The 72089-nt window shown below is 41.0% G+C and overlaps 1 protein-coding gene across 1 annotated transcript; it reads right to left on the bottom strand.

Moving 5' to 3' along the window:
• Positions 1-28728: 28728 nt before the first annotated feature.
• On the bottom strand, positions 28729-66919 carry BCAT1 (branched chain amino acid transaminase 1; the record flags this gene model as incomplete). The annotated part of the gene is made up of 10 exons (XM_082279736.1): positions 66858-66919; positions 50834-51034; positions 47420-47530; positions 46413-46532; positions 44433-44596; positions 42969-43111; positions 37045-37130; positions 33901-34041; positions 32670-32744; positions 28729-28770 (listed from the first exon to the last, which is right to left on the bottom strand). Exons 1-10 carry the CDS (start codon positions 66873-66875, stop codon positions 28729-28731), a joined length of 1101 nt encoding a protein of 366 aa, XP_082135862.1. The 5' UTR covers positions 66876-66919.
• Positions 66920-72089: the final 5170 nt, after the last annotated feature.

Raw genomic sequence — 72089 nt, 5'->3', positions numbered from 1 at the left:
AGGGAGCAGCCAGATTTGGCTGAGCTTGAAGCAGTACTTTTTGATTTACAGACAGGGAGTGTATTTTGACTTGTCCTCAGATTGTTAATTTTTAACTCTTGCCGTTTGCAAGATTGCCAGCACACAGACGGGAAGCATCCTTTCAAATCCTGCCCACAACACCAGACAGCATCCATCCAGGGATAATTTTAAAATGACTCTTTTAGTCATTGGCAGGCTGTAGCCATTTTGCCTTGGTATGTCTAACCCAGCTCACCACTGCTCTTTTTCTGCAGTCTGCCACAAGCCTCTGGTATGCTGGGGCTGGAAGAAGCTCCATGGAATCTCGCCTTTTTATTGCCATGCTGTGTGCTCCTTGGTCCCTGTGTTCTGACATCCCAGAGGCACAAAGGGCATCAACACATATCCCACCAGCAAAAATCTTCTATGGGAGATTTCTACTGACATACCCACACATCTTTTTTGACAAAGTTGTATGCTTGGTCTTAAGAATCCCTCATGGTGCTGAACTTGGCTCATGTAGTCTGGGATGCTTCAGGAGTCTTTGGATGAAAGAAACTATGTAATGAAAGCCTTTTTCAGCAGGAGCAGTATTAGTTATTTGGGTCTTGAGACCACGCTGTTGAAATCTATGGGAGTTTTGTCATTGATTTAATCAAGAGGAAGCCCAGAGTAGAAAAGCTACATCCAAAATATAAATATCTTTCATTTTTAAAATAGAACATGTAGGATAATGCACACTTGCAGTAATTTCTGTGGATAAGAATTCACAAGATAAATGGAGGTCCAAAGCTACTATTCTAAACTTTCCCTATACTTCAGATTAAGCTCCTCTACTATCTCTGCAGCAACTGTATACAATTATCTTCTCTCTAACAGCATCCCCAAAGCAGATGTAATTAGGGATCTTTGGAGCCAACATATGCGTATTTTAATTACAGAACCAATATGGGATAGTATTTGTTCCAACATTTACCATTAAAAAAAAAAATCATGAACATCTAACTTAATGGATAGTTATTTTCATGCTAACTTTGAGTAGAATGTACTCAGCTAAACCGGCCACTCTAAATATGACACTGAATTATTACCAGAGCAGGGGAGGACCATCCAGCACCCACCCTAGCTCAGAGAAGACAATAAATAATACTTTTCATCACATGGCACACTGAACAATCCCTTAGAATAAATTAATCATCTAAATATTACAGGATTGAAGCTGTTTGCATACTCACAGCAGTTGTAAGTTGCCAACTAGGATGCAAGGGAAGGAAGAAGCAGACCCTTGACTGCATAATTCAATTAACTGTTTGACTCCTTGAGTTGCAAAAAAGTTTTCAACAATTTAGTTAGCTTTAATATGCTATAACCTGAGAGGAAAAAAAAAAAAACCAAACAAACAAAGGAGAGAGTTCCTGGGTTGTCAAGATCCCGAACTTTCTTGTGAATCAAGAAACTAAAAATAGTCAACATGGGGTATTGAAAAATTACATGAATTTATGAGATTGGATCAGTATATATGAGCAAAGCAAAACATGGAAAATACTGTAAGTACTTACTGGTTACAGCATCTGTATATCTTTTATTTGAGCTGTCATCAATGACTTCTCTGGAAGTCTTTTTGCATCCTGTATTTTCTGTAGTGGAAAGGACATCTCCATTCCATGGACTAATGCCTGCAGACAACGGCACAGGAAGGAGAAATGCAGTTTTCAGACTGTAGCCTGAAACTAATCTCTTCATTCTCCATTTCTCCCTGTGAAATTAGGAAATATTAACACTTAGTTTCCTCAACAGGTGGTGTTTGTAAGCATTATAATTCCACAGTGATCATGTGCTTCACAAATGCCTTGTAAATTAAACAAACCAATTTTACAAATCCAGCAGGCTTCTGCACAATAGTTATTTTTGTTAGGAGTGAGTGAACAATAATAAAAACCCCAGTTATTTATCTCTTTGAATAAATTAAGACTTTACAATTGATACTCCCAATCTCATTATTTGTTGTATCATTCAAACTTTATCCTATACATCCAAATTTCCCACTTTCCTTAATCTAGATATTTTATAACTTTTTTTTTTTCCCAGATTTTTTAATGCTATTTGTTACAGAGAACCCATGTCTTCCTAGGGACACTGAATAACCTATGTTTATCTTTAGTGGTAGAAAGATCAATCCTATTGAATATTTAATTGTGAAGACTAGGGAGTTGCACTAGAATAAAGTTCACTAGTTTATATGACACAGGTATTGGTGTATTTTTCTTCTTTTAAAATAATTTCTGATTATTTCTATGGGATTTATTAGGGTTTAGGGTTTTTTCCTGACTGGATTAAGGAAAGTTTTGTCTTATGGAAATTGCATGAGGTCACTTGGATTGTTGCTATTCACATTCTGCCGGGGCACTGACTGGGTAAAGGACATCAAGGTTTGGGACATATCACATCAAGATCAGTGGCTGGGCAAAATAAATGGATGTGACAACTATAAAACATAATAAACATAGTGGAAGTGACAAGGAGAGTAAACTAAAGTGATGCAGTAAGTTCCAAGATACATATCTGTCCCTAATGGCATTACAGAACAAGACTAAAATGTAAAGAACGTGTAGCAGATTTTAAAATTTGTGAAGTTCTCGATAAAGAACAATATTATTTTCCCCATCTACTTTCTGCCACCCATACCAGTCAGCATATGCTCAGCATTTTGCATCTCCAAAAGCACATACAAATCAAAAATAAATGCTGTGACTGATATCTAAGAGGCAATGCATAAATATCTCATCAGCAGAGCTCACTCCTCGGAGAGCAAGCTGACAACATGCCTACATGCCGACTAGGGAGAGCAGAGGAGACCTGGAGGACAGTATTTGAAGGGAAGGAGGTTTCTCCAGTAACAGGGTACAACTGCAGTAAGAGCAAGAGCAGGCTGACTGCACTCCAGTTCACTGCCAGTTCTTAATCAAAGCCTCAGGGCACTGCTGAAATGGGAGCATTAAATAATATTAAGGAATAGTGAAGGACAACTACAAACTCAGATAATTTCCTTCCAACTGTGAGGGTAATGCATGTCCTTCAAATGTCCAGCATCTCACTCTTGGCTGACATGGTGGGCTGATCTATGAAAAATACAGATCATATCCAGCATAAGATTTCATCTGAGTGCTGCCTGGGCACTTTTAATTGGATGACAACAGCAAGCCTCTTGTCTTTTTACCACTTTGGATCACATAAGGGTAGACAATATTCAGGTACTTCACCAGTCCTTTACTTGTCATGACTGAGCAGGAAAGTGCAGGAATACCAGGTGTCCTTCTTGTGCCTTTTTCCTAGGCAGATACCTTGAGATATTCTTTGTTTACCCACCAAATAAGTTTTTCAAGGTCAAAGAGAAGTCTGGATCCCTGGTGCACTGAGATCCTGCAAACCAGTGAAGGAACCGTGCATTCCCATATTTTCCAGCTTCCCACTAACACTGTTTTGGCCTTGAGCAGACTTCAGCCATTGCTTATGAAGGGGAAAGGGCTGGGACAGTAAAGGGAAGGAGCCACTTCCCTCAGGGCTCTACCCCAAACTCAGGAAGGCTTTCTCCCCGTTAGGATGAAGTGATACTGTGGCACACCTGACCATCCTGAGCTGCCCCCGTTCCCCCATCTCTTCTCTTCTGCCCTCAGAGCAGACAAGGAGCAGAGGTACACTCCTGCTTGGGCTGCCATCAGCCTGCCCTCAAAAACACTGCCATGGCTACACACAGTGAGCTCTCTCCAGCATGGCATGCCAAAAAGCTGGAGGTGGGAAGCACTTGTGGCCATGCATGAGCACCCAGCAGAGCAGAGCAGACTCTGCTGCCTCCTTCCCAGCTGTGCCCTGGCCAAAGGAAGCCCTGACACTACTCCCAATTATCCAGCTCTCCATGTCAAATGTGCCTCTCTAAACCACCAGCCAAGGTCTGTTTTTAGTACAGCCCTAAGTAAGGGGGAGGAAGGGAAGAGGGCAAAGAAGTAGAAGCTCATGGTGATATTTCTTGCTTAATATTATTGTGTTAATTCCTTGTTTTTCCAGCAGCTGAATCATCTGTGCCTCCTCTGGGATGTGGCTCCAGCTGCTGTGAGACCTAGTGGCAAAGGCAGAGCTGATTAACTACAGGCTCTCCTGCTGCTGAATCCAGCCAGCAAACCATGTATGGGCCATTTCCCCAGCAAAATTAGTCTGTTTATTGAAAATCATAGCTGAATTTCCTCCTGGTTTCCCTTCCTCCCTCCCTGCCACAAAAGAAGCTCCCATAGTCAGGATGGCATGGGGAGGGTAGCAGCAGGAGCTGACCTCTGCCTGTGCCCTGCTACAGGTGCCACAAGGGCATAGGCTGAGGGAGGGAGAGCGATATGGGTCTCACCTACTGTCTGTGAGGGTTATGTTTGAAGCTATCAGGGGAGAGCCCCAGAGGAGCCCTGTTAAAATCTGGATTGCCTGAAAACCGCACAGTCTTAGTGACTGACCAGCAGACTGAGGCCACAAGCAGCTGGCACTAGGACACACCAGGTTCAGTGGCTGAGTGCGGGCATCTGACCAAATTGCTCTGCACTGAACAACAAAACAAAACCTTACAGATTGCAGCTGGTTGACTACTGCATGGCCTGCCCTTCCTTGCACGGGAGACAAAAAATATCCCTGTGTGATGCTACTGTTTTCCTTTGGCTTCTGCAGCTGGTGGCACAACAAGCTTCCTCAGCAGACACAGGCTGCAAACAGACAACAGTGACCTGTGCTGGTCAAACTGGACATCAGGGATTGCTCTGTTCCTGGGCTATTCAGGAGGGCCCATTTTTATTGCTCCAGGTAGATCAGGAGCTGTTTTGAAATCTGACTGATACAGTGACAGTTGCCCAGAAGAGGACTTTGAAATACCCAGCCTGTCTGTTTTTGAAAATGAGTGTCACTAAGTGCCAGCAACCCCTATTTGATCTGAGGCTGCCCCTTGCATCCCCAGGCAGGCAAATAATGTAGAGCCAGGTCAGGGAAAATGTAGGTAGCAGTGGAGAAAAGCAGTTGCAATGTTTCATCCTGAAGGCTGTTTAGTTATGAAAAAAACCAACTTTTTTTTCTTTAAAAATCAGAGCATTTTGCAAATAACTGTTCTGCTCTTAAAGAGTCTTCAGTTTAAAGCAATTTTGTTAACTGTTGGACTTCCTCCTTTTCCTTGTTTTTTTTTTAATTTCTTTTTTTTTTCCTTGTTGAGGAATGTGGTGAGAGGCTGGGGAACACTTACTTCTCAGTTAAAACTAAAATTTGTTTGTTTGTTTAAAAAGTGATTAAAAATAAAAAGAAGCCCATGTGGAAAAAACAACCAAATTTCAACCAGCTTCAGAGCCACCAGCTTAGTTACACTGGCTGATGTGCAAACACACATGGTAGACTAAATTATTTAGATTAACAGATATATGTCAGATATATTATGATGCAATTTATACATCAAAAATACTTATTAAAAAGAAGTCTCTTTTTAGTACCATAGCAGAGAGCAGCCATAACAGCTGCACTTCAGGTAATCTGGAAAGGCCACAGTAGCCTGTACACAGAGACACATCTTTCCAAAATGACCAGCAAAACTGAGGAATTGCAACAGCATTAGGCCTCAGCATCCAAGTTGCATCACTCAGCTGATCCACAGCTGCTGGTGGGTCCAGGGTAACCTGGTTGTGCATCTGAACTGTTGCATTCAAAGCTGAATTGAGGTTCAGGCTCTAATTCAAGTGCACTGAAATCACACAGACAAACAGCTAAAAGTCCAAGCCAACAGTAATGTTCATGACACTCATTATGTCCCTACAGGGAGCAATTACTGAGGACTGTAACAGGCCAAAAGAAAGGTGATGTCCTCTGTCTCAAAAAGCTCTAATTTCATGGCAAGACAATAGAAGATCACTAAGAATAAATCAGAACAAAACCCCATGGCTGGAAAAAGAGGAACTGGGAACTAATTTCTATTCACATCCTTGATGTGACTTTGTGATTCTTGTCATCTCAGTTTCCCTGACATATATCTGTGTCTTCCAAAGGGAAACAAAAATCTTGAATCTTGCAGTTATTTGTTAATGATTGCAAAGCACTTTTAACCAGAGGGAAAATCTTGGCTGACACTATGGAAGCACAAAGGGACCATAATAAAGCCTAGATGTTTGCTGAAGGTTACCCTACTGTGACAGTCTCTGGTGGGTGCAGGTGGCTCTTGTTCACACCTTTGGCCCCTGGCTTTGGCAAAATGTCACCTGGAGAGTTTCTGGAGCATTTCTGGAATGTCTTGAATGCCAATTGCATTTGAGCAGTTGGTGCAGAAGCCTCAGTAACACCTGAGACACGGAGCAAGCCACCAACAGCTCCAAGATACCTGGCAAGCATAGCATTGGCACAGCGGTATCTCAGTGTTTAATCTCTGGCTGAACACAATCAGACAGGGCTGGAGTCAAAAGGATTTTTAAATGTTGTATTCAGAGAGAGCTCTGTATCATGGGGACAGAAGATCATCTCTAGTGGATCCATGGTAGAGATCCTTTGTTTTTTATTTGGAAGGATGACAAATATTTTATGTGCAAGACCTTTTAATGCTGATGTGGCCAGAGGAAATGGAGAAGTTTAAATGGAGGACAACAGGAAAAGCAAAGTGTGACGTGTTGCTTACTCAAAGCTAATGAAGATGGGGCACAACAGTTCCATACAAAGAACTGTTTATGTCAACCAACACGTAATCTTAAATTTCCTGCCTGAGTCATTTTTTAGTATCTTTTTGTCCTCTTTGTCAGTCTCCACTGAACTGAAAAACATAAGCATGATCATGTTAAAAATACTTTTTTTCATTTGTAAGGAAACCCTAGTGACTCCAGATCTCTATATAGCACCACCATGGTTCACCACAAGCATGTCAGCTACCAAGAGCTGAAGCTGAAAGGTCATGCCAAGGGTTTTATAAGTTATCTGGGGCTGTGAAAAATAAGGGACTTGCTAACTCTGAAGAATAATTTAACTGAATACACTTGCCCTGACCCAAAGGTGCTACCTTTGGGAATGTTTCACGGTTTGACACATAGAACTGTTGAGCATCCAAAGACACCAACCTGGCTCTCAGTAACAGAACAAGTTCTGCTTCTCTGCAAACCAGGTTCTCACTGCATCACTCTCTGCACCCACATACACTTGGCTTCTCCCTGAGCATTGATAACAAACAAAGCAACACTCAGGGGACTTCTGTGATGCCTAGAATACTTCTGATAGACCAGCAATACCTAGTGGTCCAGGAAAACCAATCTCTCCCCTTTATCCACAGAGAACAGCTCTACACCAAGGTGCTACATTCATGCCCAAAAACCCCATAGAGAATTCATGCACTTAGGCTAATAGCTTTTCATAAAAAATAATAATAACTTTAAAAATCAGGTTTCTTGACACACAATACAATAAAAATGCATGTTTTTCTTCTTAAGCACATTTTAGCTTTTGTGAGCTTGTGTGAAAAGAGCCCATTATTAAGCCTGAGTTATTAAAGCAATATTAGAATTGCCCCTGCCCTTTTGTTAATTTGCTTGGCTTGGTGCACACATGGCATTTGTTTTATATCATGTGTGGAACTTGCTTCTTTAAAAAGTCTGCAGGTTTCAAATTCCTCCACTTTTGATAGATGTACTGTATGTACTGTTAGGTTTAAAAAAAGTTACAGGTGGCTGCTATTTTTCCCAATTCAGTCCACAAAAGCCTCTTTCTTAAAAGTAGTCCTTAATGAAAAAGAAAAGTAGAGCTACTGTATGTGAGGTTGCAAAGAACTCTGGTGGAAATATTTGGTGTTTACATTTTGCCGAACTATTTATACTGTGGACACATACTACACTAAAGGCTCTCTTTTCCCTGCATAATAGAAATCCTTGTGACTGAATTCTATATACTTAGTATGGTTTACATTTTTTATCCAGTTTTACCACATTTCATTCCGCCGTGCTTCCTACATGACTCTGTGAGTCTGTAGCAGAGCTGTATAATAGCAACACCTTCTGGAAGAAGGGAGACAGTGGAGAATGCTTTCTGGTTCTTGCAGCTTGTTGCACTCACCAGCCAGTGTACATTACTAATAAGGCAGAAGCTCAGAATAATAATTAAAATACATCTCTGACTGTATGTGCATTTATTGCTTCATTTAGCAGTAATTGAAAACTCCGTGTTGTTTTTTTTTTTTAATATCTTGTTCAGAGCCTTTTTGTTCAGAGTACTTTTAACAGTTAATATTCAGGTTTTTAATTACACCAGATTTATGGGTCTGAGTCTCTGCTCTGCACACCCTTTGTCTGATGATAAGAAAAAACAGAGGAGCACCCTGCTGCTTGGTGGCAGCAGCCACTTCTTCTCCCCTCAGAACAGCACGAGGTGCCAGCATGAGGAGGAGCATTCCCAAACCCATTCCCAAACCCTGCAGCAGAGCTCCCAAAACCACTGACCGGCAAATGATTTAACATCAGCCGAGTCTTACAAACTTAGATAAGCACCATAGCCTTCCTGGTGTCTTCATAAACAAAACTCTGCCCCTGAAGAGCCTTTAACTGCCTTTGGCATTGGGGCTTTTAAATTTTTGCCAAAAAAGACAGGCGGCCCTTTCTGAGTGTTGCTAGAAGACAGCTTTGCAAACACAAGTAGGAAACAGGGGGTGGGTGGCAGGCGGACTCCTTTGACTGTCTTTAACTTCGATCTATGGCAATATTTTCTTTTGCAAAGCACTGCAGAAAGATACCATTACAGTAGCAGTAGTAGTAGTAACGGCAGTAATACTAACAACAATACCACCTCTAATTAGATCTTTGAACAGAGGTGCAAGCAATCATTTTCACACCACTGCTGTAAAGATGAGTTCTACTAGAGAAACAGGGAGAGAAACTGAATTCCTTGGTGAAAAACACTATCAAAGAACAAGAGAGGGACAAAAGAGCTTCAACATTTAAACTTTGAGGCTACACATTTCAATCACAAAATTTGCTTTAATGGTACCAAACTAGAGAACAGCCTTATTCCAAAACACTAGGCATTATTGAGAAGAAGGATTATTAAATCCTGCAACATTCAGGCGGCTTGGAGGATGCAGGACTGAGAGTCCAGGTGAGCCTCATAAACCTGGATGCCTTTCCTCAGACAAGGCAAGTCACAGCCTGGTTCTTCCTGATGAGCAACGCGGGGTCACATCTGACAAGTTTTGATGATTTTGCAAAGTTAATACAAGATTTCCATTTTGCTTTTAATTTTCAAATCGTGTGTCTCTGAGCAAAATTTCCCCGTGTCCCTTGCTTTGACACTGTGTTTCTGTATCTTCCATGCCTCATTCACATCCTTGGTCAGGATTTCATTTTTTGGGCTATTCCCTTTCTTTCTGCACACCCTTACTTGTGTTCACTGCTGCAGTGCCAGCTCCTGCCCACCTAATAAAGAAGCCAGTGTACTGCAAAGCATGCACAGTGCAGCCATCATCCACAAAACACTCTGACTTAGCTCACTCCATTATGCAAAACAGCTCTGAGGAGAAGCCTTCTGGAAATGCAGAAACAGATTTTTCCATGATGGCAAAAAAAAAAAAAAAGAGCCCTGCAAGGTATGTTGAGGTGTGTCTGGCAGCAGGGGGAAGAAACTGTTTAAGAAAAATTGTTTGTCAATGGTTTTCATGATATGTCTGATTTTGGCAAAGCATCTGCGGGCTAGTGGCACCCACAACTGTCTAGCATGTGATACACCCCCCAGCTAATCACGGCAAACACACCCCACATCTTTCTAAGTAACTCCACGTCTGTACCTTAAAAAGCAGGGATCTGGGGCATGATCCTGCATGAGGGCAGACCGCACAGCACTAAGGAATCCATCACGGGCTGTGGGCAGCTGCTCAGTGTGGCCAGGTGAGGATAGCTATTGGAGCAGGATAGGGAAGGCCATATGGCACCAGCTGTGCTCTGGCTCCCAGCAGGACAACCTCTCCTCTAATGAATATAATTTCCACAGCATGCACAAGAGTGATTCGCTATTGCAATAAGCTGTTCTTGTCCTTTTTCTCACCTGTACCTGTCACCTTCGGGCTGCTGAGCTATCACACAAAAGAAAAAGACAATGCAATGAAAACTGCAAGGTCTGAGCCCTACACTGTGAAGGTGCTCCCTGCTGCCACCAAAAATGAGCGCAAAATTCTGTAGGGAAGCCTCTCCCCTGCCCCTTCTGCTTCATGTAAAGAAAGGCTGTGTCTGCCCCCCACACCTGTAAATGCCAGGAGCCATGAGGTGATGAGCCAGCAGGACTGTCAGAAGGTTGCTGAAGCCCTTCTCTCTGGTTCTGCCATTCCAGCCTCACTCCAACTGACATAGCTCCAGCATATCCCCTGAGCTGGGGAATGGGTTAATTCCAGGATGAGGGGAGTTTGTGACAAACCACAAACTAGACTGAGAATCCCAAGTGGAATTTTAACGCGTCTGGCCTGGGATCCTCAATCGTTGATAATGACAGGCATTACCTGACCCAGCCAGCTCGGGGATCGCGATAGCTGTTCTCAAGAATTTGCAAATCGTTCTCCAGTTCCTGGCTCCTTCCCTCTGACTATCTTGGCAGCCTGTTCTGGCAGCCAGACTATCTCACCTAAGACTTCTCCAGCTGGTGAAGCATCTTGGCGCTCCTGCCTCTCCATGCCCACACACTTTCATCAACTTCAGCAGTAACCCTTTTAAGTGTTATCTCGCAGCCCTAATTACTTCAAATACATTTTCTGCCTGACGGCGTCGGACAGGTGGAAACTGAGCGCCATCTATTGCTAACTAATAAAAGGCTGCTTTGGTGAGGATGAGACTACAGCCCTTTTCCAAAGGGAGGGAGCCTCGGCTGCGGGATTCCTGCAATCCAGCAGCATCCCCACAGCCACTGGAAACAATTCTACTTTGAATTGATGGTTAAAGCCTTGCAGTTTCCCAGGAAATACATCTCTAAGTTCAGGATGTGTCCCTAGCTAATTTCTTCAACCTGGAAATATTGTGAGAACCAGCTTTCCTGCAGTATTTGTACAATTATGTAATTATTTTTGCCCTGAAATATTATGGCATTAATCTCTCTCTGGTATTTATACCTAACACAGGCAGACCATAAAGCTGGTCTCTACACAGTTTGTAGCCCCAAGCCTTTGGCAACACTGGCTGTACCCCCTTTGCAACTGTGAGCAACTGGTGTGAAAGAAGTGAGTAACCTCCCAAGCAAGCATCTTCCCCCACTCATCTGTAGCCAAGGGGCCCTCCAAGAACCTGAGGAAGAGAGTAGTGGTCAGCATGGCCACTGGTGGGAAGAGGACTTGGTCATTTCCTTGTCGAAGGTCTTGGGACTTCCCTGCATGGATAAAATCATTCACAAATGCATATCCCTAATAAGACAAAAACTCTGAAAGTGCTATCAAGAGTCTAGGGTGGGTAGGTTTCCGTGACAGAAGCAAAAGCTGTATCTTTCATATACAACTTTTGAATGTATCCGAAATGATGCTAATTGTTAGCACCAGATGATGATGCTGTTAATTTCTGCTTCTCCCTTTAAGCAACTATTGCAATCTTTTTCCCAAAAATGCAAATATTTGTAGTGAGGACAAAGTTAGGAGGGTTGATGGGTAGAGATCTGAAAGCACTAAACCAAAGTACTGCTGTACACAAGCTGCAAAGACCAGGAGCAGGTTGTCTAACTCTGTGATGTTTCCATTAGATATGGCTGCAAAGATTCCTGAGAAAAGGAGAGAGTAAAGATGACAAAAAAAGGTGACCAACACCACTTCAAAGTGTCTGCAGTCATAAAGTTGGGACATCTTCAAACTGTTGGAAAAAAAAATATCCCTGATACAGTGTAAACAGCTGTGTTTGTTACAAGCTCCATAATACCTGCTACCTTTTTTCCTAAAGCTCTACATGCTGTAGAAGGGAAAGAATTATTTTTAAACATTATTTTTTAGCACATATGATGGAGATGAAAGGTGAAATATGTGTATCAGACAGTTTAAAAACAGAAAAGCCAAGGAAGAGAGATGTTCGGTTTATTTTGCAAAATAACCTTAGAATTTTTAAGGTTGTTCTGAAGGGTTCTAAGATCTGGCTCATGATTTTGGGTTAGGCTTTATTACTGATTCTAAAAAAGTCAACTTAAACTGCACAATCAGCACGCTAATAACTTCTTGCTTTTTGTAAATGAATAAAAACTGGTTTTCCTCACTAAGTAACAGAAAGATAAACAAGAAATCAAAATAAGAATTAAATAATTCAAATTCAGGTGTGTTCTCCTTGAGACTCTGTGATTCCCTCGGTTTAATATCCTGTAGCCCACAAAATTATTCACTGCTGCCCAGAAGGCAGGAGACCACTTTCATCTCCCAACACGTTAGGAGAACATGGGCTGGCTCACATGGCCCTGAGGCTGAGCCTGTCCCAACAGCTTTGAGTTTGACTCTGTTCTATCCCCATCTCTTTCCCTCTTCCCAGAGCCTCGCAGCAGCAGTAGCAGCAATCAGATTGTCCTGTCAGCATTGCCAGGAGGACAGAAGGTATGAGCACAACCTTATTATGGAGCAGATCTCACCCATCCACTGGCCAGGTCAAATTGAGAGCAATATGAAGGACAAGGCAAGACAGACTGCAGTGGAAAATATGTCCAGATCTGTCTGTGGCTGCTACTTCTACTAAAGGAAAGAGTGGTGGTCCTTAGACAGGATCCCCAGTGGGATGAAGAGACACTGAAGCAGACAAATATATTCCTGAGAGGACACCTACACATTGACTCAGCTCTGACACACGGTAGGTACAACATTACAGAGACACTTGGCCAATCCATCACCTCTCAGGCAGACAAGCACAGAGGGTTCAGGAGCAGCAACCCCACCCTGTGTCTGCCTAGGGTATCCTCCCACCAGAATTTCACTGAACAGACCATCGTAAAGGCTGAATTTGGCTGAAATTCAAACAGCAAAGGATTAAAAATTACTTTGTTATGAATATGAATACTGCTGGTAATAATCTGGGGAGTAGTAATGAAAAAATAGAGATTGTGGTGTAAGAAACTAAACTTACAAGGCAGCACTCATGGGATTAAGATGATGATGGTTGTGGTCCACTCTTAGGTAGACTGTCCCAAATGCTCCCCTTTGTACATTATTTCAGTATAAGAGGAATTTTATTTCGGTTTTTGTTTGGTTTGGAAGAAACATAGTACTAAAGCTTTTAAGTAAGTACAAAATTAATTAATACTGTTGTGTTTCTTGGCAGGACCAACATAGAAGGTTTCATGTTGAAATACACTACCTCTGTTCTCTGTATTTGGTTTAGCCTTTTTTTTTTTAAGAGGACAGGGTGCTGGATGGCAGGGGACAGAGAGGATATTTTTTTGTTTGGAGGGTTGACCTATTTTTTTTCCTACACCACATTTAAAGCTGGGAAGGTAACCAAAACAAGATCCAACTTCCCAGCCTATCAGCGAAATTCTCGTATCAGATAAATAAGTGGTTATGGGTTAAAGCAAAAATGGTTACAAATTACCTTCTGGAGAGGTACTCCAATCTGCTCCAAAAAGTAAGGTGGTAGAAGCAGTTACGGATGAAGGAAGGATATTCTAGTTTAAAACAAATCACAGTACATTACAAAAGCTCTGCAAAGCCTGTTCTAGCTCACACAAGCTCCCAGGGCTGTCAAGAAAACACCAAAGACCCGAGTCGCCTGGGATCAGTAAGTTTAAAGGCAATCTGTTCTTCCTGAGCTATGAGAGTCCTGTGAGACTAGGACTCCGTTCCAAACTTCTGCTAACAGCAATGCCAGCTAGGAGCATGGTGAATTGTGATTTCCCCAGCATAGCTGTGCCAACCGAAGCCCCAAATGACTCCGTTGTTCTAGCAAAAAAAATGTGCTTTTCCTTGTACAACTTTTCCTGTGCAAGGCTTGGCCAGGTATGGTTTTACTGTATAAACACCAAATGCAGTTTCACTGGCAGATCTGCAGGCGTCTGTCTGCACTGATGAAATGCCCCTAAGCACAGGCACAAGAGCACAGTATGTCACACTTTGGTTGTAAGCAGAGATGAAGGTTGATTATGTACAGCAGGTCTAAAAATCCATTGCTCCCTCACAGAGGCTTTGCTGTTCTCTTTGCGGTGTTGTGTTTACTCAGAGGGAGCTGTTGTGAACTGAAAATATGCAAGGTTATTTTGTTTTTCTTTTGTGCATGGAAAACACACTTCTTGCATTCCCTACAATTTCTAGGGGAGGGGAGAACTACACACAGCCCTCGATGGATGTCTTTCTTCTTGTAGGAAGAAAGAGCCAAGCAGGCATCTCAAGTTAAAAGAATAATTTGCTTAGAATTGCGATGAAGAACCTAGAGTCATTCTGCCTGCGGAAATCAGAGGGGTCACAACCTGATTGCTGGAGACAAGGCAAGTTTTAGGTGCAAGATATACGAAGAAAAGTTGGGAGTTCAGTGTTTTATCAGGGAACAAATGTTCCTGCAGTTCAGGCATTTGAAAATCGCATTAACCTGGAAAAGCAAAAGCAGCAACAAGATACAGACATGAACGTAATAGACACTGACTGCAGTGGCTCCAGGGCAGATGCCAGCTCTTACTTCTGCAGTGGAGGTCACTGAAGAACCTTTTTGGTTCTTTTTTCTTTTCCCTTTTTCTTTCAAACCAGCATTATATCATATGTTTAACCAGAAAAAATAGTTCGCTCATGAGCAGGAAGGAAGAGGCCAAACACGGGTCTTACTCTGGGTGTCTCAGCCACTTTACCACATCTTGTACTCCCCAAGATTATCTGGTCAGTTAAACACTTGTGGTGACACATAAAGGAGCAAGAAGGCAGCTGTACAATAACCTCCTTGTGGAGGGGACTTTGCTGCAGGCACAGTGAGCAGAGCCAGCCTGACCACATCCTCACCTGGCCAGGCAAGAGGCCACAATGCCCAATTCTTCACTAACACACACAGAGGTACCAAAGGGCTCTTGCAGTTACGAGCTCCACATGCAGCCAGGCAGTTTTGGAGCTGAAAGACTTTGGATAAGTCACTGAACTGCAGCTCAAGTCCATCTTTTCTCTCTGAAGCAATAACTAAAATGTTGTTTTTTCCACAGACGGCTGCGGGGTTTCCCTGTTGTGTGGGCTTGGGTCAAGATCACAAAGCTAAACACAGTAAATGCTTCAAGTCTCACCTGTGTGGGTTCTTTTACTCTGTGCTGGTTAGTGACATAAAAGAACTTTGTATTTGCAAAACATCTGGTCCTCAATTAGGAAAACTGCATATGCAAAAATTATGGCCACTAGACATGCAGGCACAGAAACCTGACTTTCTGGAATAGACTCCAGAGTCCTTCTTGCAACTTGCCTTCCGCCCCTGAGGTTCAAGTTGTGTTTGGTCCCCATGCACAAAGGAGAAGGGCTTAAATTGGCCAGACACTCTTATGAAAAACATAGCACTGTGCCCAGATGCCTGATGTTGGCATAATTAATTTGCTTCTGAACACTCATAATCCCAGAAGATATCACCTGGGATTCAGAGTGGAACATTTAGGCAATGCAAACTCTTCCAACGTTAGGTGAAAATGAGCTGGGTGTTTATTTGTTTAAACCAGAATCCATACTGTAGGCTGAAAAGGCCTGGAATTATAGAAGGTTTGGCCATGCATAAGCTTGATTTTTCTTGCATTTAAATGTCACTGTCAGCTGTAGGCAATGTTCCAGCTTGTGAAGTTTTACTGAAACTGGAAGCAACACTGAACTTGGCAGAAATGTGATTGTAGAGTTTAATTGAAAGAATAAGCCTGCTATTACAAATTAATGTGGAGAAGGCAGCCATGGTGGAATCTGTCTTCAGGTCCATATGGTCCTCCACTGCTCATTGATCATACAGCCTGTCATGCATTTACCCTCACAGGAGTCACTCTGTTTCTGGGGAGATATTACCCCCATTTTACAGCTGGAATATAGGAGCTAGGAGGGTTACCTGTCTTTCTCAAAGGCACAGAAAGGAACTGATCAAAGATAACTGGTAATCTCTTCTTCCTTTCCAGATTGCTTATAATTTTTCCCTAAAGAAAATCACTTATCTGATAAATTTATATTATGTGCTGCAGAGAAGTGCATATTATGCACACCATGAGAAGCAGTATCTTTTAAAAATAAATCATTACAAGCCATCCTGGTTTCTGCAATTTACTGTAATTGCAGTTTGATTTTCAGTGTTCCTGTGAAAGATCTCAAACTTACCATCTTATGACTGAATGAAATAGCAATTGTTAAAATATTCTTGGTTGATTACTGATGATCTGTGGGTCATAATTTTCTTTTTTTCCCTGAAAAATTACTTTTCAGTTTTCATTTTTTACAATGAAAACTGTACCACTTTCTGGCTACCAGCTCTACACAAACACAAAATTATTTTTCCTGATGATATCTGTTTTATCAGAGAAAAAAACAGGTTAGACAACTCTACAGCAGATGAATTTTGCCCTGAACTTCATATATAATTTGATGAGAGTTTCACTGAGTCAAACACCGGCTCTCCTTCATGCTGCTTAAATTGCAGTAACAGATAATAAAGCCTTGCTCATGCTAGTCTCTCTTTCCAGGAAAAAGTTGCCACAAAGAGGCTGTGGGGCTTGGCAGAGATATGCACGTGTTCAGAAAATAAAGTTGGGGTTTTAATATGATCTTATCCTGTAAAACTGGGGGGATTTCCCTTTTGTCAAGCTGAAATTTTGCCTTATTGACATCTCTCTTAACTTCTGGGTTATCTCAGTATTAAAAACTTGTCGATATTAGACATACACAAAAATGGGGAAGTAACACAGATGTTGATTTTTTTGTTGTTGTTGAAATGTGAGTGAAATGTGGAATAAGGAGACTTCCTTTGTGCCACTTGGATATACCAGCGTAAGGGAATCCTTCCAGGGGACTCTGAGAGCCAAAGAGCTAAGAGGTACAATCAAGCTCTAAGATTCACCCCAGTAGATGTAAAACATTGCAAGGTAGGAATTCAATAACATTTATCTCTCAAAAACAGGCAGCCATCTGACCTAAAAATGTGCTGATTGGTTATGGTCCATATGCATAATACCAGCCTCAGTTACAAGGCTTTCATGCACATATTGTTACATAAGCCTCTGCCCAGGCTGGCAGATTGCAGTCTGGATTCCCTTAAGTAAAAAAATAAATATATAAATTGTGCTTTGCCTCTTTAGGAAGTCATACTGCACAAGGAAAAAGGTGCAGCATTTGGGGTCTCACTAGATTCCTTCCATGACACCAAAAATATAGGTAATCAGGTAATACTGTGTCTTCAACTTGTTTATTTGTTCAAAAGCCTTATTTCAGGAGTGTGATGGGACCAAAAGCCAGAGGTTCCTCAGTCAGAATTCTTCCAGTGTGCTATGCAAGCAAAGCCTACATTCCCAAAACTGTGTTGCTTTGCTCCTTCAGAAAAACAGGCACAACACCAACTTTCTTTGCTTCCCACCTTAACACACACAGAGGCTACAAACTCAGCAGTCTGAGAAGTCCTTGGCACAGCCACTGAGAAATCTGCAGAGCTTTGGATTAGTGACTCACCTGACAGCAGCTATTAGCACTTCCCAGCCTAACACAGGCACCGATGACGAAAATAGTGCAAAGGGAAATGTTATTTCTCCTAGCAAGGCAATGTGTCTTGGATAACCAACTCTTGTTCTCAGCTTCACAAGCCAAATGATGACTTTGCAAGTGGAACTGTGTGGCGATTGCTGCCACCTGACGGCAAAGCAAACATTTTGATTACAACGGAGGACAGGTGGGATCTGTCCCCACTGCTGAGTGACTGACCCATTCCTTCAAAAGGAGACCTGTCCATGGAAAAGTGATTGGCAGCTGGAATTAGGGAGGATTTCTAACCTTGAGCTTAGATCAGGCTCAACTACTTTTTCCTCAAGAGCCATAAAAATATTCCACCTGCAAAAGGAGGGAGTAGCAAAGGGTACCTGTGCTATGAGTTATGCGTAGAGGTGGGTGTTTGCCAGAGAGCACTTTCAAGACAGGAATATAAACAACTGACAAACTTCTCATATTTTATGTTCTTTGCATGTTACAAGGATAGATTCTGCAGTGGAGGATGGGAATGATACGAAGTTTATAAGCATTTAAAAGCAATGTGAATCTTTGCTAGTAGGATCCAGAGCAATAGGATGGTCAGAACCCCATCCCTAGAGGTAAGAAATCCTACGGCAGCAGGCTGATCTGTGACATTTTCCTGCAAACTTTAAAGCACTAAGGTTTCCTAAATAGATGGGTGTATTTTCCACTGTCTTTGCTCTAGTCAGTTTTCAGACATGCCCTCATGATGAAGATACAAAACCTTCAGAAGGTCCTTTCTTATCCAACCTGGGGCTTCACAGTAAACCAAATATTATAGACTTCATTGAGGCACAAGGCTTGTAAGGGCTAAAGGAAGGTTAAAAAAAAAGTTAACCCAGAATTCAGCAATGACTTAAGCAAGGTCTGGTGCATAAAATTTAAGAGCCATAATAAAAGTGGCAAGCACCTGGGAGATACTCAAATCCTGACTTTTCATAGGGGCTGATTCCTTAACTGGCTTCAGTTCCTTGCAAGTGCTGCTGTAGGTAAGAGAGCAGCCCTGCTCTTCCTATGCATGGCACCCGGCCATGTGCTTTTGCCTTCCTGTGGCCAAGCAGGGATCTGGTCACCCTTCAACTGGTATAGTGCCAGCAGTGCCACAAAGGGAAGGTCGGGGATAGGGCAGCTGGAAAGGAGTGAACCATTCTCTTCATCACACTCAGAGCACAGAAGTCACCTCAAGTTAGGTTCTGAGCTAATACCAGCTGTAGTCTCTGATGAAACTGGTGTTTCCACTGGCTCTGCTTGGTGATGTACTATGTCAATGACACCTAAAAGGCAGCTAAGTCAAAGTCTGTTTTCAGGCTGTGGTGTGGTACATTAGATGAATTTCATCCCTGTCAAAATAAGGTCAGAACTGCCCTGGCTGTTTTACAGGGGATGGTGTTTCTGGTAGTGGCAGCCTCCCAGCCCATATTTAATTTGTATATCTATATAGGACAGGTACAAAATCAACTCCCTCATACATAACAATCGTGCAAAGCACACAATTCCAGATCATGCCTTAGCTGCACCTGCACAGGCCCCATTTAGACCAGAGCTTTGCCTGCATCTGCCTTTGGGCAGACCCTGAAGGTTCCCTGTATACTTGCTGTGTACTGAGGATGGCTGGTCTGCTCCTGAGCATTTGCAGAATGCCCCTTCAGATTTCCCACCTAGCAAATCAGTACTGAATTAATCAGCTTTTTCTTTGAAAGGCTATGTCTTGTAGGCTGTGAATATGCACATGTGCCTTACAGAAGTAACTGTTAAGACAACTTAAAATACTATATTACTTATGTTGTGTCAAAATTTAAAGTTTTGGTGCACTTTACAGTCTGTGGTTAGAACTCACCCATTTGAAATATTTTGTTATGCGTGTTTCTGCTTCAGTTAGGTATTTAACTATTTATCTCACAAATACTCAGTTTGGTTAGGATACTTTCTTTGTGTATGAGTTTTCTTTACACCATGCTAAAAAAAAGGGTTAACTTACAGCACCATCAAAGTTAAGGATAATTGTCTAAATACCACTAAGAGCTTGAATAAACCAAAGTGAACATTCTGAAAGAATTATGTCATGTGCAGAAGGAGAAGTATTAATAAACAGAGGTTATTCTGAAATAATTTCAGAAGAACAGTTTCCTTGAATGCTCAGAATTCAAAATCCCTAATTTGTACAGATACAATATAGTATCAACTGCAGGTGAAGCACGACAAACATTCTCTTACCTGCCATTAAAAATCATCCCCTTGGGAAATAGAGTAGTAGACACACCTTCCATGTTCTTGTATTTTCTTTTACAAGTTCATTATTGGAGAAGCATCCAGAAAAACAAAGGTGCTACTACAGAAAATTTTGCTCTTCTTGGCCAACAGGGTAATTCATTAGCAGCTGTTAAAATCACCACTGTGATGCCACAATATGAGAACACTTAGCAAAATTAAAGGGAGAAGAACAGCTTAAATTCAACACTTTTGTTGATATGCTCTCAAAGCCGGCACTTCTAATTCTGACTGCCTATATTGGAATCCCCAAATTTGTTTTCATGCCTTCTTTATATGAACACAGTGCAGGTTATTTGCTTTCTGCTCTGCCCTCTCACTGTATTATTTTAAAACAGTGGGTTTGGGTTTTTTTTGGTCACATCAACTTCACAAGAGTTTGTACCCTGGATCAAAGTCCTCAGAACTGGTACTCTACAGCCCCAACAACACAGTGCTGGTGGTGTTACTGCAAGTGCTTTATCAGACAAAGCTATTGCCAGCTACTGAGATGTTTCAAATGGGAGGAGAAACAAAAAGTCTTTTGAAACTTTGCTAAAAGGCACAGGTCTGTCTCTGAAGCCCAATCAGCACCTTGTATGATCAGTCCTCAACTTACTACTACTTGGGATAAGTGAGTTTTGAAAGCTGGAGCTCAAGCTAGAGTTAGGATTAAGAAAGATTCCCTCAGGATGAAAGGGGGAGAGGCCAAAACACAGGAAAAAAGTCAGATTCCGACATACTAGGTTCATTCTCCCAGCAGTAATTAATAACTCTTAGTACTTACCTAGCTAAAGCTTCTTTAAAGTGTCCTGTACCCATGCCAGCTTTCTCTGAAGTCACTGAGAACCACACCAGGTGGAAAATGTACCCTTATGTTTACTTTACCACAGCATGGATCAGCACTACCTTTAATCACAGTATTCCCTGCACTGGAAAGGGGGAATACGTGAAGTTTTTTGGTAAATATAGCCACCACACATGGCAAATGTCAAGATTTTAATGACACTCACTTTCAGTACTTTCCATCTTCAAAAGGCTTCCCACTGGCTGACATACTTTGGAGAAATGACTGTTCAAAAATGCCCTGTGAAGTAAGTGCTCCAAGTATAAAGCTGTTTTCTGGCATTCTCCCCCTTGACTTCATCACCCACAAACCCTTAGAATGGGAGCTGTATTCAATCACTGCTACACAGTCCTGGCACATCAAAAACTGTTTCATGACTACATGGTTAGCAGGTAGGTACTTTTGCTGCTTAATTTGTCCAGCATTTTACTGTAAGTGAGATAACTGGCTCAGCCTCCAGGCTTGGCAGGGTAGGTGCATGTCTGCCACTTGAGTCTTGCTTTGCTGTTCTTACATGCCACACTTCATCCAGGAGCTTTTTTTTTTTTCTTTTAATCCAGCCTTCAAGAATTTATTTCATAGCAGCTCCCATCTATGGGATCATTACACTTAGTTAACTGTACTCAACACTGATGATTTCATAACACGCCACAAACAGGTGCCAATTAAATTCCTTTATTGGAGACAGAAACATTGCATAATTACAGATTTGATGAGGAAAACTGCAAATAGTATAGACTGTTTCTACTGCCAGCAAAATACAGCTCTTAGAGGATTTATAGACATACAAATATAGTGCTTCTTTCATGCCAGATGGTCAGTACGTAACAATGCCATTAGGAGCGCTTAATTGTGCTTCTACAAAACCTTTAGAGAAGAATGAGGTAGAGTTTCCTTTAGTTTATCCAGTACTTTTTCACACATCTGTCCTTTACTGCTTTTTATATACTTCAGATTCTTGTAAAATACCCAGTTAACTTTCAACATTTAAGAAAACAGAGACCCTTCAGAGGTGTTTACTTCTCTCTCTATAAGCTGCTAATTTCCCACTGCTTATGTGCTAAAATTTCAGTAACTACTACTGCACCCTTCTAAACGCCTCAAAGGTCAAGTAGATCAGGACTTCTGGCTTTCTCAATTTCTGCCTCGACAGAAACTGTTTGTATATAGCTTCAGATAAAACTCTTGTCTCCATTATGGCAAAGAACCTTTTACATTTTGTCACCCAGTGGCCAAGGTAAGTCTAAGCCGTCTCCCCGGGAGATGAAGGGAATAGATCCACTCTTTGTGAACATCCTTGACTATGAAATAGTGTTAATGATGTGTTTGCCTCCTACTTGCAGTTCTAGTCAACCACTGGGCTTAATACAAATTATGGGAAGAGAATACATCACTGACCTGTCAGATGGTACAGAGCATTACCTGTTTGACCAAATACTCCACCATTTTACAACATATAAAGTATGTTGCAGTTTCAGTTAAGATACAGGGGCCCAAGTTATGAAAATGTAGGCTCAGATGTAGGTATTTAAGCAACTGAGTAAGAGCATTCTTAAATATCAACACCAATCTCTGATCCTGCTTGACTTTTGGTGTACCTGGGTAGTCTCTCAGTTGGACTGAACAAGAATGGTAATAATGTTCTTCTGACTTCCTGCCCTCACTGACCTGATGGGTATTTTTACTCTTGCTCCTGGCATGCCTGTTCTGGACACAGCAGACTTCACTTACTGCTCTGGCATTTGCTGCAAGCATTTAGTCCTTACTGAAAGTACAAGTAGGGTGCAGTTATTACACCTGAAGTGATCACGATTCTAGTGGCAACTGAATCATAGTGAACAGGGGATTTGGCATACAGAAAGGTGATTACATAAAGAATGTTTGCTTTCTTCCTATAAGCTACTGAAATATGATAGTGTAAGATAGTAGTTCAGCAACACTGTACCGGAATTCTAAAATGAAAAACAAAATTTTTATAAAAAGGCGCAAAGTTTAAAAGATTCCATGTTCATACCTTGATCACTTTGATCATACAATGAAAAAAAATCTGTTTCTGCAAGACAGTACCGCTTGAGATAAGCTTCTGAGCTCCTCCACCTCTCCCTGACATGACTGCTCTAAGCCTGACAGAATCAAGAACCATACAGTTAGTGTTAAGAGAGCCAGCTCTTAGAAACTTCCCAAACTCTTGCTTAGAAAAACAAGCAATAAGTTTATTTTATCAACTATTCCCTGCATTTTACCTCTTTGGTAAAAACCAAAAATGGCCAGTGTTGGTAAACCATTTGGAACACTAGCCAAATACTTCCACAAAGTTGTCTTCTCTGTTTCTACCTTAACTTTACCCAGAGATACTTTAAAGGCTTAAAATTCTATATCAAGGTCTTAAATCCTCCTTAAGGTCTTCCCACGAACATGAATTTTAAGAGACTTTTCTTTTTTAAAAGCACGGCATGAAAATGCAGGATTGTGGTAAAAATCAGACACGATAAATTAAGTTTTAAGATAAGCAAAGATTATAAGTTCATGTTCAGAGAGAGTCATGCTGTTACTACTGGTGAATATAACTACCATTATTTTTAGTATATTTGGTTGTGGTTAACCTTGCTAGAGTGATTAATGAGGCTTCTCTTTATCTGAGCTACTAATTCCAAAACTTAATTCCATATCTATTGACTAACCTTATTTCAAATCGATTTACTACTGTAATTCAGTATTGTTCCTCATCTGCTAAGTCCTAATATACCTGACTGTTCTTGCTCAAGGTAATGCCAGGTTAGTTTTGTTTACAGAGATGGGGATATATTTGCCAAGTGTACTATAGATGGCACTCAGATTTTGCACAGTCAGAGAAAATATCCTGGAATTCCTACTAATAAGCATCATGCTCAAAGCAAGGCATGGACAGGAGGACTGCTACAACAGTATTTTTCACCAATGCAATGCCAGTATTCTCTTTTGCTCTTATGGCTAAAAATACAAATAACTTATTAAGACGCTTCTTAGCTTAAATGATTTAGCACCTATGAATTATCTTCCCAAATCTTGAGCACAGAGAAAAAAATACAGTAAAACATAGGTCTTTCACACTTCCAAATTGGTAAGCATTGCAGTTCAGCAAATTTTTGGTCAAGATTGATGAAGAGGTCTGTCTCAGTGCTACATGACCAAGTGCACCTCTAAAATAGTCCCATGCTTTACATTGAGAGGTATCATGATTCCTTCAAGCATCACTTTTTAATAGGACAGCCCAGTTTGAGGTGAATTCTCTTGTCAAGATCATTCTATATTCTAATTTTTTTATTTCTGAACTACGTATGTTACACATTTACGGGTTTATGCAGCAAACCCTGCATGTATTTCTCATTTAAATAACATTTTTCTCCGCATAATCAAGTTAGTCTATTCTAATGTAATGCTTGAAATACTGGACTTTACATGGCATCTTTCTTGTTGCTTAAAAAGCTTTTTCTGGAAAGTTTAATTTGATCTGTAATAAAATAAGGTTTTATGCAAAAGTTTGGATTAGAGTTAAATGTGGTGTAAGTGGTAGTACTGCTACTCCGCACTTACAGAGTTTAGATAACTTATCCAGTCAGTGGCAGTCTGTTCAGGGATTACATGTTCCAGTGGTAAAGCACAGTTCTGATCCCTCAAAACCTGGAATATGAAAAAAATCTACTCTTTTTTTTTTTTTTTTTTAACTTTTACTACTGCTAAAAGCAAGAAGGATGCCAATTTGCTTAAATAGTCACTTTTAGATATGAGACAACAATAGAAGGCTGGGGGAAAAGGGGTTCAAGTCTGTGTGAAAGGGAGAGAAAGACAACAAGGAGCAGCTCTCTCAGGGCATGCTCAGCCATCATTACAGCTGCCACTCTCAGGGTATCAGCTTGCCACCAGAACATTAAAATTTACCCTCAGTAGGGTGGATCCCATGCAGAGAAAGACATTGTACCATAGTCTGCCAGGCTGTGCCACCATCCTTGTACATCTCTGTGTTCTATTCCATAGCAAGGCACAGTGAACAGACAGTTCACACTCAGAAATCTGCTGGGATTATGCAGATTGTTTTGGAGAGGCCATTGAATTCAAGAGGGTTCCTCCTTTAATTAAGCAGCTCTGAGATCAGTCTCAGCTGTTTTTCTGTCTACCTCTTGGAAGGCAGACATTTCAAATAACTTGCACTCCAAATGACTTTCAAGTATCATTTTTCCAAATTACCATTTTTCATGCCTGAGGATAAATAATATAAAATAAGTATACAGGAAAGGATCTATGGTATCTCTATGCTGAATTAGGCAAACCCAAACAAGAGGTCATGTACAAAGAGGAGTGGCTGATAACTGCTTTTTGGCTTGAAAGAGTTAACAGGTGTAAACAACAGCTGGGCAGAGAGATCCCACTACCTTGCTTTTGTCTTATCAGACTTCTCTTCTATATCCCAGAAAAATCATGTTTTCTTTGCACTGCTAGGGACTGAACAGATTATCTACCCTAGGAACCTTTTTTAGCATCCTCACCTGGGTCTGTCCTTGTAAATTCTCAGCGAATTTGCCCTCACTGCAGTTAACAATCTGCTTAAGTAATGCCAATTGCTGAAGCCATAAATCTTGGCACCAGAACAGCTTGTATGAAATGCCAATTTCATGAAAATTCTGTTATTTGAAGGATTTTTTTCCTAGGCATGGATCACGCTAACCAAACTGAAAATTAAGGACATGCTCAATACTGAAAATAATAATCAAAAGAATGAAGGGGAGAAGAAAGAACATATGAAAATTAGATTTCATTATTATCATTTTAAAGTACCAGTGTTTGTAAAACATAAGCATGTGAAAGGCTGAATCTCATTTGATCAACCCAATTAAACATTAAATAATTGCAGCCAATTATGCAAATACCGCACAACAATATTAATTTGTTGATCTTTTTTGAACAGTTTCAAATTCTCCTAATGTTAGACTATCTTATGTCTTAAATGATCAATTACCAGAACCGTAACTAAGTGATGAAGAATGGATAATTGCCTAGTTATGATGTACCATACTCTTTCTATGTAAATCTGTTGCAATTAAACAAATAGGGCACATGGAGAAAAGATGTGCAGATGTTCTTTTACAATCTGTTATTAGCTCAGGGAATACCACAGTTCCCTCCTAAATTTTACAAGCGAAAACAAGGAGAATGCAATATCAAATACTGATTGTTATTTACACATATTATTTCTTTCCTTTGGTTAACAGGATAGAATGCAGTGCCAGAATTCAGACTAGGACAGCATTCAACACCAGAAGAATTCCCTGTACTATACTGACCTGTCAGCTCTCTTACTTAGGTTTCAAAGTTTAAAATCTATAACCTATTGCCCTGGATTCCACTTGGAAACAAGCACAGCTTTGAGTTGATGTAGCCAGAGTAAGGCAATTAACCAAGATATTAAAGTCAACAATTAACATACACACACTCCACATTTTCATTCTTCCCTGCAAGAAAAGACCACTCATTTCTGTGGGTCATTCCACTATCAACTCTCCTCATTTTGAGGTCTCTGTCAGCAAAAAAAAAAGAGAGGTGTCCCTCTGGTCAGTGCAGGAGACAGTGCAAAGCACAACAAATGAAACCACCTGGTTTCTTCATGTTAAATGACTTGCAACCAATTTAAGAAGAGTTTTATGCAACTCTCAGGTTTACATTTCAGTAAAATAATTCTTCTAACTGGTCCTTATTCATTCTGCCCAGTGAATAGATTACTGCTGGTATACTGAGGCCTTCATGGGGATTTTCGATATACGGTATCATATATCAACTCCATCAAAGTTGAGATGGTAAGGTATTGCACAACCACTCTGCCATGCATCTGAAGTTAGATATTTTCATTTTTCCTTTTGCTGCTAAATCAAAGATGAACTTAAGGGAAAGATTAGATAGTTCAGTACCAGTAAGCCACATACGGTTGCTCATTACATAATCTTTAGACAGCTCCATGCCACACTCTGGTTAAAGGCACTCTAACTTCAATACTGGTCTCGTTGGATAAAACTCTCTACCCCATGCTGCATCTTGACATATTCCCCATGTTAATTTTTCCACCCATCTAATGAAATAAAAGGAAAAAAAAAAAGAAAAACCAGCAGCTTGTAACACATAGTAAGATAGTGAACAAAGAACTGCACATGATACAGATTCAAATGGTCACAACACTATGGCTACTGTAAGTGAAACAACATTTTGTGTTTGAAGTTGTAGTCTAAAGAAAAAAAAATCCATCAATTTTAACAACAGTTACATTGTCAGAGAGAACCTTCAACTGTTCTTCATTAAAAGATCAGATTGGACTGCAGTTAAAGACAAGAAAAGTCACGATCTGAGGGAGCAAAAGAAAGTGATGGCTAAGGAGGGATCTTCAAAATGTGACCAAAAATGAACAGGAAGCCATAAGGCTGCTCTTTAACAGCTGCATAAGGCATGGATGGTCCATTAGAAATGATACTTTCCTTTTAAAACTATGTTAACACATGCCAGTAACTACAAAGGACTTATAGAGCATGGGAGAGATACTGTTGGTCTTAAAAAATGTAAAGTGCTAAATTTTCCCCTTAATATTGGTGCATCTCTACTGCAAACTAGAACAAGAAATGTTTCACTTTTACTTCTTATAGGACTCCAATAAAGTGTCAATAAAGTTCCACTAGTTTTATACTGAAGTAGCACTTTGGAACATTGATACAGAATATGGTTATCCTTTTTGGCAAGAGGTATCTTAAAGCTGTTCAACAAAGCTGTGTGCAGAAGGAGAAAGCTAATAAATATTACAGAATGATTGTTAGTGAACATTTGCAGAACGAACTTCCCCAGCTATGGGCTACACGCTCTGTCTTGCTTCCAAAGCATCAAGACTGCATGTGAGAAAGCAGCATTATATGAATTATCTGCTTAACCAGAATGAAATCAGGGTTTGAATGAAATCTCTTTCCTTCTAGACATTTTCTGTTGACAACATTGCTTGTTCCTTAACAGGAAGGCCCTTCTACAGTACCTGTGTCAGTGGAGGCTGGATACAGCAAGTACGTGAAAGGGACAAGAAAAACATTTTGCTGACTTAAATTATGTGAGTGGATGATGAAAGAAATTCCTCAATCCAAAGTTTTGGTTGCTGTGAAGAATGGTTCAATTTTCACAGCCAGAGTTGTCTAATCTCATTTTCTAGACACTCACCTGGAAGGCAACACTGTGTCTGCAGAACCCAGCTCTGTGCTAGGCCAAAAGGGAATTTTTGTCTCAGCAGGGCCTGACCCAGCCTTTAAAATCATGTCTAGAAGGATGTACTCAACTATTAGAGAGCTATGCACTGCCCAGGCAGCCACTGCACATCCCCATGGAGGAAAAGGCAATAGGCCAACAGGGACTATCTTGCAGGCTAGACTGACTCAGAATTTTGGGCTAAAGGCCAGAGTTATTGGACAGAGTATGAGGGCATCTACCAGGCTATGCAAACTCGGGAATCTCCCATACAAGCAGAGTATGAAAGGAAGGAGTGTATGGCTAAACCTATTTGTTTCCCAACTACAGAGCAAAAGGCAGAATAATGTCAACAGAACCCTGTGGGCAGCTAAGAGGCAACACCCTCATGTGACACATGTTCTGCTGATGGTGGCAGTAAACAAACCAAACTGAAGAGCAGTTGAAGAGCATTTTACAAGTTTTCAGACTGTATATAAGGAGGCACTAAGAAAACTATTAGGAAAGTTCTATTGCTAACATTTAGCACCTCTACCAAGAAGACAGGCTTCTACCAACAGGATTACAGTAGAAATCAAAATGATTGTGTTCATATTTGCCAGATTGTGGAAACAATCATCCTGGGGAGCAAACTGATACTGAGACTATGCTACGCACTGGCAGCTACAGAAGTTGTCATTACTCAGATGTCAGGTCTGTCTGCAGGGTCTGGACTCTGCCACCTTCATGACACCAGCACTGCCCAATCGCTGTCTTCTCTTCCATACTGAAACAAAGCAAAAAATGGAGTTTAAGAATAAAAGTTAAAAGAACCAGTGTATGTTTATGATAACTTCTTAGGTCTATCCTCAAAAACATTCATATCCATTGCTCTGGAGAGTAGTTTACATTATTTCTTAAGCCATTGCTTCTGTCTTTGATTTGGCACAGCCTAAAGATAGCTTGCTTTATCCATATTACAATAGGTGGTTTAGGAAGGGGCAATGCTGATACTCATTTCAGATGACACAGAACAGTCCTGCTTCACTTCCACCAGTTTAATGCAGTTACTCCCTGAGGCCTGCTCACTAATTCACTCATAAGTATGCCCCTGCTCAAGCTCCAATAAACAAACACATTTTATTTTATTTCTTTTTATTGTCAAGGTGGCTTTTTATTATGACATTCTGATTGAATGTGAAATAAAACCATCACAAATCCCACAGAGTACAATTAGGGAGAATTGTAATCCAAAATAAAACAAGTTGTCTTTCTGTATACAAACGAATGAGATCAACAAGCAGAAATGAAGGCAACCCATGGCATGCAGCCATATCCCTTCCAGGGGAGGATACAGCCCCAAGGCAGCACTTTTGATTGCTAGACTGGTTCCATGTTCTAAAGGTCTGTCACCAGTCCTGTAAACAATGCTCCAGATAGACCCCAAAACACACCCAGGGCTCAAGAAGGTAAATAATTCAGAGGTGGAAAGACAGCAGCAGATGGGAGTAGGGAGTCCTTTCCCTTATAGTGTTATGTTCAGGGAGCTTGAAAACACTTTCAATCAAGAAATGAAGACTGATTTTAGAAGCTTTATGTAGGCTAAAAAGATCACCTAATTTCTCCACAGAGGAAAAAAGGAAGTTCCTCTGTACAGGTTCTGCACCAGCAGGAAAAGAGATAACAGATCACTAAAAGCAGGGAAAAGACAACAGCTCCAAATCAGGATGAGCCAGAAGAAACACACTTCTAGATCCACAAAGGAATGGTGTTCAGTGTGCTTGTGTTTTACTCTTTACTCTAGCAGGCAAGGCCTCTAACTGACCTTCACAAGTATCACATCTACTTTTTCTTTTCATTACTAATTCTGCTGTTCCTATTCTGCAGTTGCAGTTATTTGTAAATTTTGCTATCTTTAGGCAGTAGTATCATCTAATGTTCTGATACAGAAATTGTTGCAAGTACTAGTCTGAGTTGCCATTTGACTACAGTTTGCATCTGCTTCCAGAATTAAAAGGGAAATTAGGATGTGATACCACAATGAAGATCATTTCTTTCTGCAAATAAAAGCAAATTTGGCTTCCTTTTTTAATTCTGTCAAGGGCTTTGTGACCTCAGGCTAGTCAATCCCATCCCTCTTCCACTGTCAACCACCTCCAGGTCATTCTTTGTAAAAATTAACACATACATTGTCCTTTCCTGGTTGTTTTCCACTGACCTACCCAGAGAAAGAAAAGGGGTTTGATTAAATGTCTCTTCTCTGCTGCTTTGACTGCAGTGTTTAAAGGTATTTAATAACATGTAACATAAGCAATCTGTCTGACTTTCTATCCATCCCTTCGAAGTTGCACCTTAATCTATGTTTTAAAGGGCATAGCAAAAGCTTGTTTATTCTCAAAGAATGGATGTAAATCCACAGAAAAATCTAAGTGGTATTTCAGTGTGAGTATTCCCAGAGAAAGAACCTCATCCCTAAATCTACTAACTCAAGCAGCTATGGAAGAGTGCACTATTACTAACTCATTCATAAACACATCATTAATTTATATAATGTACATGCTTTAATTTGAAGTCTTTATCAGCCTTCAGTAATCACGATATCTACTCAGAGACAGGAAGGGAAATGTGTATTGCAGTGCCACCACTGTCTCTCTTAACTGGCATGAGAAATTGAATCAGTTCTGCCCATGAGTTTCTAATTTGTCACTCCAGCTCTGGTTCCACTGAACAGCTGTTCACATCCAAAGACATCCTGTTGAACATGGCAGACTTGCAAAAGAACAATGGACAGCATGAACACAGACTTGGAAACATAATACTGAATAAAATATGAAAATAATAAAAGCAGCATGTACTGTGCACAAGAGAAGGGGTATAATGACAGTGGATATGGAGCTTGCATCTCTTGGACACAGGTTCACATGCAGGACATAGTGGTACTGAGAATTTTTGGTTTTTTACAAATTCCCATTGTTCAACATGAAATGGATACACTGCCCCAGTTTTCCTGGTAGAGAATATAGAAGATCTTGGTCAAAGATTCTCCTCTGACATTTTAAGAATACTATATAGTCCCTTTTTTGTGCTGCAGCATTGTTTTCTGTGCGACATCCTGGGGTCCTTCCAAATGAGCCCATCTCTCCACAGGTAGAGAGGTGAAGAAACACAACCAGCAACCACTGATTGACTCTTATAAGGGAAGCAACCATCAGTCTCTTTAAAATCATGTTTTCAATGATTATGTGTTCTAACTCTCCTGACTTTTTTAAAGAAGGAAGAGAACCCAGAAGTAAGCATATACATAATGGTCCAGCATTTTTCCAGGAGTAACAAATTTACTCCTGGCATGTAACTGATGAACTCAGACTATGTACACAGCTGAAAGGTGAAAAGGTCCATATCAACAGGCAAGTAAAGTGAAAAGGTCCAAGAAAGATACTGTGTAGTAACAATCCACACTTTTTCAGCCTCCTCCTGAGCCTTGGTCGGTGGTGGAAAACCACGGTGATAACTCAAGAGGCAACAGGCAGGAACTGATGCCCAGGAAGTTCCACCTGAACATGAGGAAGAACTTCTTCATTGTGCAGTGACCAAGCACTGGAACAGATCGTCCAGAGAGGCTGTGGAGTTTCCCTTACTGGAGATATTCCAAAACTGTCTGGGCACAATCCTGCGCCATGTGCTCTGGGATGGCCCTGCTGGAACTGGGAGGTGGGACTAAATGACCACAGTGGGCCCTTCCAGCCTGACCCATTCTGAGATTCTGTGACCAGGGAGGGCATGGAAGGATGCCTCAGGGAAAAGACTGGATAAACTTGTCTTACACTGCTCACTATCTCAAGGGAGAAAGACACAGACCACAGGATTACCAGCAGGAAGTTTAAAATTTTAGTAGCAAATCTAAGAACGCTTTGAGCCAAAAATGTAGAATGGAAACCATCAGAATCAATTTGAAGAAATCCTGACAATACTGCCAAGCAACTGCTATCAGATCTTAAATAAAGGGGCTTTGTAAGGCCCTTGAAGGGCCAAGACCTTCTCCTATCCCCAAATCCCTCACACCATAAACTACACTAAATAAGGAAAAAAACCCAGGCAACTTAAATAAGAAGGGCCATCACCTGCTGCTCATTGACTTTACCTGAAATGGTACTGGTTCCTATGCCCAGACATGGAGATAAAGCACAGATTCCAAACAGACATTGATATTTAGCAAATGTCAGATGACGGAACTGTTTTAAGAAGGAGAAGTGACTATTTGATTGGAAAGATAATGAAAAATGGAAATGGTGATCAGCTGGCTGCACCCAGTGAGTGTTTATTCCTCACCCATCTCTTTATTGATTAACCTGTACTCACTTGTGATTGTGGTTAAGATGCTTCATAATCCTGTCTTTTTCCCTTAAAAAGCAACCTCTAACAACAGCATTAGATTTCACTGATAACAGCAATATCTTGCAGCTCTTATGCAGCTTCCAAGATGAATAGGGAAAAGTTATACTATACTTCATTGCTATCATACTTTCTCAAGGAAAGAAAATTGGCAGAATAATCACAGCAGACAAAAGAATCTATATTATTATATAATGTCACCTATAGCATCACTACCAAAAAGATTATTTTCCAAAGCTTTAAAAAGTTCACCTTTTACTATTTTATCTCATTATAGAAGAGGAAACACCTTACCTGGATATCACTTAGCTTATTCAGGAAACGGGTTGTTAACTCAGGCCCATTCTCCATAGTTGGAATGTGCAAGTGCTGGCATGGAATAAAGGAGAGGGAGAAGGGGACAGAAAGAGAATAACATGTAATAATAGCTTTACATATATATGAATACCTTACGGTTGCCAAAAATTTTAATAAATATTTATCATACTGGCTAGCCCTCCTTATGAGTAGGCAAGGGTGGTTGGTTTTGGGATTTTTGTTGGAATTTTGTTCGGTTGGTTCTTTTTAAACAGGAGGGCATTGCTGAGCCAGTGAAAAGTTAGAGAGTTAAATTGTTATGCTGTTGTTCAATAAAGGCAAATCTAAGCCTTCCAAGAGATCTGTCCGAAATGGAGGGAATATTGTGCAGGCAAGAGCAGTAATATTACATACAGTATTTCATTTCAAAGTATATTGTGTAGAAATACAACACATATTGACAGTACTTATCACACGGCACCTTGATGTCTCATTATCTTAGCATCAGGTAATACCAATACATTTATTCTATTTTATTCATTCAGGAAGTATCACTTAACAGACATTTATTGTACTTATGTTTAAAGGACAAAGCACAATGCTTTATGCAGCTGCACTATCCCAAGTCCTCTGAACTAACTTTGTGCTGACTAAATAGCATCGTCAGCTTAACAGTCTGAATGCCTGGGGAATTCCACCTGTGCAGGAGAAATCTCCCATATGGTGAATAGTAGGTGAAAGCAGCTGTGCACTGTCTTGAAACAGCTCTTCCATCAGAGCTAGGATCCCTGCAATGAGGGGTGAAGAAGAGAGGAACTTGAGAAGGAAGGACTGCAGTGGCTCAGAAATTTGGTTCCCTGTGGAAGTCTTTTCTCTTCTCACCCTTCCCAGGTACCTTAGTAAAAAATAGTGAATAAAAGAAATGCAGAATAATGTATTTTTCTACATTTGCAAACAGGCTGGGAACTGTTTTTTTCTTACACTTTCCCAGAACTTGAGATTTTATATTTTCAGCTTTTAAAAAAAACACCAGAAGACAAGAGGAAAAGTTCCCTTCTGACAGCCTCACTTGGGAAACAACATACTGACAGTGTTCATCTCCAGGCAGTGCATCTTTTCTATCTCCCCTGGTTTTGGCTTCAGCAGCAATTAATTGTGATAAAATTCAGAAGAAAGAAGGAAAGGGGTAAAAAAAAAAAAAAAAAAAAAAAAAGAGACATGTCCTTACCTTGCCCTTATATAAAATTTTAGAGATGGGACATACAACACAAGCTGTTCCAGCACCAAACATCTCCTTTACTCTGTTCTCTTCCAAAGCAGCTGTCAGGTCACTCATGGTGATGTATCGCTCAGACACTTTGAATTCTCCCTGCACAAGAAGAAGAAACCATAAGAATTGTAAAGAGTTTAAAACCATTCATATTTTTGTTTTCTAGATTGAAACACTTCCAATAAAACTTTTAGCCTAGTGACAGTAAGTCTTGACTCTGATCTTGCGATCTTTTCAAACATCCCAGTATCACACAAGCTAGATTTTCATCAAAGGACACCCTCCAAAGAAGCCAGTGGTTTGCCAGATAGAATGCTGATGATTAAGTGGCACTTGCCTCTGTTTTGGTGCAGAATATCATTATCACATTAGGGAATAACATAGAAGAATTGTTATGGGACACTGGGTCTCTCTACTCATGGTCTCTAGCGCATTCGAGTTTGTCCAAAAATTACTCAATTATATCACGAGAGCCTTTGCATCCCAGTCTCAGAATTCTCCTAAGCAAGATACATTCTGTTGATTAATTTCACCTGCCAGGCCAATTATGTGATATATATTTTTAATCGCTAGTGAAATTTTCCAGTGTAGTCTGCATGCAGCTGTCACACACAAAAATTAATTGTGCCACAGGTATGAGTAAAGCCATTTGCACTGGACAGTCTAACACTGGAAGAGTTTTACCACCTACAAGAGTGAAGAATGCATAAGAACCAATTGAAGGGATGTGTTTCAAGAAAAAAAATAAACATCAGACTTTGAAATTTTCATTTCATGTATGTGTTACTCCTGTTATCCCACTCTAAGCATTAGCCCAGCCAAATCCAGCAGACAGGATACTGGGCTTGATGAGCCTTTGGCTGTGTAGCATCCTTACCCAGGCTGCAATAAAACCTTTGAATACAGTAAGGAAGAGTTTGCTGCATTTCAAGATGTGACCTAGTCCCAAGTGTTCAATAAGTTCTTGGATTGCTACACTACAGAACAGGAATGGGAAACAGACAGATGACTTCAAAACTGTGGCTGGGTAGGCTGCATGCTAGTTAGAAGAAACAAGGTTGGAAGCATGAGAACTAAATGCAGAAATAATGTGCTGATGACTGAAGTATAGCTATGGTCATGCATGGTAATTCTTTGTTTCCTTGCTTTGAGTTGCTGGTACCAGTGGATTTAATCACAATTTTCATGTTAAATACTACACGGAGCTACTTCAACAAGCTTGGTATTGTTCTGTGTGACAAGTGTGGGAATTCTGATGATGCTCCTGAGAATCCCTGAATTAGCATGCCCTTAGTTCCCATTAGATTAAAGGGATTGAATCCATGCTCAGCAAGTTTTGTCAGCAACACCAAGCTGTGTGGTGCGGCTGACATGCTGAAGGGAAGAGGTGCCATCCAGAGGTAACCTGAAAGCAGAGTTTCTGACAATTGAACTCTGTATTGGGTTGACCCTGAGTTGATGGACAGTCTTTAAGACCAATTACGCTTCTCACAATTTACATATTTAAACCGCACAGACAGGCGGGACTTCCCCTTTTGGTCGGAGCTCGCTTGCTGGGAGGTGGGGGCTCCGGAGCCTCCCGGCCCCGCCGGGCCGGGCCGGGGCCACTGCCCCTTTCCCCCTTTCCCCACGCTGCGGCACGGACCCTGGGTGGCTGGGGGGGGACTGCCTCAGAGCCACAGGCAGCTAAAACCAGCCATGGAGTGCTCACAGCTAAACCCATCCAGCGCGGCTTCTGGGGACCGGCGGGTCCCTCTCCTCTCCACGCGGGGCCGGCGGAGTCAACGGGAGCCGGCAGAGCCTCCTGTCTGCAGCCAGCACACTTCGTGCTGAACTGAAGAGGACACCACGCAGCCAGCAGCACAAAGGGAGCGAGGCTCTCCCCACCGTAAAGGCTGAACAAGAACACCCTTCAGCATGGCGGTGTCAGTCAGAGAGAAAGAGAAGTGAGTCACATGGGACAGAGCTGAGCATGGCGACTGGGAGAAAAGAGGGCGGTGCCACGATTCTGGCGGGCAGCTTAAAAGAAACCTTCTTGCATGCCGTGGTAAGAAATTGTAATACCACAAACTGTTTGTCTCTTTAATCCATTTGAAGAACATGGGGGGATGGAGTATCTTCGTGTGCCTGTGAAGATTGTGAAGAATGCCGATGCCAGGCTTTATAGTAGTAAAAGGCTGTTAGAGACTTGTGGCGAAGAAGAGCCTTTGTGTGCAGGCCAAAAGAATTTATCCTTAAAAAGATGAATAACCCCATGTGATGGCCCATGTTTTGCAGTGTGAAGGAACTGTGAGATTTTTCATGGGAGAGATGTTCTACACACAGCAGATTGTTTGTTTCCGGGCGGATCTGCTGTTGGTGGCAGTTTGGGAACCACGTGCAACTGAAGGAAAAACCCTTTTTTCCCTTAAGCATAAGAGAGAGACTTTTCAAGAACTGGAACACTGACTAACATCCCATGTTCTGTTATCCCTTGTGTGAGCTAGGTAAAAGGAGAGAAGTGCTGGCTGGAGGGGGGGGGGGGATTTGCTTTAATTTTGTTTTGTTATTGTCTCTTTACTTTTAATTCTATTAGTAATAAAACTCTTTCATTGTACTGCAACTGTTTAAGGTTTGTGCCTGCTTTGCTTTTCTCCTAATTCTTATCTCACAGAAGGAAAACAAGTAAGTAATGAATATTTTGAACCAAAACCACTACATTTAATTGGTGTTTCTGCCCGGTTTCGAACTCAACCCGCTACAAACTCAGAGCAACTCAGAGCTCAACTCTGAGCAATTTGACTAGTTGAAGATGCCCCTACTCATTGCAGGGAGGTCGGAATAGATGGCCTTTAAAGGTCCTTTCCAATGTCAGGTTGGATGGGGCTCTCAGCAGGCTGGGATAGTGGAAGGTGTCCTTGTCCATGGCAGGGGGGTTGGAACAAGATGATCTTTAAGCTCTCTTACAACCCAGGCCATTGTACAATTCTAGGAAGCCAGACTGTTCCATGATCCTATGATTCAACCAGATCAGTTGAACTTTAAGATACTGAGCACCAGAAATGTTTACTTCTGCTGATGTTATAACATGATAATTGAAGCCATTACTGCCAAAACACTCACCCAGTTGCGTGCCAGATCCAAAATGCTTTGCCTTGTCACTCCTGGAAGGATGATGCCATCTAAAGGTGGCGTTGCCAGTTCATTTTCTGCCAAACAAAAGAGAAGCACTTATTGAAAAACAAACTAAAGTTTACTAATTATACACCAAACATGTGGGTCCCTTCCAACTCAGGATATTCCATGATTGTGTGGCATCAAAAATATTCCCTATCCAGTAAGATGTGACATATTTAGCAGAGTTCTTCAAGAACACAGATACTCAGTTCAAGTAAGTTGTTGTTGAGTGTCTGAAACCATTTGAGTACACTTCCATGGGTGGGGAAGAAACATATTTAATACATTAATATATACTTGCCTAATGCCTTGTAGGTGGTTTTACTCCTCAATACATTGTAGGTATAACTGCATAACTGCACTGTGCAACTACTGTAAAATATGAAATGGTTCAGTCTTCAAATTCACAGTAGAAAGGCAGAGGGAAAGCCATGTCTGATGATCCCAGGGCAGATCATAACTTTCCCTGAAATGTTTTATTTAATTTGGGAATATGGGATTTAGTATATCCATTCCACAGCAGCAATATGAAACATTTACCAAAGATTTTGAAGTTCATTTACTGAAACAGCAAAGCAGTGGAAATTTTGCCAACCCTCCTTGGAAGGAGACTTCCTTAATGATCTTTTGTTGTAGTCTAGACACCCTTTTTCCCTGCTAATTTTCTCTTTACACAATTAGAGCAATCCTAAGAAAAATCCAACAACAATAATTCAACTTGTTCAACTAGTTCGGTTTGTTAGCTTGTGTTTCTTGTTTGCTTTTGAAAAAGAACATTAGATAAAGTTCATCTAACAACTAATGAGATTATAGATAAATGGTAAACAACAAACACTTGGTAAACAATCCATAGTTGGTAAATACTTGACTTAAAACACAAGTTTGTATGTAGACTTTGTTCTTCCATCTGGTCTCTGCAGCAATCAGAGTTAATCTTTTTCATTTTAAACCATCACATAGTGTACTCACTCGTTTCTATTATCAGAGAAGACTGACCTTTTACTCTTTTCAGACAGAGCCTTTAAGACAGTCACAAATTTGCACTAAGTCAAGACATCCAGAGTCTTTCAGTAATACTCTTCATACTTTTCCCTAACCATTTTCTTTCCCTATTTATAATCCTTTTTCTTCTTTGACATTATAAGCATACTATCCCTGCTCAATAATCCACAAACCATTAAGAGTTTTGCATATTTTTTACCTAGGTCACATTAAAAACCCAATAAAAACATGAAGATACATATCTTGTGTGCCCTTTCTCCCTGTTGCAAAAGGATCACTGAATCTAGGCTCGACTGAACCTTTCTCAAAGGAGAACCTCTCTTTAAAATTAATTTCCACAGGTCCTGTGAATATTTGCAGCTGGGTAGAAGAGAGAAACATGGTATTTGTCCTTGGTCTGTGAGAGCAGGTTGAGCTCAGCTGCTCAATTCTGTTTTCAACACTCAACAAGATATTTCTGTGCATAAACACTGAACACATAAACACCAGCTTCAGACTGATTATATCCTGGGCTCCCCCACTCTGCAAGAGGGGGTACTGGGAGCTGGGATAGGATAGGGGAAGTGGAGGATAAATTCACTGAATCTGCTACTCACTATCCATTCTCTCAGGAAATACCTGGTACTTTCTAATGCAGCCACCCCTCAATTTATTAATTTGGACTTTCCTACCAGTGCTTCCATGTTCCTTTTATGAGGAACTTTACACACATAAGTACTAGGTATAAACTGCCATGCCAAAATGTATAACAAAGGTGCCCCAGAACAGGCTGTATGTTCTGCTCTCGTTTGACTAGCTCACAGTGTCATTCCCCAACCTATCCCAGACTTCTAAATACAGCAGCCATCTCTTCTTTCTCATACAGTCAGGAATAACAGCATTCCCTTTTTGGAGTCTGTCTAGCATCATTCCTACTTGTGATGCATGTCTGGTCCTAATTCTGGCACAACTATCACAAGGTGAGGACTTTAAAACTTTCCATGAGCCACGGGGCTCACCTGATTCTAAACACTGAAAACCTGACATTCTGCATTTATGACCCAGTCACAATCTAATACACTCCTTTCTTTAACAGAAAACTTCAAATACTGTGGACTTTGATACCAAAGTTTGTGATTACACTTCTCTGCTTGGTGATGTTGCCACAGATCTTGTCCAGGACCTGCTTAAGCTCAATAACATATATTAACTGATTTGAGCTAGTTTGAAAAGGTGCCAGGCCAAACCAGCCGCCAAACAGCACTAAGCAGACAGGACATGAAAGTCTCAAATTGTTCCAAACAGGCTGCTCTGTAGAATTCTGTCAAGTATACATATGATGCCTACCAGCCTGGGGCCACCCAGGGAACATCTGCTCCCCTGGTATCCGGCAGAGATGGTAACACTATCCAACATGGCATGCCAAAAGCTCATCCTCTCTGTGAACTGATGCCAAACCAAGCTCCATATGACATCAGTTTGTCCATCTCCCAAAAAACAGACTGTGAGCTCATAGTCTCCATTTGCCTTCTGAATTGTTTTGATGGGATAGAAGCCTTAAAATGTATAGTTGCAAAATGGGGGAGAAAAGCATTTGAAGGGAAGTGTCAGGGTTGCTCTTCAGTTGACTCCTGCTATTGTTATAGTAGTAGTACTGTCTGCCCAGTGCCCTGTTAAACCTGGTATAGGCTTGCTCTAACAATAGAATTCCATCAGAGTGTTTAAAGGGGTTTTTAAAATGAGGTCTTCCATATTACACAGCGTCACCTGTTACACACCTGTACTTAGGAACACTGAGCAGGTAAGATTACAATCACGGGATGCCTTCAGTACTAGTCACGCTGTAACAATGCTGAGAAATCCACCTAAATATGTATTTTACCAAAGTGATAACAAATTCCAAGTGAACTTCAGGATCAAGGAGAATGCAGAAAACCCTGTTTCACTAATATTAACAGCTAACTTTTACCACTTTGTTCTGGGTCTTTCTTGTTACTTCCCTCAGGCTTTTCTCCAACTTTTCCCTCATGCAATCACTATCTTGGCATCTGTCTGTTAATTTGCTTTCCTCAATTACTTTTCCATCCTTTGCTTTGTCTGCCACATCGTTCATTTGCTGCTCCCCCCTCCGTGCTATTGCTGGGGCTCTCTGTTAGAACAGAAGCTACAATCCTGATCTTGTTAGTACTGTAATTGTACAAGACAATTCTGTTGCACAACTAATGTTCCAACTAGAGAATACTAAGCAAACTTGCCTTAAATTTTACCAGATTGTTCCAGAGAATCTTTTAACAGATTTACTTTTTAATTTAAGAAATTTTGAAGTGGGTACTATTAATCACCATTTTAATAGCAGCACAAAAATATTAAATAATGGCTGAATACTGTTCACAATGCCTTAACATTAAAAACAGAAGTAGAGCCCAAATGGTTGCAGATCATTTTGAAGAAACGTAATTTTTCAAAACTGCACACAGATTTCACAGTTAGCAACCTTCAGATTGGACATATATTTAAATTTTAAAGTTTTCCATAAAGCCAAGCCTATATTCTAGGCAGAAGAACAGACATTGTGACAGGAAGCGAGTCTCAACGTCAAGAGCTTCTGGGGATAGTTACATGCTCTGAAAAGGCAGGTGGAAGGGGCTGTAGGGTGACTAAATTTTTCACGTAGTGAACATAAACTGTAAATATGATTTGATGAATGAAGTATCACATTCCTGTACTTATGCAACAGCGGGGATCCAGTTTTGGTCATATTATAAGCCTCAGAGTAGCAGCGAGAATACAAGAACAGTACAGAGCAAGTCACGCTATTTCACCAAAAATTGAGCAGTTTTTTTCCCTACTCCCTCCTTGATGTTACAAACAAAATATTTTTTCAGCCTCCTCCTGCCATCCAGGACAACATGTCACCTTTAGTCACAATGCTGTAACTGAAAATATACAGCAAAGGCTGCAAGGAAAGCCTACTCCCATTGGAAGCCTGGCTGTCCTCCAGTCCAGGCTTTACTGGGATGAGCCTCTGGTTATAAACCAAGCAGAGCAGTTCAGACAGCTCGGCAGTGACCTCAGAACACACAAAGAAGGGCATTTTCTTTTGATGATGATCTGCAATTTCTGCCTCACTTTTTTTGATCCCTCTCAGCTGCAGCATTTGCATAACAAAACCAAACCACAGCCTAAGTGAGTGTCCTTTGTGAAGTGACAGAACACAATGACAAGCATGCTCTAAATCCCAGTGCAAAGCCACAGGCAGGTATGTGATGACACACGTGTGCAGTGTGAGTGATTGCCAGCCAAAGATCCCATAAATTAAGAGTTACTCAACACCCTGGGAGACAGTGAAGTGCTCCATGAGGATAATGCCCGTGTCCTGTGAAATGACAGGTTTGCCAGCACACAGCCTGCTTGGGTGGCAGGCATTACAAGTTGTTTGCTACAGCCACTTCACAATAGCACTATTCAGCAGTGCACTGGTAACACAGTGACTGGCAGATCTTTGGAACACTACGGTGCTGCAGCTGGATAATTCCAGCATATTCCTGGTTTAAGTACAATGAGAACATTGAATTCTAATTATGTCCCTGCTTCAGTGTCCTTTCCCTGGGAAGAACAAGCCAAAATCTATTTTCATGTTTTTCCAGCGAAGTTCCACAAGGCATAAATTTGGCCATCTATCTACACTGACAAATAGACTGCTGCTGTAACAACAAGAAAATGTCTAATATTTATCACTTCATTCATAAAGCTTTGCAGACTCATTCAACACTGAGGGAGTATTATTCCTCTTCTTACAAAAGTGGTAAAGATTTTGCAGAAGAACAAGCACCGAAACTGGAGATGGGAGTCAGGTAGCTGGATCCTGATCACACTACATTATCCACAGCACACTGCTATCCCCACAAAATGTTGCCTGTTTTTTGCAGCTGAGCGCTGTCAGAAAGCTGACAGTTTTCAAAGGTACCCCTGGCACTATAATGAAATCAGTCTGACCCCCTGCATCTGCTGCTATGTAAAAATGCAGTAACTTCATTTTCATGGAGAGCCAACATTCATGGAAGTCATGAGGTATCCTTTTATTCACTTGCCTGTAGTCTTCTGAACCAGTGCAGCTATCACCCATAACCAGTTATTGCAGCTATCTGATCTCAAGCACTGAATACCTGCATCCCCAATGGGTGGTTTTGAGATGCCTAAATAGTTGGCTGCTCATTAACTAGACAGTTTTCTAATCAGCATGTACCTTGCTCAGAGATGACTGTGGGTAGAAAGAGGTAAAAACAGGTTCAAGAATGATGATATGTCTTGAAAGCATCTTTTGAGCATTAGTGATACAGGACACTGACCGACATGTATCTCTCTTCCTGCCACCACTGGACAGAACTTTGAATTCTTCAAAGAAAACAGAGTTCTTCATCAATTGGATGCTGAAACACTTTTGGATAGGTTCAGGAATATTTGACTTGTCACCCCGTGATGATGGGAGCCACTCATACTCAAAGCTACAGACTCTGAAGAGTTGCACAGCCATAAGCTGCCTTTTAGCACGTCTGCACTGCTTCCAAGCCAACACCTCCTTGGAGATCAAACATCCTGCTGACACCAAAGCTGATGTGTGACCTTGTGCATGGCTAAACTCTGCTGTTCTGAGCATGTGGACTAGCCCAGCAGTTTAGTCTGTTATCAGCAGGCAGCACTCACAGCTGCTCCAGAATCTCCTCTCTCACAACTAACAGCCACCTAGTAATTTTCAGAAGAGAATAGGCATTTTCTGTGTTAAATCATCTTCATTAAAAAGATTATGATCTGTATTCTAATAATCATGTTGCGGATTACGGTCCCAAATGTCTACTCTGTTAAAGTTTTCATGCTTTATGTTACCATACCTCCATCTTCATTTATCCAGTAGAGAAACAGATTCATTGTTCCAACTTCAGTTATTTGGTGATCTTCTCCATAGAGCCACAAAACCTGCTGGCAGCCAAACTCCAGGGCTTCTTGCTGGGCATAAAGAGCAGAACCATAATTCCTTCAGGAAAAAAACCCAAAGAGTTATGAGTAGCTGGTTGGGCATCTTCTCAATTTAAACAAGATTTTGTACGCATCTACCTTATGAGCAAGTGCTCTGCTTGTCCCTGGGATATTTTCATTGTAAGTATCCCACTAGTATTTTACTAGATCGTTTGTACCTACAACCCAAAAACTTTGAAGGGCTGAACAGCACCAACAACTCAAGCATATCCATCCAAATTGTCTTAAACATATCTCTTGTCCCATATTCTGGACATTCTAATTATTGCAACTAAAAATCCTCAGAAAGCACTTCTCTTTATTTAGCAGTTGGCATCCTGGAGAGAGAGCAACAATTGCCCTCCAGCTTTTAGGGTTTTTTTGGTTTTTTTTAATCATCTACCTCATGTCAGATGGGTAATATACATTAGGTGAAGAAACTCTTGGAGCACAAATATCACCAGAGGTGAGGTTTTTTTTTTTTCTAGTAAAAGATAGTCACAGAACAAGCATCTTCAGGAAATGCAACTGTGTCTCAATGAATTCCATATCCTTTAGGAGCAAATGTTTTTCTAAAATGCTGCCTACAGAATGAACCCAACTGAATAATGCTTGCTGCTTTGAGGGGGAAAATACCCCTTTTTGCTTCTGATGGTCAACAACCTTCAAGACGAAAAGTCAGCAGCTCCAAAATGCTGACCACACTGAAGTCAAGTTCTCCCCTCTGGGCACAAATCAAGTCAGTAATGACTGCTCCTTTTTTTCACAGCTGATGTATGAAGGATGCACAGGAAACAATATATTTCTAAAAGTAAGCAAAATCTCATAAACAAAGAGCAAAGGTTCAGAACATCAGCTTGAATGAATTAAAGTTATTTTCCTGCCCTCTGATTATTCTACCAGCTCAGCTGAGCAGCACTTAACAGCTACTGACTTCCTGCCTAGCAAAGAAACTCCTGGGTAGGACAATTCAAGGAAGGAGGTCAGCAGCCAGAGCTGCTCCCTGCTCTATTGGCAGCAGGCTGCTATACTGATGATGCAGCACAAAGTGGTAACTTCAGTGTCATCTGCTGCAAGGGCAAGAGCCAAAGTATTATATGGACACCTTCCAGATGCAGTTCCTCAGCTTGAGATGCTGCAAAAAAATCAATTGACTGTAATATTCAAACAAAAATATGCAACTGAGTATTTGCAAAGTACAATTTTGAACTCTTCGTTGTAGTATGTTGTTTGTTTAACTACTGCATTTAATATCTCTATTTCTGCTGGATTAGATACCTCACTAAAACCCAAATCTGCTTTGTGAGCTATGTAGAAAATGCAGGATAATGTTTTCTTACCCTCCCACTTTGCAGTCTCCCGTTCCCCCTTTCCACGCTCTTACGTATTTTGGATCTGCCCATAAGGATATTGGATTAAAGCTTCCACTTGCAAAGTAAGGGCCCACAGGGCTCAGTATGACATACAGCAGGGCTTTAGTCGGCTTCTTCACTCCAAGGGAAGGCTGAAAATAAGGAATGTAAACAAATCAAAAGTTACTGGTATCCTTCAAACATCAGGTGCTGCATCATCAGCTTTTGAAACACTGCTTTCAGCAAAACTGCAGCATGAGAGTGCTTTTACCAGGACAGTGTAAAGTGCTGCAATGAAGAAAAAAATATTTCTATAATGTCCCCCCTATCGAAACAACATAACAACCCTGATTTTATATACTGTCACCATCCACTTACAGCCATTCCATTTATCTATGTATTATTCTACTGTTCTCAAATAGTTTCAAGCTTTTGAGAATTCAAAGATTAGCTTAACAAAGTGCTATATAATCATACCAGAAGCCCACAAAGCCTTCTGGGGGAAGGAGTGTCAAGACCACTCCTAGCAATAACAACAGTGGAGAAACCACTGTCAGCTGCATTAGTGAGAAGAACTGGCCAGTGCCACTTAGAACTGACATTGCTAGAGTTGAGTGCTGGCTCTCTGAATGCCTGTGTGATAGCTAAAATTATCTGCCTGCTAAAAATAGTTCACTCTAGTTCAACTGCACAGGAAATAACCAAGAATGTAACAGTTTCTTCTCCCCCTCCTCTCTGAGAGATGGCTTCTCACACTCCAAGTCATCACCATCAATACTTGAAAGTCTGGTGTTGGCCAAAGCCCCCAGGTGCTGAAAGGGTTCTTTTGATTTCTGTCTACCTTACTGCTTCAGAAAGACTTCTAACAGGATTAACTGAGATCTTCATATTTTTGCTGACATGATCATTCAAAAGATTGTGCTGCCTGGGTTTCTAATTGTGGTGATTCATAAAAGCTTAGCAGGACAGCAATCTGGAAACAACATGTGACACAGTGGAAAGGCTACAGTGTTGACTATCCTGAAACAAAGCTTAAGGCAGAGGAATTTCCAAGAACAAAAACAGGGGTAAACCCCCCAATTTTTAACACCAGTACTTTACAGTTACTCAGTGGAGATTTTTTAATCTGAAAATCTGCAACTAGTTTAAAAGTATTAAATTAATGGAGTCCTAGAACTTATGTGAAATGTAAAATGTTCATGTATGGTAACTACTTACAGATATGGATTCTGCAGAAGTTTAGCTTACCTAGTTTGGAACCCACATTCTTTAGCTTGTTGCCCTATGCTCTACCATTATAAGTTTCTCTCTTGCTACTGCTGAAAAACAGAATCCTGAAGGATTTAAATAAAATAAACTCTCTCTTTCTAACTCCCTTTATCAATACTATAGAATTAATTCACACATGAAACTCAGAGACAAGACATTAATACCTATTTGCTAAGGAGCCTCTTAGAAGGTCAGCTTCAAGAATAAATTGACACAGGAACTAGTCCCTAGTTCTGTTGAAAGCGTCTCTTCTGAGACGTCTTAATTTACAGGGTAAAATCTTCCAAAAACCCCTCACTAAGTTCAGATATGACTTGAAATCACAAAATGTACACAGCAATTTATGTTCCATCACGTTCCCTCTGAATTATTAGGATTTTAATATTACCATGTCACATCTAACTATCCTTTCAGCACAAGCCCAAAATTGACATGCGTTGCTGTCCCATTCCCACTGTCACTCGGTTTACTTTCCGTGCTCTGAACCAGTGTGGCCACTAAGTGGCGGTGTGGGCAAGGTTAAATTTGTGCTGTGGCGCTATATCCGAGGGACTCCAAAATAAAACCAAAAAACCGATCTGCCCCGAACTTAATCCTGTTACCTACGGACTGCTGAGTATTTCCCTTTATGGACGGAGGATTTTGCCTCGTACCTAAATAAACCAGAGTTAAAGAAAGGAAAAAAATAATGTTGCCCACCTCAGTTCCAATTAGGGTAGGACGGATGTACAGGCTGGCAGAGGTTGAGTATGGGACCCATTCCTGTTCCACTTCCACAAGCTTACGGATGCACTCTAACAGCTCGTTCTGGTCAAAAGACTGGGAAGGAAAAGAAATGGATGAAAACAAATGGAGAAATAAAGCCAGAACACTTTGTGGTCTTTACAGATCCATATGCTACAGGGAGCACTTCCTCAGGATATGCAACAGTGACACTGTAGAAGTTCACAGAACTACATACATCACCTTCCTTGAGTTCATTCCTCACAGAATTTAATATCCCATGGTCTTAGCTACTGTGCCTTTTTGTGCAGTATCCTGAATGACCTCCTTTGCTCCAAAGTATCCTCCTGAGATGGTAAAAAGGAACCATTGACTCTTCTTGCGTCCAAAGCACGTGGAGAACTCTCTGTGCAGCCAACTCAGCCAGGCATGCTGCAAGTTACTGCACTATCTCTTCTACAGAAGAGTGCTTTGGTTCACAACTCCAAGGGGCCAGCAAGTCTCCCAAAGGTCCCAAGTTCTTACAGCAATTAAGCTAAAAAGCCTGGCAGGAAGTTCACTGGTCAAGGTACAATTGCTAAAAGCAGTGTTAGGCTACTGGCATTACCAAAACCAAAGGCACTCAAGAGGCCAAACAACTTAACTGAAGTGGAAAGAAGAAAAGGGAGAACATCAGCACCAGAGCAAATCAGATACCTGTCTGCATGCAAATACCTGCAGAACAGAACCCATCCCTCAGAAACACTCTGTACGTCCAAGGCAGCAGGGAGACAACAATGAAAGCAAAGCACTCAGTGTTCTGACTTTTTTTAAATAAGCAATTCAAACAGTTTCCTTCAATTAATAAGATCAGTTAACAAGAGTTTTACTGAGCTACCAAAGACTTAAGAGCATTTGGTAAATACTACTACTGAAAAGCTTTAGAGATTTGCACTCTGAAAATGAAAACATGCTCTGACTTAAGAGATGCCTTGGGTACGTACTGGCAGAGTTGTTCTCCGTGCTGATCGCACCATCCGGTCCATGTTGAGGGCTGGCCGGAACAGGCGGATCTTGCCATCCACTCCTCGGTAGGCCTTCATCCCTTCGAACAACTACCAGGCCAGAGAAGGAGGGAAAAGAAATCAAGTAGTAATTGAGATGTTACCCCATGATGATCTGTGCAAAAGCAGAACACACCCTTTGGAAATAAAATCTTCACCTTCCTGCTCACAGTACGCAAACACATAAATGCTAACTAGTGAATTCTGGCAATACATTCCTGTGAGATACATTTATCTGAAGTATAGGCAGGTCATCTTTGTAATACAAACTTCATAGCTCTTTCTCTGTCAAGGAACTTCAAGATAACCTTTTTTTATTTCTTTTTTCATAATTTGGTTACAGCAATTAAAATTTGTAGCATGTGTTTGACTTAACTATTCCCTCACATCCTGACTAATATCTGAGTCAAAACAGCATTTTCACTTACATAAGGGATCTACAGAATTTTATTAAATACATGTTAATTATTTTTAGGGCCCTGTCCAAAACACATCTTTGTTAGGAAGCACAGAATAAGGTAATTGAGAGAACTCTTGTAAAGTTCTTGCTGTAATTGTAGCAGGAACTGGTCACTTATTTCCCCCTTTTACCCCTATGCTGTGGAATGGTGTTTAGCCTGCATGACAGTGATGAAGCCTTACACTAGAGACAAAGTGCATGAAAATATTTTCTCTAAACACTTCACAGGAAATTTAAACATAGTTATCCCCCATCGGACTGCAAGATCCAGACAACTGGTGTTGACAATCAGAAATCCTTATCCCATCAGTGCCCTCCCAGAAAAATGCCTTACAGCATCTCCAAACCACATCAAAAAACATGCCCACAAAATATCCAGTTATTTTCAGTTACAGATTGGTAATTTCTGGTTATACTTATAGGTAGAAAACACATGTATTTTATAAACTCACACTAATACATATGTATACACAGGTATTATTTAGATTAAGTATAAAAGGCTCTGTTATGCTTATAGACAACAGTTCAGATTCTTAGAATTTATCTTCCAAAGCATTTCTTGATACATTAAATTCCAGTGTAAGTGCTATGAATTTAACTGCATCACTGCTGTCAGCCTCTCAGGCTTCTCCTCCTCTGACTGTTCCACAAAAAGTGGCTGGAACTGCATCCTATGTGGTTGGAAGTCTAGACAGGCATTATTTTATTTGGAAAAAAATAATCCTGTATTTGTGCACAAGTCATTTTAACAGAATATTTCAGGTTTCACTATTATCAAATTCTATTATATTTTTCCATAAGGATCAGTGAAATGCAATCTTTAGAAAGCTTGCATGCAGTTTCATGGCAGAGCTAGGTCCTTCCACATGACAAATTTTAATTGGGTTGTAATTGGGTTGCAGAATCCCAGCAATTTTCCTCAGGCTGTGTGCCAATTACGTGGCAGAACCAGGATTAGAACCCACAACTTTTTGCCTTCAAAACTTATCTTAGTCCTATGGCAATGCCAACTTTACTGAAACCTTGGCACAGTTTTGAAAAAGAAGTTATTCCTAGGGTAGACATTGTAGCCACAAGAAAAAAAAAAAATCTTTAATAAAGGATAGCATAGCTGGTCAGCTGGCTGATACGATTTCTACTGGGCCAGTTACTAACTGATGGCACATTGTTGGAATGTTACTTTCTTATCACAGAACACATTTCCCCCCCCCTCACCCTTCTCCCAAACACATTCACAGAACTTTCAATGAGAGGGAAAAGGGAGGAATGTCACTATTAAGATTTGATCAATGGTTTGACAGAAGTAAAAATCACATCATTACTGAAACACAAAGCCTTCTCATGATGTTAAATCTTTTTCTCTAAAAATAAATGCTTTTAATCTTCCAGAGCTCAGTAAAACCTTTGACTCATTAAAAACGGAGACAGTGATGTGTTCCAGAAATGTTCAGCTTTAATGAAAGCAACTGCTGTGGTTGCTCGATGGTTGGTTGCTACAGTGGTGTGAAAACAGTATTGTCTGACATCTGTACATCACGAGAGCTGGATCTGGAGTTCAGCAGATCCAGATTACCACACTGCATCATGAAGGGCAAGGAGAAAGGGGAGGGAATGCCAAATTCATCACTTTTATTATACCCACTGTGTATTCATTGAGCCACAGCAATGACACCAGATTCTCCTCTGTCTGTCCTCTTGGCTAGAGGAAACGTGATGCAATACGGGTAAAAGAATAAAAAAAAATGGAAAAAAAAAATAAGAGCATATTCATATTAGCAATGATTTCAGACCAGGCCAGAGGCCAAGCATTAAAACAATATGCTACTAAGAGTGAAATACAGATTTGGGACTCCAGCGTGGTTTCTTACAAGAAGTAAGAAGTGCAGACCAAGAGCTGCAGCCTCGGTCACAGGGGTCTTGTTGTAATTTACACAGGACCTCTGGAGGCTTGGTGACTAGATGGGGAAAAAATCAGTCAAAATAAAAATGGTGAAGGCAGAAGCTCAGGGACAACAAGCAGGGAAAGCTTCCCTTATACCGGTGGTTAAAATACAAAAAATTTTTAAAAAGGAAAAAAGGAAAAATATAAGAAATAGTAAAAGCAGCACAAGCAACTCTACACACTTCAGTGGAGACACTCCCACCTACCCAGAAGTGGGAGGAGAAGTGGGCTTCCATTTCAGGGTCTGTGCCCTGCTGGGGCTTCCACACAGGTGTGAGTACAGCCAGAGCTGCTCTGAAGGCACAGAAGGCAGCTTTAGGCAGTAATCAGCTAAGCACAGAAACTTTAAGCACAGAAACTTTAACCACGCTGGTTTCCGACTTGACATTCCACTTCCCAAAGTTCCTTGGTGTATGTTCTCTCCTTAAAGACACTTGTATACACTGAGTGCATCAGATCTAGTTCCAAGGTTGAGGGATTTGTTCAGAGTTCCAAACAAGCACCTATCTAGTTTGTCCTGCAATCCAAGCTATCAACCTTTAAATCAGCTTCAAGACACTTTCACGAAGTGCATGTTCAGTCCCCCAATTAAAGCTACTCTGAGACTCTCACAGGCTCACAGTCCTGCACTGCCACGTCAGAGACAGTAACTGGACCAACCCACTGTCAGTGAATGAGAATGGTTTTTCAAATAAATTTATCACCACACAAGAAAGAGCTCACCTTCCCTAGGACAGGACTTTTAAGTGTGCTCTAATCCCCGGGCCACAGTTGCTTCTGTGTTACACATAACCATGTTATAAATAATGCAATTATTCTGGAAGAACACCAGTTAACAAAACAAAATGTAACTCAATACTAATGAACTTAAGGCAGTAATAGTCCTTGTATTACAAAGCTGTGTCTTCCAGAGTTAATAAAATAGTGGTTTTCAAATCAATTTAATACTCACTTCTATAGCATAATGCAGGGCTGAGGAGGCTGGATGTAATGAGAGGTTCTCTAGCGGCTTAATACAGGGTTTCTCCCATCCTGAAGCCAAGGACCATTCTATCATCAGCATATTATCAGTGAACACAGTTCCAAATACCAAACCAGTGGGGTCTGGTTTTTCCTTGAATGTCGTAGCTGGGGTGATAATCAAGTCGGAAGCCTGAAGGAACACAGAGACAAAAATGAAGTGTATCAAAATAATGAAGTCAGACTGATTTAAAATTATTCTGCATCAGTGAACACAGACAAGCCTTAACATTTTCTCTGTAGGGATATTTAATGACATGATGGTTAAAGGCAACTAACCTCTAAGTAGCTGGAGAAATATTCATAAAGTGCACACAAACATATACACAGTGCTGTTATACAAGAAGTAGCATATTTTGAAATTCTGTTTAAGAATTAAGTTAAAGTAGCAGTACAAGGTATAAAACCAGAAAATTAGCACATGAAATCTCTTGGACAGTAAGGTTAACACCCCTGTACAAGTTCCAGAAACACCCAATTGCTGTACCACAGAATATAAGCTGATCATCAGAAATTAATCCCTGTCACAACTAAGTAGATGTTACACTGATTTTCCTTTAATACATAAAACCAGTGTGAGAGATCAGAGCCTGCAGGCAGCAAGCTACTTATGTCACAATAACTTGCTCATTCACACGCTTATCTTCCTAGAAAGAACCCATTAGCAAAGAAGGCTAAATGTTTCCCTGCATGAGGGACTGCAGAGACTCTCCTGTAAGCCATGACTAGCTGCAGACATGCACCACAGGGGTTTGTACTGTTTTTGGCTGGGATAGTTAATTTTTCTTTATGGTAGCTCCTGTGGTGTGAATCATCCGAAAGAACAGCAGGGAAATAAGGAATGCAGGATCTCTGGCACGTCACTCCCCTTTTATTCACAGGTAGGGGCTGAACAACTAGAAAGGGCTACAAAGTAGGCAGAGCCTTGATTCACCCTCTCCCTTCTCTTCCTATACCATCTGAGCATTTAAACCGTGCTGCTCAAAAGCAAGGGAGAATTCAAAGAATCACATTCAAAGCTCCATTTTCCTTCCTAACGTAAGTCAGAAAGCACTGTCCCTTATTACAGACCCCCAAGTGAAATCCTGCTCCTCTGTGCTGGGTGCATATGGAATAGACTGGAACACAGGTAATCCAGAATAGTGATAAATGATTTCCAAATGCTCTAAAAAGGTGCTTCCGCAAGAAATATCAGTGTCTTGGACTTCTAAGCCCCTGCGCACATTTTGCAAAATGAGGCAAAATCAGTCCCAAGCTTTTGAAAAAAGAATATGTGTACCCCTGCTTCTTTAAACAACCTAATTTTCAAGATGCCTTTAATGAACCTGTTTCTTATTGACTGGTTGTTTTGGTTTAGGTTTGGTTGTTTGGTTGGGGTTTTTTTTTGCTTAATGGCTTAGATGTGAAATTAACTTAGAGCGGGAGCACATTAATAGTTAAAAGCTTGTTTCAACTATCTCCAATTATAGGGCTTGTCAAGATATTACAGTGCATTAGTCTGGTTGAATTAATACATAATCTGATGAAACAACAATTACTCTTCTTAACTCTTCCCTTTATTCTTCTGACAGTGAATGCTCCAACGGGAGAAGCACTACCTAATGATGTCCTAAAACTAATTTTACCTGGCAACCTCTTACCAGTCTTACCATGCTTTAGAAAAAAAAGGTATCACAGAAGATGGGGATCAAAATAAAAGCCACAGAGGAGTGTTTGCAATTATCCACAGTGCAAGACAGCTCAAGCAAACAATTACATGGGAGCAGGGATGTCAGTGGGGCTTAAGTGAGTATGTAGAACACAACCATATCTTTGTGTTTATCTCTGCACAGAACCACAGCTTCTAAAGAACTCCCTCTTCCAGTGGTATCATCTGCTTTCCCTCGAGTCCAGCCTTCTGCATCTCAGGTAACTTTCATTAGGGCAATTATCTTTACAATAAACTGGCCTGGGGACCATAATTATCATATGAAGCCTCTTCCCCTAGAACTCCCATCAGTGTGCTCATTTCTGCTTTTATGCCTGTTTGCTGCTTCCTCAGTGGTGGTAGCACAACTGCTTGAAAGGCATCACTCCAAAACAGTTTGTTAAGTTTTCTGGGGTTAACAAATAGCTTTTATTTAAGGATGGGAATGAATTTTAACTTGGCTCTTCTCATAAACCCACAAGCATATATAGAGGGAGCAGTAAGCTGCAGCCACAAGTGAATACACTCACTGCACTTCAGTTTGAGTCCCTTGAAGGCAGAAAGCCTAGAGAGGTAAGAAACCATGATCCTTATCCAGAAAAGAAACAGCTCCCAGACCACAGAGCTTCCTGGAAGTGCACAATCTGACCAGGGATCCCACTTGCTCTTTCTCACCTCCTTCAGAATTTGGGGAAACCAGCTTTCCTCCAGACACCGTGCCAATGCCTGAGTCAACAATGTCAGGTACAGCACTTGACCCATAACAATTCCTTCAAACAACAGTAGGAACACCCTTGGTAAGACCTCAGAGAGAGGCTAAACTGCACAGACCAGTAGGGCAACAATCATCCAACAGGAAAAAAAGGCAATTTTTCTCATTCTTATAATCCTGTTAAGATCTCTGGAGAGCCACTCTTTTGGCCATTACTTTCTTAATATCCTTTCTTAGGACTCTATCCACTATGTCTTTTTCCCCCTGTTTTTACCAAGCAGTGCAAATTAACAGCATGCAAAAGCACCCAAATCTTTCAGAATCTAAATGCTTTCATGTCAAGACAGCATCCAGTGCTGCAGTGCATTAGGTCTTCTTTTTCTGTAAAGGATGACATATTGAGAGGAGGTGTTGGCAGATCATCTTTGGAGTACTCCCACCACAGGGTGCTCTGCACGAAGTATTACTAGCACCCTCAGCCTCTTCTGGGTCCCTGAGAAGTAGGATGCCCTACACAACACTTCACCTGGCTCACAAGCCCTTTGGGCTTCACTTGTTCAAGCAGCACCAAGAGGGAAATCACTCAGAAGAACCCACAAAAGGGAAGCAGAGCACAGCCAGGTGACAAATGCCAGGGTACTGATTAAGTATCAATGCCTCTTATGTTAATATCACTCATTAAAAGATTATCACAGTGCTACCCCGCTATCACCTATGACCTTTAAAAACAGCAATTTACTTTTTTCCTTTGCCAACATTCCCCAAGCCCTGAAAGCAGCATGTTAAGGATAAATTAGGGATTGGCATTAGCACCCATCCAGATCTCTCCACAGTTTGTACTGCCAACACAAAGGGGAATTTTCAGCTGGACTTGTGTTTTGCTGGCTTTGTTTATCCAACATGCTCTCAAGCACCTCCTGACGCTGTTGCCTAATAAAACCATTAAACTGGAAGGAAAACCTGTAAATGCCGAACAAAAAGGATAAGAGAGATTAAAAAAAGAAGTGGATGTGGCACATGGTGAGTGCAGTTATTTAGCACCTGTTGCCTAAAGTAAAATGATAAAGACATTGTCCCGAGCCTGCAAAATCTCCATGTCACAGCAGAAAGGAACGTACATACAAGATGTGCGTGCCAATATGCCAGCCCAGGACACTCTGGTAAGGGAATAGGAAGCATCAGATTGCCCTGCCTGTGGGAGGCAAAATGGAGTGATGGGGAAGCCAGCTGGATACTGCTGATTTTCAGGGCTTATATAGCAACATTATACCTGCAAAGGGCCACTGGCTCAAAAAGATGGTTTTTTTGAGAACCCCCTCATCTGAAAAGTGCCTGTTAATTCCAATGCAGGTTCTTTCAGGGCAAAGCTTTACCCAGCCCAAGTAAAGAAGATATAATGTGACTGTGACCTCTTGAAACTAAAATTCATCATTTGATCAAAACAGATCTTCTCACTTATGAGATGGGTCAAATTAAAGGTGACATGCTGGTCCATGTCAATTCTAACCGAAGCTGTGACAAGACATCCTGGTGCCCCTGGCCGAGCCGTCAGTTTAATGCTTGTTCTACCTGGCCTTGGCAATAGCTTTAAATTGATTTGCAGCTGACAGCAGCCCCTGGCCAGAGCTGTTACTCTCATCGTTGCATTCCTACCTTTCTTACCCTACACAGCTGTCTCAGGCAGGTGCAGACGGCAAGATCATATTTGTCCTACTCTTTCTACCAAGTCAATGCCTTCCCAAATCATCCTTGGCTGCAGTTATTTTCACTGAAAATCCTAGACCATAAGCAGTAGGTTGGGCAGCTGTAACAGCTGTAATTCATGACATACCCAAACTCTTCTAAACACTGTGCTAGGCCACGCATTTCTATCACTTACTTGAGTAAAAACACACCTGGCAGCCTCAGCTATAAAACAGCTCACAGGTTACCTAACAACAGCAGCAAGTTTCAGCAGAGATCCTCAAAATGTTAACATGCACCCAGTGAGACTGACTGCAGTATCTTCTAATGAAATAAGTAAAAGGGTATGAACATCCCTGACTTCCAGTCAAGGTGATTGATTCAAGATCACAAGCAACTGCAATAATTTTTTTATCTTATACTGAGTTTTTAAGCATATCCTAGGAAAGATCAGGGCCTTCTCATGCAATAACAAACAGGGAAGCACAGGCAAAATCAAGTAACTTGCTTTGCCCTTGCACTTGTGAACAGCAATGGAGCAAATTCTGAGAAGGACACAGATTACAAAAAGCACAAGGAATTACTGTAAAGGGGAAAGGTAACAAAGCATAGCTGAGAAGAGTCGGAGAGAATGAGTTTGGCTCTATACAGAATGCTATTGAAGCAGGCTCCAGGGATGAGGATTTCCTGCCTTTCAGTCCTTATGGCTGTGGCTCGCTCATCTTTTCCAGCACTCAGCTTTCCAGCCACTCTTCCCCACACCTGGGGTATTGCCTGGGGTTGTTGTGAGTTGTGGCGGAGAGCTTGACAGGGCAGGGGTGGGGAACCAAGCTTGCGCAGGTCTTTATGTCACTGGTATTGGGAATGCTGATGGGACACTGAACGGATCTTGGTTTTCAACACACTTAGGATATTACAGCTCACTAGGTGATAGGACCAAACCTCGCGGGCTAAGACAGTTTAATATCTGGGTGATATGCTTTAGGGGTTACAATGATAGTGCTGGATTGACAGTTGGATTTGATGATCTTAAAGCCTCTTCCAACCTTGATGATTCTATGAATTAGGAAAACAAAAGAAAACCGAACAAGTGATGCAAAAGGCCACAATGGCTCACACTACCAGCCACCTGATGCCTCACCAGTGCAGGAGGAGGAGCAGGAGCTTGCAGTTGTGTTGCTGAGATGTAATGAGGAGTGGGCTACCTCCAGCAGGGTCAGCTGTCCTGACTGTATCCCCTTCCCAGCATCCTGTGTCCCCCAGCCTGCTCACTGGTGCTGGGGTGAGGAGCGGAAAAGGCCTCAGCACTGTGCACTCACTGCTCAGCTGTGGCTCAAGCAGTGGCATGTCACCCACGCTGCTTTGGCCACAAATCCAAAACTCAGCACCACACAAAGCTAACTTGATCCCATCCTGAACCAATCCACATGCTCTGTGCACTGGTGTTCTCATGAGACATCAGGCACAAGCACAGTGCCAGCCCAGGGATTCCCTGGCAGGCCTGGTCACCTTCTGTCCCGTAACTTGTCCTCAGCTTCATAGGGAAGCTGAAAACAGGGCAGACACAAGAGCAGGGACTGCCTGGATCTGTCTGATGCTGGGACAGCTGGGGATCAACACTTCCCCCTCCTTCTCTGGCAGAGCCCCGTGATGGGAGCTGACCAAGCAGTCAGGCAGTTCGATGAGATGCAGATCTGCTGCCATGCCAGAATATGCCTTTGCCCAGGAGGCAGGGAGCACAGGGAGGAAGAGGGGTTAGCTGCCAAAGCAGCAATCCAGTGCTCTGCATGGGAGCTCCAACTCCCCGCGGGGGTTCGGGGAGGAAGGACTAAGAACTAGGGCTGTGCCAGGCCATCACTTGCTGTCCTTTGTCACTGTCCTCACAAGCAGCAACTCATTTGCTTCCCATCTGGGAACTGCTGCTGTGCCTTTTCTTGCAGACCCCACTGACAATACAGAGCTTGTCAGCCCCAGCCCCTCCAGTCAGGCAACATCCAGGCTCTCCCATGGCTCTCTGGTGTCCAAAAGCAGCAGCCTTTCCAGTCACCCTGGGACAGACCACATCTGATGCACAAAGACAACAGTGAGCACAAAACTCAGACACACAGCTTGAAAAACACCGCAGGTCCCCCAGCCATGGGCCAGCCCAGACTGCCAAGACCAGCAGCCCCTGCCCTGTCAGCCAGGCGACATCCTGAGCAGCAGCCGCCTCCCCCCGACCCGGAGCAGACAGGATCCAGTACTGCTCAGGACATGAACAGCAGTCACAAACGCCACACAGCCCAACGTGGCTCTCCCACAACTCCATGGCAGACAAGATGGACAACCACTGTCAGCCTAGGCCAATTCAGAAACAATGGTGGGTGAGAAAGCACCACAGACAGCCCAGAAAGCACCACAGAACCAGGCATGTGCCAGGCCCCTCACCCACCACAAAGTCATTCTGCTCGTCAGCAGTGGGAGATCCCACATTCATTTCCCAGTCATGCCCTGTTTCTTTTCCCATCACCATCTTCTTCGGAAAAGACTACTAGTTCTGGGGGCAGAGACCATCACTTTCTATACAGAGCCCTGTATAGCTCTTATCACAATAATAAAGTCTACAGTAGCAATAATAAGAACACAGAATTCTATCAACTCAAAACAAGAGTAAGAAAGTCAAATAAATTCTTAGAAATCTATTACCAGCTTGTAAGTATAAAATTAACGTTCATGAAAGCTATCCTATAATCCCTTTACCATCAATACTATTTTAAATTTACAGCAGAGCCTAAGGCTTGAGAATGGAAAGCGTGCCAAGATGCAATAAGATTTGAGGAGGAAGAAAGCCCTATTTTTCCTACTACTACTACAAAAAAAAAATTTAAATTTTTTTAAAAAATCATCTTTCTGCGATCCCAGGGAACATATCAAAAATATCAGAAATCTTTCAACATAAAGCTTCCCAGAAACTTAATCTCAGAATATGTTAGCACATGCAATTGGACTGAGGCCTGGAATCACTGCATCAGGTTGGCTGTACATTGGGTAATAAACCACAAAACAAATGACAAAGCAAGAGAGTCAAGGCTCTGAAACAGTTGTGAGACAGTCATGGAAACAGCAGAAAATATGGCTGGAAGGACTATGTCTAGTCCATCCTATGCAAGGCATCTAACCTAAACTATTCATAACAGATACTTCTCAAATACTTGTCTAACCAAAGAATGAAATTCTGCTACACTCTGCAAGAAAAGGAGGGCAGCATAACCTACTGCTGGCTTCTTTAACCTTTCCCCTGATCCTGCAGAGGCTCCAACTCTGGTGCAGCAATGTTTGATCTGGAGCAGTAGGCAGGAAGTAAACCTGCTCTGACAAGAAAACAGAGAAGTGGTTGGAATTGACGTAAAATTCTTGCCTAAAGGAGTAAAAAGGGCACCTAGGGCAGCAGCACAGCTGAGAATATATTCTAAAGCCCTCAAAACACAACAGAAGGGAAATAAAGATGTTGGAAAGCTACAATCAGGCTAGATGATAGAGAAAGCATAGAAGAAATTTATTTTGCCCTAAAAACATATCATTCATTTCAATAGCACTAGCTAAATTTTACGAGTTTTTCCATGTTGCTGAAATGCTGTCTGCATAACTTCCCACTGATTTGATCCAGAAACCATTTAAGTTAATAAAGACCCTTTCTTCCAGCTTTGTAGGAATCTGGATTGTAAGACAGGTAAAACTACTTGAATCTTTACAGCCTCATCCATTTCTTCTGCTTCAGGAAAATTACATGCATTTATAATCGTTAGGTTTGGGGGGTTCTTCTCCATTACTCATTAGTCTGTCCTCCACTGACAAGTTTTGAAAGATGTGTTTTTAAGGTTAAGAAAGAAGCTGGGATGGGGTTCCTACATATCCTAAGGAAACTTTCCACCTGATATTAAGGAAATCTTAAGAAAATAATCTACTTGAGTTTAGTGGGGTCTACCTCTTCTACTCCAGGTATTTGTATTTTCAGATCTACAAGGAACAGTCACTTAGTATCTCTTCTATCAAAAAGTTCTCTAAAACATTTCAAATATGATTCTCTCTATATAATTCAAACCACCAAGGTGCTGATGAGACTATTTAACATTGGAATAAAAAACAGACACACTTACTGTATTTCGGACCTATGAATCATTTCTGTTTGGTAACAGCTATTCCAATCAACTAAGTGGGGTCATCAGGAAGTGTGAGCAGGCTTAAATGCAGTCATTGCACTGGTGTGAAAAACACACTGCTGCAAGCCCACTGTTACTTTTGGGCAACTCAACTCTAAAAATCCTCTTTGTCTGTGCAACTGCACTTCACGTCTGCAGTGTAGACACACCTGGGATTCAGATTAGAAAGAAGCAATTCCATTTAGGCAAACACAGACTGCAATTCTCTAATAGCAGAAAGTCCTCTCATGCATTCGTACACAAACCGTTCCATAAAAACAGAACTAGGACCATTTTTCACTAACGGAAGACATTGGCTAGTTACCTAATTCATATGATCCAGTATTAACACAAACTGCTTCTTCTCAAAGATATGACAGCTTGGTTAATCCAATTCCTGATGCTGTGCTGCTCCTTGCCTCACAACCACTGTATTTCTGCATTGTAGCATAAACACAATGTTTCATTTTTAGAAAGACTTTGCCTGGGAGAAGATTTGAGTCTAATACAAGCTGAGGGCTCACATTGGCTTGTGACACAAGACTCAAATAGAGAAGTCTCTGACATTTCACCAATAACACATCTTTGAACAAAGATTCAAGATACTACCGTCTCCTGGTTTGGAAAACATCATTTGTATTTCACATGAAGCAACTGAAACAAAAAATGAGATTTTTGCATCTAATCTTCCCTGAAAGAAGTAGCCATGCTGAACGAAGAAATGAATTGCAAACCTAAATTTCAGACGAACAAGTTGGAAGTATTTTGCCTAAGTAGCCTGGCCAGTCACAAACATGTTGTGTGGAACAGCCAAGAATAGAATCATAATCTCACATGTCCAAGTCCTGAGCAGTTGCAATTAAATCTTCTTACCTGATTTTAATAAGCTTGCACACATGCAGGGAAGAGGATTCATGGAATGCAGGCATTCAAAACCTTTTGGAAATATAAAATGCTTTCATGGTACAGTGTCTATATTATACAGAGGTTATGGGAACCATTTCAAAATATTCAGTTAACCACACCTGCCTTTTTCTCTGATTCCATCTCCTTTTCACAGTGGTAGACAGAAGGTAAACTTACAAATTGCCATGAAATTCAGTGTCTGATCTGCCAATGAAACTGACAGAGTTTGCCATTTCGTTCCACTCAGTACTTTCTTAGAAACAGGGACTAAATATGGGATTAACATAAACCTCTTCCAACTCTCTAGGCTGTTAATTCATTGAAAGTTCTTATATCCTTCCAAAAGCAAGCAGGAAAGCCAAGAGAACCCTATGGAGAAAAACCAATCAAACTTAATTCTCTTCCTAAATTGTAGCTTCCATTCAAGTGTGTTCAGCAAAGAAAACATCTACTATCAAAACTGGGGATATGATATCACAATGACATCAAAATTTAAGAAATCTTGGAAGTAGGTATGGACACTATGGATTTGCTAAGTTTTGGAGTCAGTTTGTAAGTTTACTTTGAGAATCACTGACTGGTGCTAAGCCTTGCATTTTAAAAGCAACTCTTTACCTTGGGAAAAACGAACCAAGAAAATGATCCAAGCTAAAAGTAATCTCCAAAATTCCAGTACCATTTCTGTGCTTTTACAGACACCAACTACATCTTAAGCTCCTAGTGCAAAAAGTGATAAAGCATCACTTTCTTGTGCTATGAATCAACTCAGCCAAACTGCCCTTGGCTGTTTTTTTAGCAGTTTCCTTTTATCTCGGCTAAAAGCTCCTGTTATTTGCTAAAGACAATTAGCTTTATTTGCAAATCCTTCAGCTTCAGATAATGGGACAATCAGTTCCTCTACTACAGCTTAGAAAATCTATTTGCTAAAAGCCTGCAACTATTTGAAGAACATTACCCACTTGAAGAGAAACACAGAACCACTTGCCATCAAGCTGAAACTGAAAGGAGCTGCCACAGGTCCCAAATTCTTTCCTAATAACTGGAACAAGAGCAGCAGATATGTGTCAGTCTGGTCCACCTATTAATAGTAATACTCAAAAGAGTTTATGCCATGCCCATGTGGATGCAGAATACCACAGAAACCACTCAGCACTCTTTGTCCTGGAGCTGGTTTTCCTCTTGGCAGGTAAAGATGAGGGAATGGATTCGATTGTATCACCTGAAATAATTCTTCAGCATATACATACCTACTAGGAGGGATAATAAGGTGAGATGAAAGTACAGTGATTTAGCAATATTTACTCGTCAATCTGTTTTTATCCAACACATCACAAAAAGCAAATAGTTTTATTACCAGTGACAATAACATAAAGTAAACAGATTCAGCTGAAATCAAGATAAAATCGGAATGTCCTTTTCTAAAGCAATGCCCAGCCCACACATGCTAATACTGTTATGGCAATAACAGAACCAGCCTCTAGCTTGGTATTCCTGATCTAACAGTGGCTACAGCTATGTACTTCCATGGAGGTGATACAGAGATGACCTACCAAATGGCAACTGACATGGTTTTAGCTTAAGAGGATCAGACTGGACACCAGGAAAACAAAAATTCTTTAAGAGAGCAGCCCAGCACTGCATTCAGCAGACAAAGCCACAGCTGTCCTGCTGTAGTGCTGATGAGAGCCGCACTTTCAGTGGGAGGATGGACTGGATGGGCTAAGGTTCTACTTCACAAAATATTTGGAGATCCTTACTGTAGCTTGTTACACACACATACCCACACACAGATATCCAACTGGTTGTCTCTTACTGCTTCAAGACAATTTATATAAGAGCAGATTTTCTATACACACATTCTGGGGAGCTACTGCTCATCATGGCATCAAGATATCATTAAACTTCTATAATAAATCTTTTCCCATACAACTTAATATAAAGGAAATGTGCTGTCTCATCAAGCAAAATTTAAAATGGATTCTAATATCCATTTAAAAGGATTCTAATATAATTTAAGAATTTAAAATGGCAATGAAGGGTATTCTTCTAATATCCCCACCCAACAGTCAAACCTCTGAATAATCAACAGCTGCAATATGACAAAAAGCCTCACTGAGTGAACATATGCTTTGGCAGATAAATAATTTATTGATGTCAGTAGAAAATGACAAATTGAGGACAAGCTGGGGAAGAAATAATATATATTTTAAAACCATGAATATAATTTGAAAACTATATATATATCTTACATAAAAACCTTGTAAGTTGCTTTATATTCACTGGCCTTGCAGGTAATATGGTAACTATACTGCATGTATTTCCTCATTCCAAAACTACTTTAGTGTTCCCTTGATCCATATGCTCTGAGCATGTCAGTAACTTTACCTAAACAAAGGAAAACTGCTCAGTACTTCCTAAACTCTTCAAGGAGTGGAACTTTAACCCTGTCACACTAATATGCTAATGTGATAAAGTCCATTAGTTTAGACTTTAAGACCTTAATTCAAAAATTAGACTATTCTTTATTTTATACACTTTGATCTTTGCATTGGATGGGAAACAAGAAAGTTTGGTGAAAAAGCAATATTCAGCTTTCATTAAAAAAAAACCAGGATCAGAGAATTGTTTGTTATCACTGTCAGCAAACCTTTCACATATAAAATAGTTTTCTAAAATAAAGCTTAAAACCGTCTATTTTTTCAAAATGGATTGTTCCTTCTTCCAATTCCCAGAATAAGGAATCCTATATCCCACTGTATTTGCCACAAATCATAGGCCCATTTAGTATAAAAATGGTTTTGGCTCACAGCAATGTAAAACTTTCATTGGCAATCTCTCAATTTGAACCACAAATGCCTGCACTGGAAAAAGAATTTCAGCTTCTTCTAGTGTAAAATACACTACAGCTTTAGATTCTGTGGAAAAATTTTCAGATTTTGGTTAGGATTTTTTGGGGGATTTTATGCATGTAGAGTGGAAATAATCTTTATGTTCTGATTTGTACAATACTTAGCACAGTGTCAGCTAATTCACAGCTTGGGCATTAAAACATTAGAGCAATGCAAGAAACAAGTAATAAACCATACATCATTACAGAAAATTCAATATATCCAGCATTTTACCTGGCTACACGTGAGATAGCTTCAAAGTGGAAGCTATGCAAGCATATTAGCAGAGCACTGTACTTCGTCTAGCAAGTCCAAGATCCCAACAGGGATCACCAGCTGGAGCACAGTACTGCACTAACCTGCCCATGTAGCTTCCAGTCTGCCACGGGCTCACATCCCACTGGCTCGGAGCCTGGAAGGTTGAGTCTGTCTGCAGAAAACTGTGTGGGAGCACACACAGATATTCAGAGTAGCACGAGCAGCCATTGAGACACAGAAGCCCCAGTTAAACATTTCTCATTCTGCCACCACAGGTCTTCACATTAGCAACTCAATCCAGATGCGCCTGCAAGCTACAGCTACTCCATTCTGCTTTGGTGTAGCAAGACTAGCCAGTATTTCCTAGAAATTCCCTAGAAAGTCTGCACTACTTTGGCACACTAAATAGGCTGTTAAAAAGTAAAACAAAAGAACTGAACTTTGCACCACTAAGATGCCGATTTTTCCAAAGCTTCAGATCATTGAAACTCAGAGAAACGTAACAGGAGTAGGTAATACCTTTCTAAAGTGCTCCATGTATCAGTCTCAAAGGGAAAACAAAGACAAATTCCAAGACAAAAGACTACATTAAATCATCTTTCTGGATATGAGAGAAATAAAAGACATCACAGATGCCTTTAGTTTCTTAACATCAAGTGTTAGGAATTCCAAGTCAGAGCTAATTCACTCATTAAAAGAAACCAAATCAGAGTTACATATGGAAACAGACTGCTACATTCTCCAAACAACAGTCATTCTGTCTTGTCACAGCACAACAAGCAGAATGAATGCATTAAAGAACCTACCAGATTTTTAGTCATAAAAATTAAGTGCCTTAGACATAACTGTGTGCTATTTAGTGGTATTATTGGATGCAAGTGTAAGAATAAAACCAGACGTGCATTTCTTGATTCAACTTCCCAAAAAACATTCAGTGGCACAAAGGATGACTGTACTCTCCCTTACTGGTGCAATATCCCTCTCACAGAGATCCAATGCTGGCAATAGACAGAAACTACAACTTAGGTGTGGGCACAAATCACCATCAGCTATTTAAATAAACAGATATATTAATGCATGCATACAACAGTTGAGGGAGGGAGGAAGACTTCACTCACGTGGAAGAAGCTTAGTAGATAAATTCTGGAGCTCTGACACTTTATACAATACAGGAAACTGCAGCACAATCACAATTTCCTTTAATGTTTCTTAGCTGTTCCAAGATCACTGCTCAGGTGTCAACTCTAAATGCCATATATTAAATGCATCATAAATCACAGACCCGACAGGATGAGATTTTTAACTGCAGAATTGAGTCAAATTAAGGTAGTTCAGTAGCAGTCAGGATGAAGGAAGTACCAACTCCGACCGGCTGCTTTTAAAGAAGTTCATGAGACTAGAGAACAGCGAGCAGTTAGCAGAGGGGCTCACTGCCTGCCAGAAATCATAGGTAACATTCATTCCTTCCCTCCCAGTGTACCGGGACTTTCTGACTCCACCTTTCAAAGTCAGACAGAAACTGCAGTGAAATTCAAAGCAGCTCACCCCACCTAAAAAGCACAGCACTGCATTCTAAACAGAAATGTCTTCAGAGGGCTAATCTGGCATTCAAATGTTGGGCATGACCCACTGTAAACAATATGTTTTATGTAAGCTTTAACCAAAACCATACCCTGTTTTCTACATTCCCACAATCTTGGATTGCTTAGGTCACTGGCACAAAATTGCAGTTTTCTTCAGTACAGTCAGCCCCATGGGTCAACTTCATTCCTTTGAAATATTATTAGCTATAGTTTCTGAAATTGTAACTGTAACTGTCTTCCAAAAATATGTTTGTGAAGTTTCCTAGAATTAATCCATGCTATTTTATTTTCATTTTATGTTGCTGTTTTTTGATTCATTTATGAAGTTTTTCCTTCTTAATTTTACTATGAAGTTAAAGAGGCTGAAAATAATTATTATAATGTATGATACTACAACCAGGATCTATACTCTCACCTTAACTTTCATACACACACCTCCCACAGTACAGTATTTTCTAGAAATCTATTCCCCTCTGATGACTGCAGCTAATCTTCAGAAACAATGCCATAAGGCGGGAATGAAGTCTTACAAATTAGACTTCAGCCTGAGCCAGCTGCTTTCTCCTAGCATTATTCCCTTTATGACCATCTGTCCCACCTGCTAATGTATTTTTCCCCTCACCCAGCCTCTCCACTACAATGATTTGCTATTCTGGCTGACACACAAATATCAATGGAAAGGAACCTGGACTAAATCCAACTTTGTGCCACCCAATACTGGGAGCTTTGGAAAGGCACCTGCTTGACTGCTGGTACAATTAAATCTGCCTTAAGTCTGCTTTAGTTTATGCCAAGTTCACCTGTGACCCAAACACTACCAAGAGTTTGTCATCACTTTGCCTTCCTTATGGACTGCCTCAATGAGTGAAAGACACAGCTCAGTTTGGTTACACAAGAGTCTCCTCTCTGTAAAGCAATTCTTGTTTGCAAATACACCAGCACACTCTGCTGAATGAATCTAGTGAGATCTGTCTATTTATTGAAGGTGAATTCACAAAACAACCCTTGCACTCGAGACGTGTGGTTTCTTGTGGTTTCAAAACTGGCTGCATGCCTGTTTTTGTTAACATTTTTCAAATCAGACCTTCTAGCTGAAAAGTTATCCTGAGTTTTCCTCCTTGGGCAGAATTGCCAGAGAGACACAACAAGAAGAAATGAGGAAGAGAAGAACTGGAAAGGGCTGAGAATGAGGAAATAGAAATTAAACTGCATGTTACTACATGGTGAAATTCTGTAGTCATGGACTCTCAAGAATTCTTTGTGTTTTCAATGAGACCAACATCAGAATAAACCTTATCAAAGGGTCCAACATATTTATTGCAGCATTAATTTTTCATATCCATTTAAAGCCTAACAACTGAAGGGGAAATAATTACTTTAGAATAATTCAGATGACTGCGCAGCAGTGGCACTGACCAAAAACATCAGGAAGAACATGTCACTTACAAAGTGTATCATCATATTTTCATCTCATGTACTGTTGACAATAGTCAGAAATAACAGGAAAGGAACTGCTGAAAAAACATGAGTTTTTCTGAGTACTACTTTTATATTTCTGCTAAATATAGAGGCTTTTTTAAAGACTGTAAATCAGGGAATATAAGAGGAAAAGAATTACAAATGTGTGTCATAAAGAATAAAGGTAAAAGAAGTATAAAAGGCAGGGAAAAAAGGAAATTAGGACAGATGTAGAATTCAAAGGAGCACTTGCTGACAGGCTCTGCACTTTCAACAGAAAACTGGCAGCTGACATCTGTATCCACACAGTTTTTAAAATCAGCTCTTAGTTACTAGCACTGCATTCAGGAAGGAAGCAGAGGAAAAGAACAGTATCTTAACTGAGCTCATTTCTAAGAATAAGATTAAAATAAAAAGAGAAGGATGCAATTTCATGTCAGTTCCTGGCAGCTGCTCAGCATTCCTTACTGTCATAGCCCTGTTTGTTGTGGAGTGCTGATAATGTTCCAGAGCTGCAGTACTTTGGAGTCCTTCTGCAATCCTTAGCTCTGCAACTTTGGGACCCAATGGAAAAACCTGCTTCTGAAGACCACTGATACATACCTTGAAAGATTCAGTCATTTGCTTTCCTGTTTCTCCCGAACATCCGCCACCCGTGCACTCATTCTGGCAGCCCTAGAAAAAATAAAACCAGAGAAAATCAAATTCAATGCACTTTGCAGAAAAGCTGACACACATTCAGTTAATTCATTTCAGGGACAGATGTATTGAATCACCAGACGTTGTCATCAGTAAATATATTAGTAAGAACTTTGTGGTAGGTTCTTAGCACAACTTTCCGTCTTCTCAGTTCTCAGTTTTACTTCATTTGCATTATTTTGTGCAACTGCATTTCAGGGCTTTATATATATAACATATATATATATAAATATATACACACACACATAAAACATCCTAGACTAGATTATGACTGAAGTGTACAAGGTTATGGACAACATCACAAGTCTTTCATTCAGAGCTGAATAAATAAATTGGGTTTTTACACAATTCCATCAGAGCCAAGTTTCTCTACTGAAGTATCTACCTAACAGGTTTGCTTTTGCCTTTTCTCAGAGAAGGCTGAGTAGGCAAAGAGAATGGAAGAAAAAAAAAAGAACTGGTTTCGTTAAATCCTTCATTAAACAAAGACAGTAATAAGGAATTCTCACCTATATGAATAAATAATGAGAATATTTTGCATCATCTACAATGTTGAACTTCAGGCTTCTGCCAAGGAACCAGGAGGGGAAAGGAAAAAAAAAAAAAAAAAAGAGTGTCAGTTCCAGGCATCCTTCTGTTCAACAACAGAGGGATAACAGACAGGTACAAGCCATCTACCTAAAAACAAGATTCCCAGTTCCCACAGCATCAGGTTAGCATCCCTCCTGCACTACCTGGACCTTCTCTGCCAGTAGCCACTAAATGCATGTTATACCCAACAGCATGGAACAAAGGAGACAAATACAGCCCTGACAGGGTTCCTTGTTTCCCAGCAGCCTTTAAGAAAGAGCTGAAAAGGTAAAGTGGGTGCAGAGGCTTGGGAGAGGGAAGAAGGATCCAAGAGCAAGAGGCTGGGGTGATGAGCCATGAAAGAGGATGGCTGGGATGATGGCATAAGGGACCACAGCCAGAAAGATGGAGAGAACTTGGTGGCTGCCTCTCACCCTGCCACCCCTCAGCCTTGCTGCATCTTGGGTAGGAACTCCCAGTCCAGGTGGGGAAGCCCCAGATGAAAGGTATAATCCCCCCAAGAAAAGATGCACAGAAAACCTTTCATGGTCAGCCTATGAGATCCCAGCTCTTCACCAGGGAGCAGCCCTCACCCCACAGGGAGGGCTGCGTGCAGGTGGATGGCAGTGGCACGGACACAGCAGCCACTCCAGCCCTGCAGCAGCCACCAAAGTGTGGGGCCAAGGCTGGGACCACACGCATCACAGGTTGGGAAGCATGACACACAAAGTAAATAACATGATTCTTTTCCCTTTTTACAGATCTTGGGAACATGGTAAGACATACAAAAAACAAAAAGCAGTATTTTCAGTGGACCTTCCACAGATCACAGCCTTGCTACCAACAAAAAGTAAAAAGCAAACTCTCAGCCACAGCAGATCTCACTTCCTCTCCCCTTCCCCCCAGGGAGCCCCCCACATCCCTCCTGCCTTTTCTCAGCTTTAACCCTTCTGTTCCTCTTTTTTTCTAACCCTCTACAGCAAGGCAGGCAATCATGGCTACAGGACCCTCCCTATCCATTAAAGGACAATGTGCCAAGAGATATCATAAATCTCTTTACAATATCTCAATATGCTTTATCCTTCACTAAAAGTATGTTTTATTTGCCTTAAATCTTAGGGTTTTCTACTCCAGAAAGACAAGACTTTGGCAGAGTGTGCATGGGCATTCAGTGGCAGACCCAAGCAGGACTAAAGTGTTACCCAAAGCAAAGGACACTGTATAATAACAGGTCCTTGCTTTCCCTGTAATTTTTCAAATACTTCCAAATTCACTGGTAAAATCCTAGAAAGCCTTCATGACACCATCAGTTTACAGTAATGAAGTATTCCACAGATGAACTGAGCCAACTGATTTTTCTGTGCACTGCAACAAATTAGGATGGAGAGTGTGCTGGTTACCAGCTAACAGGATGGGAACTGTCAGCTGTGGAACAAGAATATCTCAAGGAGCTCCAGCTCCATTGCTGGCTTTTGTCTAATATCCACTATGCCAAGTTGGATTTTCTAATAATTACTGGTGACAGCAAATACTGACAAGTACTCAACCATTATGCTTCAGTTTCTTCCTGTTGCTGCTTTGTGAAGTTGCCCTAAAGCAAGAGTTGGCATCAACACAGAGCACTGAAGCTGGATACAGTTTAATATTCTCTTTCATGATCTTTTTTAAAGATACCAAGCTTTCATGTGAATTTCAAGTACAGACCACCTACAGGAACAGCCCCTGGGGGCTCCATCATGTTGCCCTTCAGTTCAAGATTACCACTGAACTCAGTGAAGTCAACAGCCCAATTTTTGGGTATATGCCATGGGGCCAATCCTGTTCTTCATGAAGTCATTATTTTTTACAGATTTAACTCATATTTAAAGCAAATAGCTAACTGCCTTTGTTAACCACACTGAGATTAAACTGAGTTAATCCCTTGGCACTAGAAAGAAATACCACAATTACTTTCTAATTAATGGAGTCATATTTTAATGGCTCCATGGCTTATAAATCTGAAACATGTTGCTAAATGCAATAAGGAAAATTGCTCCCTGGTTTAGTGCCAACATTGCCAAGGGAGATATGGCAAGCATAAATTTGCCCTTTGTGTTTAATAGCACAGCAGATTTAAAACTGCCTCCATTAAAACACTGATGTTATCCTAAAGATACATTTGAGCCACTGGGTCAACATGTTCTCAGAAGTCACTCAAGACTGTCTCAAGTTGCTGTACAATTACACAAGCATGACATTATTTCCTATGTTGTGCTGTAGAGACATCAGCGTTTTCTCTGTGGCATATGTAACTGCTTTTTCTAAATGGGAAATAGAAGTGTATTTCGTAGAGTTTCTTCAAAAATACTGAAAACATATTGATTTTAACATTACTGTAAAGCCTGTATGAGAATGAGGTGTAAAGTCTTACAACAGATTAAACTTGGTTAAAAAATGGGGTTTATATGTCATTTAATCTGTGTGGAACACTACTGAAATAAAGACCTGCTGAGTAGTAATTCTGTTATTACTTTTACAGAAGACCTCAATGCTATAATGACCATTATAAATCCTTTAGCATTGACACAAGTAATCACAATACACTCAGCTGGATAACAGTGCTCTCTCACATTATCACTTAGTTCCAACCTAACTCTTATACAAGGCAGAGGTAAAGCCTTAGGTGGGTATTTGTGTATGTAACACTTACTGGCACTTCTGGCAAATTTTAGGCTTAATAGTTGTCACCTGCACTTCTGCTAGAGCTTTCCCAAACCTGGACCCTCAACTCCTGCACTTGGTCCTCAGGCTGCCTTAGACATACATATCTTCAACATCTTCTAGCATCATGATGCTGCAGTCAATGCTTTCCCTGCTGTCTTTGGCACACCCTCTCTACTTCTATGCAGTCAGATCATTCATCCTTCTGCTACAAAAACAGGCCCATCTCCTCCCTAAACTCCCCAGGCTTCCTAGACTGCATGAGTGTGCCTTAGGTCCTCCAGTACCTTCAGACTTGGGGGCTTTTAAGACACCCAGCAGAAGCATCAGCATCTTTGTTCTCATTTGGGACTGTCTGTTCTATAAACTTCCACCAGGTGCTCTGTCAAACTGCTGCGCTTGGGGTTTAGCTACTCTATCTCATTGGCTCATCTTCAGTTATGAAACAGGAACTGAAGATTACCAGGAGCTTCATCACTGTGAACTTCAACTACAAACTGCATTTCTTTAATCTATAGCATATGAGATGATTTATTAAAAAAAAAAAAAGTCACCAGTTCTCAAAAAAATTTTGCAGTTAACTCTATATGCCATGTATTTTGTCACTCATTCTCAAAGAAAACTGACTCTTTCATCAGTTCTCTCTTCACTTAATTTTCCCTGTTGTTTGAGAACTCTTCTCACCACCACGGAGCAGAAAACTTTCCCTAGCAGAAGGCAAGAGTAAAGAAATAAATTGAAAATGTTGTCTACAGAGCTCACACTTTCAGCTAGGAAATCATATTGGATGCTTTTCAAAACTACTCAAGTTCTGCAGCTTCCCAAAATCCTTAAGTCATCTTTTTTGGTTTCACCAGTCATCTGTGTGACGCCCCCCACAGACTCCATTCTAATGGAGAATTTCATCAACAGCACCAGTGCCCTAGTAGAGTACCACCAGTGACAGGGAACATCTGGAAACCTAACTTCATGCCCATGAAAGAACCACAGACAGTGCTTTTTTGGCCAAGCATCAGCTATTCATGGAGGACAAGAACCTAAAGAAACCAAATAAGCCACAGATGCACAGCAGTGATTGCACAGAGCTCCTTCTACCAAAGCAAACCCATCTCCTGCTATAAACACCATCATATCTTGTAGCAGTCATCAGGCCCCAGAAAAGATGGATCAGGAATTTCCTCTCAGTCAGAAGTCATATGAAAGACAGCTTTCAACAAAGAAAGTGGTTTCTGAGACATTTCTCCAAGCCAAAACAGTGTCTTACTGCTTTTTCCCCATGCCTGCTTCTGGCTACTAAGTGTCTAAGAAATATTTCATGCTCTAATTTGCACTGGAAGGAAAATGAAATTAGAACACTTGCCAGATTGCAGGAATACAGCAGATCAACAAACCCGATACATGACTCATACTCTGGTACTGCGTACAGGCAAGCCAAATGAGGTGTGTGGTGACAGGTACTTTGTCATTCCCAGCTGTACAAATCAGAGCTGCCTTTCTGTGCCAGGTATAAAACAGAATCCAACGTGCACAAATGCCATCCATTCTGTGTATTGCTACAGTCAGAAAAAAACCACTTCCATGACCTCAAAACAGCTTTTACCTGTCCCTAGGAAATGTTAATACAATTTTGCAGCCACACCACATAAAAGATGAACTTGCAGAACGCCCCCCGCCCCCCAGTAATAATGTTCACAGCTTAACAAAAAAAAACAAACCAAAACCAAACCAAAACAAAAAACCCTGCACACTGTCAGACAGAAAGAAATTACTGAAGGGCCAACTCATATAATACTGTTTTCAATATCAACTAAAAAATATTTATTTAATGACATTTGTAAAAGACTTCCATAGTTTAAGAAGCTCATT

Source organism: Coloeus monedula (genome assembly GCF_965178545.1).
Source record: "Coloeus monedula genome assembly, chromosome: 4".
Classification (NCBI taxonomy): domain Eukaryota; kingdom Metazoa; phylum Chordata; class Aves; order Passeriformes; family Corvidae; genus Coloeus; species Coloeus monedula.
This window is presented reverse-complemented; position numbering and strand designations above follow the sequence as displayed.